At 39.7% G+C, this 72,089-nt stretch overlaps 1 protein-coding gene across 2 annotated transcripts; it reads right to left on the bottom strand.

Annotated features, from left to right (window-relative positions):
- Window positions 1–21,510: 21,510 nt before the first annotated feature.
- Window positions 21,511–55,008, bottom strand: onecut2 (one cut homeobox 2). Of its 2 annotated transcripts, XM_030434949.1 has the most exons (3): window positions 53,466–55,008; window positions 32,907–33,002; window positions 21,511–21,823 (listed from the first exon to the last, which is right to left on the bottom strand). In XM_030434949.1, exons 1-3 carry the CDS (start codon window positions 54,676–54,678, stop codon window positions 21,534–21,536), a joined length of 1,599 nt encoding a protein of 532 aa, XP_030290809.1. In that variant the 5' UTR covers window positions 54,679–55,008; the 3' UTR covers window positions 21,511–21,533. The 2 variants fall into 2 exon arrangements, with proteins under 2 accessions (XP_030290809.1, XP_030290810.1); XM_030434950.1 differs by lacking the exon at window positions 32,907–33,002.
- Window positions 55,009–72,089: the final 17,081 nt, after the last annotated feature.

The raw sequence follows: 72,089 nt of genomic DNA, 5'->3' as shown, positions 1-72,089 counted from the left end.
ATCTCTGGACTTAAATCTACGGGTGGGAGATGCATCCAACAACCACTGAGCCAGAGATGACACAGAATAAACACGTAAACCGTAGTGTTGTCATTCACAAACATCATATGCAAAAGACAACATGTTTTTGAGTCGGCAACCTGAGCAAAAGCTCTCATGTATGGTAGTAAACAATGTGTGGATAAAAACATGGGTGTATTAATAGAAAACGTTTGAGAACAGAACAAACTGAGTGGTGTCTGTTCTGTCATTTAGGTCACTGAAAGTACAACACAGTGAAAGTGATCCCTGAGTAAGACACCGGATCAAGTCTGCCCCGCTCCCTCTCATGTCCCGAAATCTAAAAGTAAGATGAAGCTAACAGTAATAGGCCATATTTTCCTTTCCAATCCGGTCCAACCCAAGCTCGTCAGGCATTCTGTTCAGAAGCCGGCCCAAGTCCAACATAGTATAAGTGAACTGAAGCACTGAGTTTGCATGACCGTGTCACACAGCTGATTATTTGCTTATCCGTGCAACTACTCAAACAGAACTGGACTCCATCCAGACAGCAAACCACTATTCTTATTCAATAAAAAAAATCTATTCGTTAACAGATCATAATAATACCATGTGAGACTTAGCACTATTATTTCATAAACTTCATGTGCTCTTCTTGAACATCTTGTTTATTTTGAGTGGATGTAGAGGAAACGGTGTCCTCTCGCTTCACACACTTCCTATATCCTGTCAGAATATGGCGAGCGTTTTTGAAACACTCAAATGAATTAAAATTTCAGTGACATCGTAGCTTGACAGACAGATAGAGCCCATAAAAAAACAAAAAAACAATGCTCCCATTACAGAATCATCTTACACTGTAAAACACCATTACACACCTATTAGATGATTCACTTCCCTGATAAATGAAGTGATGGTGTTTGGCAGTGGCTCTCAGTTTATGATGAAGCTACTTTATATTTTGCTGGTGATCTTAACGCTACTCTTTTTTTTTTTTTTTTTTTTTTTTAACACATTAAACATTGTCTTTGACTAGAAACCGAACATATATTTGAGAAACGGAGAAAAAACCTTGACAGCACTTCAGAGTTTTTGTGTAATACACAAACTCTACTCTGCCAGCCAGCATAATCAATCAAGAGCTGCATTTAATCATCAATCAAAGACCAGTTATGTCAGTGAAGGATGTTAAGATGTGAGTCCAAACGACGCTGGTCGACGTCTGCGGTTTGGAGTGAAGCAGCTCAGCGACTCTCTCAGCAGACAGATATTTATGTCCTCCTCCCGATAAACTGTAATCTCTTTCCCCTCAACTCTCCCCCATCTGTTTCTCTACTCTTCATATCTTTCTCCTTTTTTCTCTGTTCGTACCATCGTTTCCCCGCCCCGTCCTTTTACGTCTCCTCCTCCTCTTCCTCCTCCCTTGCATCCCTCTCCCCCCATCACCCTCCTCTCAATTTTCTCCCTCTTATCTCATCCAATCTTCCGTCTTCCCCCTTTGTCTTCAGCCCTTCTCCTCCTCTCTCTGCCCTCATCCCCATTTTCCCTCCTTTTTTCCAATCTTTCGCTCATCTTGCGGCTCCGTCCCCTCCCCTCCACTCCACACCTTCCCATTCATTCCTACCTCGTTCTCTCCCCCCCCTACCTCCATCTTTTTTTTTTTCTTTTTCCCAGCAGTCCCCTGCGGTGTTGCAATCACCTCTGCTGCTGTTGATTAAGCTGAGAGAGATTGGCTGTCCACGACCCAATAACCCCTGAGGGCGTTGGGCCAGGCGCCTCCTCCCCTCCTCCCCTCCTCCCCCCCCCCCCCCCCTCCTCCCCTCCTCTCCCCCCTCATCCACCCCCTGCATCTGAGCCAGCTACAATCTCTCCTTTTCATTTTATTTTTATTTTTTCCCCCCTCACCTTCTCTTTCCTCCTGTCTCCTTTCATCTCTTCCCTTTTCTTCTTCACCCCTGCCTCCTCTCCCACTGTTTTCAAACTTCTCTCCTCTTTTATCTCTCCTCTCTTCATATTCTTGGTTTTCTATCTTCTCCTACCTCTTCTCTTTTTAACTCCTCCCCCTCTCTCACCCCCCTCAGATCTCCTATCACCTCCTCTCTCACCAGGGGCACTTGTCTCCTCTTCCGCTCCATCCTTGGTTCCTCCCCTCCCTCGCCTCCTCCGACCTCACCTTGTCCGCTCCACCTCTTCTCTGCCCTGCCCTCTTCCCTTCATCTCTCCGTCCCTCTTATCTATCGCCTCTTTTCGCCTCCCACCTCTCCTCGTGTTCTGCTCTTGTCTCCTTTTTCTCCTTTCTGTACACTCTCCTCCCGTAACACACAGCTGTCACGTGGCAAATCGCCTTAAATCAAAGGTCCACCCACCGGCTCACACTAACCGTGAGGAGTCACACACTCACTGTCTCACTGTTTATGTTAAATGTCTTCTCATATCTGTTTAGGTGTTGTAAGATTTATTACAGCACGCAGTTTTACAGTTCCCGTAAAATTTCAGTAAAACTCTACATAATACATATTATTCAACGTATTTTAAAATGTTTTTTTTAACGTCACAACAGAAGCTATAATTACATGAATTGATTGTTGAGTATTTTATAGAATCATACAGGAACTGTTATGCAGCATTTGACCCTTTTTCGCTTTTTCACTTTTACACAGTAAACTAAAATGTAACTTGAACATTATGATGAATATATACAGGGGAACGCTGTGGTTTCACGGCCCTTAACTGTAAAATGATGTTGAATTCATGGAAACTTTTGCGGCGTGATCTTAAAGGTATAGTGTGTAATATATCAAGTATTTAGCGCCATCTAGCTGTGAGGTTCTACACTGCAACACTCCTTTGCTCACCCCTCCCGTTCTGAAGACGTTGGAGACGTTCCGGAAGCTACGGTGGCCCTGACGGACAAGAAACTCATTTTCAAAATATGGACTCTTTCCCAACAGCGTCAAGTATTTCTACTGATTCAAGTAATGAGGTAAAGATGTAGTGATTTATTAAGGCTGTAAATATATAAAACTCGCTGAGCTCCCTCTCAGTTCCACAGTCAAGCTAGCTCTGAGCGAAAACGCGTTTAGCCTTACTACGTAGTACCACGTAGTGCTTTGTGTCCCTCTCGGCAGTCCATAGTTTTTTTAAAACCGGAAAGACATGGCGGCCTCCATAGAGCTTGTCCGTGCTATGTATATTCAGATAGGTAATTCTTCGCTCAGGAGGATAAGTCAGATTGTTGGCAGAGGTAATTTTACACCAATGAGGACTTACTTATGAACGAAGACGTTGATTTGAGTTAATAAATTACTTAAATCGTTACACACTGTCCCTTTAAAGTCACAACAAACACATGCTGGAAATGTTTTGTGGTTGTTGGTTACATCACCTGACTGACATGCTGGGGTCACTTACGTTACGTGAATTTTGTCACTTATGAAACTTCCCTTACTGTAAGTTAGGAGAATGAATATAGTTTTTTTAAGTGTGAGCTTTTTCCTAAACATAACCAAGAGGGTTTTGTGCCCTAACCCAATCAGACCCAGACAACATTAACACCAGGCCAAAAGTCATAATATTTTATAATATGTGACCTGTTTGTCAGCGAGCTTTATTTTGAAAATCTTACCAGACTGTGCATTTGACATACTATTGAGAATCTGACGCCAGAAGGGTAGGGAGAGCGCCACAGTTTGAAGCTTAAGGCCACTGAGAAAGTTGCTGTATTTGACAGTTGGGAGTGAAAGCGTGTTAAACTTCACAGCAATTCATCATTGAGTTATGTATGTAATTGTCTATGCCTCTTGCTGCCTGATACGTGACCATTTTCTTTCTTTCCTACGGTGCTTGTTTCAGTATGTGTGTTTGTGAGGTAAAAACATCAGATTTCCACACAGCCAAAGAAATCAGAGTAAGTGTGCCTTCATCACAGTTCAGTCATGAAATCCTGCCGTGCGCTGTCTCTCCTGTCAGCCACACCGGCCATCACACAGGACGGCAGCAGAGGCACTTCTCTCCTCTCGCCTTGTTTCCTCCTCTGCCCCGGCTCCTCTTCTACAGGCCTTGCATCCTTTCCTTTCTCCTCGCCTTTCGTCCTCTCATCTGTTCTCTATTCCTCCTCGCCTTCTGTTTTCTCCCCCCTGCCCTGCGTTCTGACTCCCTCTGTCCGTCTTGCTCGCTCTATTCAACATCCAAACTGTTCACTTTAATTTTGAAATCTTTTCTTTTGACTCTGTTCTATGTGTTGGCCTGTCAGCACAGGGGGGGAGGGGCTGTTCAGGACGAAAGGTGTGTGTGTGTGTGTGTGTGTGTGTGTGTGTGTTTGTGTGTGTTGTGGTGACTGCAGGCTGCTAGTAATTGAAAAGCCTGAACGCCAGCGACTGCAACCCCTGTGACCTCCTATTGAGAGAACGACCATTGATTTCTACAGAGAGAGAGCGAGAGAGAGAGAGAGAGAGAGAGAGAGAGAGAGAGAGAGAGAGAGAGAGGGTGTGAGGACTAAGTGAAAGAGAAATCTAAAAAATGAATTTGGGAGAGCGGAGAGAAAAAGGAATGGAACCCAAAATGGGAGAAAGGAGAGAATTCAACGGAGGAGGAGAGAGGAAGGATGGAGACAAAGAGAGGAACGGAGGAGGGAGTCAAACAGAGAAGATGAGAGAAGTTATAAAGGAAAGTAGCAGGAGAGAAATGGGAGTAAGATGACAGAGGATGAGCGAGGAGGGAGAGAGAAGGATGAAAAAAATGAGCAGTAGAAAATTATTAAATGAAAGTTCGGGAGACGAAAGAGGATGCGAGGGAACGATAGAAGGAAGCGATGGGAGGAAAGCAGAGGGCAGGACAAAAAAAATGGAGGAAAACAGGAGGTTGGAGAGGAAAACTTTGAAGCCCTTGAAGAGCTGGGCGAAGGAGGAAACGGGTGAGGGGTGAAGCGGAGATGTGATATACAGTATAACTGAATATTGAACGCAAAGATGGCGTCCATTCAGTCCAATGAGAACTGCTCACCCAGCACAGGAGCGCCTTCCTGGCTACTGTGTGCCGCCCCTCCTAATATATATGCACTGGAGTTTCTCCCATCAGCCCCGCTGTGAGTTCCTGCTCAGCCAAGACTTTATGACGTCACAGATTTTTAAATGACTTTTTTTGTCTTGAGGAACGTTCTTAGATATCAAACTGAAAAATGGCAAAACAATTGATAATAGGTAGTCATAACTGAGCTTGTTTGCAGTTCAAGGTGTCCTGTCAACAAGTTTCACGGATAATGCTTTTTTCCCCCCACTGCAATACTGCATGTGGCCACCGGGTAAGATTGGAAGCAAGGCTAGCCGGCAAGCTAGTTTAATAAATTAAGACATCTGGGCGACTTCCCCGCCACGACTCACCCGCCATGAGAGTAGGCAAAGGGAGAGGCTCTTGAACATGTCGATGTGATATCCACGATTTCACCCGTTTAGCACTTTTCTCCTTATTTTTCACCTCCAGCTCTTCACCATGCCATTTGCAACTATTAACCAGACATTTTTTTGTAATTTGAAGCGGTAATATCAGTGAAGGGGTCAGTTATTTTGATTGTGTGTGTCTGAACTGTAGAAAGCTGACTGGTAATTTGCTATTCTTCCAGGAATTTGAAAAAAAAAAAAAAAAAATACAAATTTAAATGTTTTCATCTTGTGTCTTTCTTTTTATTAAGACAGTAGCAGCTGTCTACTGGGACACAGAGGCGTCAGATTGTGGTGTCCGTTTGAGACAAATAAGCATGCTGACTAAAATGCAAGAGGTCAGTTTGAGCGTGCTCGCCCTACTCATGAATGAGTTTGCCTTGTTGTGTCTGTGTAGAGCACATACTTTACAGATGTCATTTCCCCCCGGTTGCCACTGTGCCGGTGCACAGGACCCTTTTGTATGAATCTATTTGAACATAGTCGTGTTGAGTATAAAGCAGCTCTGTGCTTCCTTTTCAAAAGGGAATCAAATGAGTGTGATTTGTCGTCACCTGGTTCCCCCACACTGGGCCTCCGGGTGACTTGATGGACACAGCCAGCCTTTTCTTTTTTTTGTCCAAGGCTCAATTCACAGTGAATGGGTCTCGTGCTGCGTCTCCTGCGTTGGAGATGTGTGTTTGGTGCCTATTCAAGGATATTTAATATAAGGGCAAAACAACAGCTTCCAAGTTGAAGACTTAAAAAGGATACTCTTATCAGACGGTGTCAACAAAAACTGACCATTGAAAGCTTCTCAAAGACAGTCATTTCTGCGCGGCTGCTGCACTGGATTGGCTTGTTTATATCCCCGCAGGGTGTGTATGAGTGTAGTCATTTATGTTTACCACAGTAAACAGTTTTTTTTTTCCCCCTGCAGGCTGTTCTGTCACTGCAGACTTCCCCTGTGTTAATGAAGACCAACATTTTACAAACGTTTAAAGTGAGTCGCTCTTCCGTTTCCCACCCTTTGTCCTCCTTATCAGGCATCTGACCTGCAGGTAATAGAAAGACAATGTCAAAAGATTAACAGCTACAGAATGGACTGTTGTTTCCCTGGCAACGAAGAGAGGCAGAGGAGGATGGGACGGAGTGATTAAAAGGGGAGAAGAGGAGGCGGAGGAGGAGGAGGGGGAGGGGGAGTTTAAAGGGGTGAAGTGACGAGGTGGATTGATGAGAGGAGATGGGCGCTGGGATGATTACACAGAGAGGAAAAACAAGAGCAGAGAGAGAGAAGAGTGACACAGAGAGAAGAAAGGAGTGAAGGGACGAGAGATGTAGAAGGAGACAGAGACAGAGATTGGGTCATTAAAGACAGAGACAGAAAAAACAGATGGATCGAGGATGGAGTGGTTTAACGGAAGGGAGGGAAAATGAGCCGGGAAAAAAGAGAAATACTGAAATTAGAGAAACATTTTAAGAGAGAGCGGAGAATAACAAACACGATGCCCGCAGCGTTGATTGCGTTAACTTTGCAAGTGTTCAGCTGTTGTGTCGCTCCTCCCCCCTCAAAATGATCTTCATTTGCAGCTCATTTGTTTTCCCAGTCACACTGCGGTGTCAGATGTAATTGCTGGTGGATTGCGTTCACAGGGGACGACTGAGAACCTTCATCAACTCGCTGGCAGGCAATGAAAAATGAATCACAGCGTTTGCGAGACAGCGCAGGGTCATGAGGTTTGTGTACTGACTCCTGCAAGTGGTCAGGTGTGGGGAACATGAGCCCTGTGGTTCAGGTCAGGAGAAGATGGTGCTTCCCTTAAATATTACTGTAAGTGTATTATATATTAATATCATAAGTTGTATCTGAAGTTTATGTGGAATTGTTCTTATTAAACAAGACGACAATCCTTCACCTGAGATGCTGTCTCATCAAGCAGATATCGTATTGCAAGTTTGAATATTTTGTTCAAAAAACTAATTAAATATGTTGTCGGCGAACTTTTACCTGATATGTTCAGTATCAACATTTTTGCGTGGTCGAGGTGTCAGTATTAAAGATAAAAACAAGATGTAATGAAATAAATTATCATATGAACAAAATTGCCCCCAAAATATGTGAGTGATTCAACACACTTCAAAATACTGAGAAAATATGATTAAAACTTATTTTCATTTTCATTTTCATATTGACATAGTCCTGCATTTAGCATTTAAGTATAAGTATGTTGGTATCATGTATCAGCAAGTATCAAGTAATCATTCTGCAGAGAAATGGGAGTGCTGTTGTATCATGCAGTTTGTTTTAAAACAATGACTGCAACATTGCTTTCATGCTGTAGATTTATTAGCTTGATCTTATCCATTACTTTATATACTGTCACTGCTATTTTCATACAATCATCGTATATTTGTCGCATCGGTATCTTGTAAGAACCCTGTGTCATTGAATAGTCAACGTGTCATGCTGTCAGAAAAACAGCCTGTTTGCAGCGCTGTGAGTCTGTTTAAATCACTTCATATGAACCACACCGACATACACACAAGTCTGTGTGTATGTCGGTGTGGGGTCTTTGTCCCTCGATGCCGGACGCACATGGTGGATGGATGGATTCTTATTGTAAACATTTACTAGGTTTTACAAAACCTGCGCTTCTCTTGCTGGCTGCACTGCTGTTGGTAGAGTACAAGTTACAGGCGATATATCCATCAACAATGTGCTCAACTAAAGTACACTGTACTGTGAGAAAAAAAAATGACAAAAAGTGCAAGATGAGGGCCACGTCGGAGGTGGCTGAGTTACCAGGTGTACTGGGAAGCTGATCTTGGTGGCAAGCAGTTGTGGAATGTAATTAAATATATCTGCATCAGTGCTGTACCTAGAGTAAGTACAACATTGAGGTGCATTTTTTATTTTTATTTTAGTGTTGTCATTTTAGGTTATTTCATAGTTCTTTCTTTGCTACTTTTCAGATAGAAATATGACATAATAGTTTTCATTCGCAATTCAAATCCCCAAATATGAAATCCAATCATGTGCGCTTGTGATTGTGTTTCCCAAAGTGGGCTTTTTTTTTTTTTTTGAAGAGAAAAAATAACAGAAGGATAGGTTGTACATGGATAAGACCATTGTGATTTCTTTATTGTTTTTTTTTCTTCTTTTATACATAGAGTGGAACAACATTAATTCTTCAAATATCTCCTTCATGTTTGATCATCGTTTTATTCCACACCACAAATTTTCAGTCACTTCTCTTTTTCTGTTTCAACCGAATGTAAAAAATAAAAATACATCACTTGATTTTGATTACTGTATGACAGCCATGAAAGGAAATGATAGGGGGAAAAAAAATAAAAGAGAGAAAAGGGTCAGTAAACAGAAAGGAATGACATCTTGTTTTGGGTTTGATGAGGTTTTGGCAGCAGAGTGTGTTGTTCAAACTTGATGTTTAGGGAGAAAAATGCTTGAATACTTTCTCTGGTACGGTTTAGCTCAGGAGTCGCCTGCTGTGAGGCCTTAAGATGCCCACAGCAATGTAAAAGTGAACTGATTGTGATTCTGATTGTTCAAATACTGATGTTATGGATCTGCCTCTTTGACCCTCACAGTTATGGTTGCTGATGTCTGAATCAAAAACCAGTTTTGGTCGCTTGTAACTCTGTCTACATGGGATTTGTTTTGTAGGGAACCCCTGGGATTCTGAAAGATACCGATGATACTGTAGGTTAATATCTTTTGTGTACAGGTTAAAAAATATCCTCTGATGGGACTTGAGGTGTTTCTCAACTGAGCAACTTTGAAAGCATGTTAAGACATGATTATGATGCCATCACATAGATTTCATTTGCAGCCCTGTGGATCTGACTTACACTTGCAATTAGACATTAAGCTAAAATGTTATCAAATTAATAAGAGAGAGTCTTTAAATGAAGCATAAAAGAACTGTCCTCTAAGCAACTTTAGCATTACTCTTTGTGCTGAAATTCATGTCGAAGTCTAAACCAATTTCTGAATTTTCAAAATACATATTCCCAGCGAGGAAAAAAACAATACATTCAGATTTTTGAGAGAGATTTTTTGATGCTCTGAAGCGAATCGTTGATGGAAGACATGTAAGACTGGAAATGCTCTAAAACTTGGTGTCCCTTAAAGTTAACACTGCATGAACTTTAATACAAACACAAAACATCAATGAATTTATCATTTATGATATTCTTCCGTTTATGTTGCCAATAAAAAAAAATTATTTTTCGATTGGACGCTGAAGTAACTATTTTGTTCATTGCCCATTTGTTCTCTAGCTCTTGTTGCGTTGTTTGATTGCAGAGTACAACCACCAGTTCAGACTAATTCTACCTCTCCTCTCATTCACATAAGGGTTCCTTGCATTAAGAGTGGAGGGCTAAGTTTTAATTGTTGGTTTAAAATTGATTGGAAATATTTTTGCTAAACCACTACAAAACATCAGAGTTGTAAGCATGAATTTAAAAAAGGGAGAAAAATCTATTTGGGATTTTTAGGTTTGGGAGCTGGTATGTACAGGACTGAACATTGCTAAAGCTTGAACAGGTGTTGAGACAATTCTGAGGCCAAGGAGTGCCAGCAGTTGCCGTCCGTCATTGTGTAACAATCTTCTCCTTTCTCACTTTGAATTCTGCCAGAATCGTATGCACATCTCATGCAGAATGTATTTAACTGTTGCCGTCACAGAAATGGCTGGTGTCCAAATGACCTTACCAATTTACTCGTAAAACTATCAGTAGCTCAGTGAAAACCTAACAATCCTCTCTCAGTGTAGCTGCTGATGCTTCATCCTCTGAAACTGATCGAGATGAAAGCAAGTTCGCAAGTTTCATATCTGCGGGTCAGTGGTCTCACTAATGTGCGATGCAACACAACGTTCTGTCAGTGTTCCATACACTATCGGAAATGAGATGAGAGGATGATAAGCATAAGGTTAATGATAAGAATCACAATGCATTACACGGCTAGCTAATTGTAAATATACTCATGCATAAAAACTGGGCTATAGCACTGCAGTATGGATAATGTTACTGTGATGCTAGCATTATAACGCAGGAAAGCAGGAGTTGAAACTGATGCATAAAAAATAAACTGAAATGTGACAGGATTTGAAACAAAATGGATGGATCAAAGAAGCCGGCATTATTCTGGGCTGAAACAAGTAAATTCTGGCATCATTCTAACAATGTTCCCAATCCCAAAAATATCAACATGAGGGGACAGTGACCCCTATAAAACAACCAGAAAACTGAAAATCAGATCTTAAATTATACATCTCTCAATCCTCGGCAGATGGGACAGAGAGGAAACAGTAATACATCAACAAGAAAGAGAGCATAGAAGACAAGCATTTTTCATTTTTGGTTTTAGCGCACCTTTTCAACTATTACAAAAAAAAAAAAAAAATATCACAACGTAAAAATGTGTAAAGCTTTTTTTTTTTTTTTTTTCCCAACATTTGTTTCATTTTAAAGTTACAGTTACCAAAAAAAGGAAGAAGAGCAAGTGAATAATTTATGACATACGCTATTATAACATCATCCTAACACTAGTGTCTATGAGGTATATCTGCAACAGTTTGGTAAAGAGAGCACGGTCTGCGCACAACTCCCACAGGTTTGTCTCTGTGTTTTTTCCCCCAAAATTTAAAGCTTTGCAACCATTTGAAAGATTAAGAGAAGAAGGAGGACGATGAGAAGGAACGAGCTGTGTTTCCACCAAAGCTGGGTTTCTAAATGTATTTGCATTGTAAGTTTGACAGCATGGTATATGCTGATCCCAAAATAATCAATTGTTCAGGCAAGATCATGGACGATGTTAATGTTATTTTGTGATCACAAAGTCAACATTTCAAGCAAATTTGAAATCCTGAAACTATTTAATAATGACAGAGAGAAAACAAAGCTATTTGGACTTTTGGCCCTTGGCCTTCCATATATATGGAACGCCAACGTGTCAAAACTTTCTCGTTTTTTTCCACATTCAGTTTTATCTTGTATCTTTATCTTTGCCGCTCAAACCAGCTTGAAACAAACATACAATTATTTTTCACATTATCTCGAATTCCATTTCTTGTATTTCACACCTGTCAGCCAATGTAGCTGCAGCTTCATCGTCTCAGATCTGTGTATAATCACAAGTAAAATCAGATTTGACTTGGTTTGCCTTTGAACATCTTTGAGAAGATGAATGGATCTGAGCCACAAAAAGCTAAAAAAAAACAAAAAAAACAAGTGGAAGCCCAGCTCAGAAAAAGAGGGAAGAGAAGAGAATAAAAGAACAGGAAGCCTTTGGTATTCACTCTGGATTTCTTTGTGTTGATTGCATTGCAAAGTACCAGAGTTCAGAGAGGAAATCGGAGAGGTATTTATTTTTCACAGGAATAGAAAGTTTACAGCACAACAGAGAGGTCTAGACTTTGCTTTGGTTCAAGCAAGGCACTCATCCAAGTTTATCTCATACTTAACAACAAAAGCACTCTCTGTGACTTATTTTTTTGAGTGGCCCGGTTTGGGGAAAAAAGGGCAACAGTGGGAGTCTGAAAACTAGTCTAACCCTTGTAACCAGAACAAGCCATGGATCTATTTGACTTTCCTGGTCAATTTCTAAGCCAAATTCTTGTAAGAAGGGAAGCAAAATGGCACAGCTAGATGTATAGATTCCGGGTATCTAATCCTTCTTGCATGTTGCTTCATGTGCAGATCCTCCAAGTAAGTGTTATGACTCTTTAACTTTTGATACATGAAAAGATCAGTCACCATCCTTCAGTCTCCTGCATGATTTCAATGTGCTTTGCTCTTCCACATGGGCATATCTTAAGGTCCATGGAGTATATTATAATCACCTTGTATCTCAGGATTGTGTTTTTTGCCTTTTGGAGGCAGTCTAGGGCCCGCAAAATGGAACTAAGAGGGTTACCAACAGCTCAGATTGTACTGAGGGTTTTTGTTTTTACATTTTGAAGCGATCTCTCAACATCAACAACAAGCACTTTACCAGACTGAAATATATAAGAATTAAATGGGTCGCAAAGACATTTGTACAAACACTCAACCTCCCAGATGTATCACTGTAATAATTTGGTGACTCTGACTTTTAATGTAGCATCATTATCAGGTCAAACGTTCTATTTGTCCAATACTTGATGTGACACATCAGCAGGACTCTAAGGGCTTTAAAAGTGTTAAGCAATAATACTAGTGTATGTAGTATTTACTTGATGAAGTCGCTGACCTAGATCTTGATGAATTAATGAGATAACATACCAGTCACTCTAAGAACAAGGCTTAGTGTCTTGTTTCCAATTGAACACTAAGTGATGGGACATACCAGAAACTGCGTCCATAATTTTGGGCGAGGCACCATGGGGGCTAATGATAAGGTGGATAACCAAATCTCTGAAAACTGATGACATTCCCATCAGCATCAGCTGTACTGCAGCTGTCTGTAGTGCAAATTATCATGACTGACACTGATGTTAGCCTTAGCTGAAAGACCCTCATAGCAACAGGAGAACAGTTTCTGGTAGGACTCAATGATGTTAACTCATCCTCTTTCAATTAAGAGACTTTACAGACATTAGAAGGCCAACAAGACAGAAAAAGCTCAGCCTTGAGCTCAAAGGGTCAGTACAGTGTTGTGTCATTGCGGTTGCTACGCAGCACTAAGTTGGTGACAACCAGCCATCTAATTACTGTTAGAGAGATAGGGTAAAGAAGGAAAAAGGGCAGAGTCTTGTTGGAAATAAAAATAGCCAAGAGGAAACTTGCTGCTGATGAAGAAACAGGATGTGGGTGTCTGAGCAGAACACCAACAGATTCATCTTCTCACCCAAGACCTCCATCTTCAGAGGATGTTTGAAGGGTGTCAGGACCATGTAACTTCAACTACCACTGTGACTTCACTATTTTTTTAGCTTTTAGGTTTCAGTGCAAAACAGCAGTTTTGTTTGTTTTCATTTTTGCCTCATTTCTGCTTCAAACAAAGCACCTGAAAGATGGTAAAACTTCATCATAAACCCCCTCTCAAATGGCAGGATGGGGTGGTATGATCCTCAACGACACCTATGTGATCCTTAGTTAGCGACACTTGAGTGTCTTTAGTCTCCCAGAGTCTTTGGTCCTGCTTGTTTGTCATATTGCTTAATTTGAAATTAGAGTGTCCTTTTCTAGCACTATAACCCAGAAAAATGTAGAATTGTGTATTTCTGCTTGCGCCACTTCAACATCAAGCATACAACCCGACACCCGTGCTAAACCCGCCTATTTATGCTTCACACATATTATTTTTTGAGGAGAGGAGACAATGCAAGGCAAAAAGAGAGGGAGGGAAAAGACAGAGTGTGGATGGGAGAGAAATAGATAAGGGGTCAAAATGTGGCATCATTGAGAAGAGAGAGCACAAAAGCACGGAGCTGAGCGCAGACCATACTGAAGAGGACAAAAATCTTTGGTTTCTTTGGTTTCATCAACACGATTAAAAGGACAAATGGAAAGTCAGTGAGGTAGCCTCTCTGGTTCTCACTATTGAAATAGAAAGTTTTTTTTTTCTTTTTACATACACACAAAGTCAGTCTTGGAAGCAGCTAGCTTTAAGGGACTCCTCAGTTTTCCTTCCTAACGAGTGAAACAAGTCGGTGTGTTTGCATTCACGAATGCCAATAGTCTGGTTACAAATGGGATACACAGCAGGTGTTTTCCTGTCGAGGTGGTGTGTGTTGACATTATATCCTGTCAGCGTCAACCTGGATAAGATCTTATTCTGACACAGAGAATCGCTGAGAAAGTTGTAAATGAGCAGCCTTTACTGAACACAATGTGGTTCTTTATGTTGTTCGTCTGATGCTCGTCATTTGACAGAAAGTCGAAGAGATAAGAACAGTGATAATATTCGGTGATGATTAAAATGTCTTTGGCAGTTTGTTGGATTGTATGGAGCCACTAAGTGTGTACCAGAAACTCCGCTGCTGACTGCAGACAAACCTCAAACTCTGTATTTGCTTGAACCCTAATACCCTCATAAATGCAAAAAAATGCATCCAAACCCTGACACGCTTTGACAGTATTACCAGATTTCCCCTACTAAAAGGCAAATTTCTGTGGCAATAAAAAGGGGCGGGACTAACCTATTGTGTAAAGTGACTTAACATGTAATTTAATAACCGAAAGAGTGGATTTAGTAATAAGATATCGGAAAAGATTCTGCTGCATTCTGTAGCTATATATGATCACTTTTGTGAATGTTTAATTTAGTAATGAGACATGAACTAAACTGAACTAAAATCAGGTTGGTTCTCACAATACAGCAAGTAAAGTTTCTTTAAGAGTTGATGTGCAAGGTAATGCCAAATAACAAACTAGAAAATTCAAAATGGCACATCTGAACATGTATATATTGTTTTATAGTACCATTAAGTAAATGTACGAATAAGACCTTAACCAGGGTATGCGCTGCGTGGATGTAAACACACACAATTTATTGGCCTCTCAAGGATTCCAGTTATCTTTGGTGATGGTCAGTTTGTATCGGTGTGTGGCCCTTACTTCACCTGATCAAGTGTCACTAGAACATCAGTCTGAAATTCATTGCTTGTTCAACAATGGTCAGCAGGATGCAAACAAATTAAAAATTAAAGCAACCAATAAATTAGCCATAAAATCACAAGGAGGGAAAGAAAAACAGATGCAGTGCTCATCATTCGGTAGGCTATTATTTGTCATCAAGAGATTGTTTTCATACTCGAAAAAGAAAAATCAATACCAGGACTGAAAACTAGACTGGCTAAAGAGTGAGAGCAAGTGTTGACATTCAGAAGTACACAAGTCTACTCTGACATTCCTACACTGTTCTCATTAAGTCTACACATTCATAAAACAACATCTCATTTGCTTTTTAAAGTAAAGCTAACTAAGAATAAATTAACAGGCGTGGCATAAGCACTGCATCTTTGATGCAACTAACATTCTTAAATACTCATAAATATTCATCAAAAAGCAATTACATCTAATTAAATAACATTAAATTATTATTAAGTACAAAACTAGTGTGTTCTAAAACACCTCATAAATAAATACAGCATTGAACAGAAAGAAAAGGGAACATACAATGTAAACTTTGGCAAAGCTAATCATCATCAGGGGAAAAGGGTTCAGAGGGAGATTTGGCAACAAAATTTGTTCGCTTAAATTAATTCAGAATTAAAAAGAAAACATAAATTACATTAAATAAAAAAAAAAATCACATATTGCAAAACCTAGAAAGGAACACAGTAGTAGTAGTAGACACTTAAGTATTGGCAAATAATTTTTAAGTACTTAAAACAAACAAGCAATGAAAACCTCTTTGGGACAGTTTTTGGTTTCATACCCATTTCTTTTTGGTTTGGCAGGTTTAGCCTGTGTTACATCCAGACAGAACTGCAAGTGGGAATGGAAAATGGCCGCCACCCCCTGAGCCTTAAACCACGCCCCTCCGTTGGCCGCGGTTAGCAGGATTGGAAGGTCAGGTGGGTGGATGATTTCTTTGGACTAGAAGCTTTACATACAGAAAGAGAGAGAGAAAACTAAGGATAAAGCTATTTGACCGATATTTTAGCAGTTTCTCTCAGCGGGTGTAGGGTTTTTTGGTTTTGTTTCATTTATTGTTGTATATATGGAACAGTAGCATAGTTCCTCCCCCCTAAAGAACAAGCTAACGAAGGCTAACGTTAGCTATGGACAGTTACAAACGTCCGATCATCACTCGCTCTGTGAGGATCCTCCTCCAGCATGGCAAGGCAGGATATAACAAACTGTGACGTAATGATAGATATTGTCAAAAATGTGCCCTCCACTTTTCAAAACATTCCACCCAAGCCAGCAGTGTTTTGTTTTGTTAGCCAAAACTCAGCTTAGCACACTTTCGTTCCATGTCCTTTTATTTCTTGGTCTGGTATCTCGCACTTGGACAGCAAGAAAAGGGAGGAGGCCTGTTTTCTATTTGATGCATCCTTGTGAAACAGTGTGGGTTCAGCTGGTTTCTGCTAGATTTGGGTTGAATAGTAAAGACTCGGAGATGGCGAGTAAAACAACACTGTGACTCAATATAAATGAAAATTGGTCACGCTAACAAAGGATCTGTTTCGAGAATCTTAAACAGGTATGGAAAAAAGAAAAGGTGTCAGTGTGCTACTATTAGTACAGCAAAAAATCTTTGGTATGCACTGTACGTTTCACATAGCATTACATTGTCACTCTCTCCCCAGTAGAAAGTGTGCCGGACAACAGCGAGCTTAACGCGAAAAAGTGGCTTATTTGAATCCCCAGACTGGGTGGAGGCAAAACATGGAAGATGGAAGCATTTGAGTAACAGTCAACGAGTAGTTGATGTTTTTTCTTGATGGGAACACACCAAGCTGTTTCTGGCTCAAATGTGTTATTGGGCCTAATGTATGGATGTGAAAAAGGGTTAAAAAAAAAAAAAAAACAATACGTCACTTGAACTGTTGTCTGGCTGCTATCTACTGCTGGAGATTGTTGGAGGTAGACTTTGTCCTGTGGGGCAGGTGATGACTTGTGATGAGGGTAAAAAAACAGAAACGGCAACAGCAAAGCTATCTGAGAAACTTCAGATTTGTGGATTTGGTGGCCATGGTTAAGATTGTGTCCAAGAGGGATTTATTACTATGATGGCTGCATGCGTTAACACCATGCTGGAGGAATCACCAACATCCAAATAGTCTGCCAGATGTATAGGCTACATTTTAGCTTTGAAAGATACTGTACAGACCCATACGAGTGGCTGCTGTGGGGAAATCAGCAAAAGCAAAATACTGGCTACCCTGAAGGAAACTGTTATAGCATCCACTGTCATCTAGGTTAGGTCAACTTTGAAAAGGCTAATAGGACAAAAGAAAGGCGACTTACTTGGAAACTAAAGGACTAGCACGCTTGATTAGCCTACATGCTAACCCACAAAGTTTTTGCGTACAACAGATGTAATAGGGTAATAATTGGTAGAAAATATTAAAAACCCACAGCACACCACTCCAGCATGGATGGACATCATGCTGTAGGCGTGTACGCTGGTTAGCAAAAGTTGAGATTTTCCTTTTTCGGGGGGAGAAGAACTGCTACTGGAGTTTACGGTGAATCTTTGGTTTGTTAGCTGATGAGGTTTCTGTTGTTCTTTTAACCATTTTTTTACTTTGAAAAACTGCATAGGCACACGTTAAAGACACTCTTCAACCGTGAGAGACACATTAATGTTCTGCCTTTTTTGGAGGTTGGAGGGAAGAAAAATGGTCGACGGCGTCCTCCGTTGGTTCCTTCCCTCCTTCCTGTGTGGTTTAACCCTTTTCAGTCCCCAACTTGCTTTCCCTTAAAGACGGCCTGATGCAACATCAGGCAGAACAAAGCTACTTCTCCACTCCCATGATGTCATCCTTTCTTCTTTCCTCCCTCGTCGTCGTCATCTTCCAACATCGACATCATCGCCACCACTCTTTTTTTTGTAGTTTTTTTTTCTTTTTTGGTAATAATTCTCTTCCATCTTCAGTTAGTTTTTTCCGTTTGTTGGAACAGTTAGGTGCTGAAAAGGTTTTCTTTGGTTTCGATTTGTCAATAAATAGAAAAAGTCTCAAGTGTCCATTTTTATTTTAAATCGTTCTTAAAGCCTCTGGCTTGCCTCTAACCAGGCCGGTACTCAGCCTGGGGTTTCTATGGAGCAGGGGCTGCTGACTGACGCCTTTCCTTTGGTTTGGTTTCTTTTTTTGGTTTGATAGCTTGAGTGAGAGATGATTGATGAGGTGATTGCGGGTGGTAAAGGCTGTAAAAACAGAGGAGGAGGTGGTGGCGGTTCTTTGGGTGCATTAGTATTTACATAATGTTTAAAGGCTGTACAGTGGGACGGTATCAAACTGAAGTCAAGAAGTGTTGTTGGATTTGGTGGCGATGGATGCTTGGTGAAGTTGTTAGGACACAAAGCCAGCCAGAGAGACGTCTCTGTGTTTCAGTCCATCTGTTTGTCTACAGTCCTTTTAACCAAGCATCCAACTCCTATGCAAAGAAAAATTCTGAGTCTTAAAATAGAAAAATCCTTCTAAAGACAACTGTTGAGTGGTCCAATTACCTGTCTTCTTGTTTTCCAGCCCGCTGACCCTCTGGAAGAGACGGACCTGTCAGGCATCGTCTTTAGATTGTCCTCTTTAACTATTACAAAGGCCCTGATCCGCCTGGACAGTCCGTCCTCCGCGGGTTCAGACGGTTCACTGGTTCTGCTGTTGTGTTTGTTACTCAATTTGGTGAGAGTTTGCTGTTTGTTGTTTGTTTTTGTTTTTTTTGTGATGGCAGCTACAGGTTTCCAAAAAGCATTTTAGCTCTATGGCTGGAGTTACACCAAAAGGTTTCAAACAAGAACCTCTTTAACAATGATAACCCACACTGGCAATTTTTTTTTTAATTTGCACAAAATCTTGACTTGGACACTGGTGGGTTTTGTTTTGTTTTGGGTTTTGATCATAATAGCAAAACTAACTAGCCCTCATATAAAATTTAAACAAACTTCCTAAATGGCTGAACATTTGAAATTGAACTTCTGAAACTGACAATAATGCATACTCAACTACTCCCATCACTTGTCATGTCTCCAACAACACATAAGCCTGTGTAGATAGATTGTCCAAAAATTGTGCACCACTCTCCCATTTGTATGATTCATTGGACGGTGTCCCTCTTTATGATGGGGTGGAAGTGGTCATTTGGAACAGGTATGAACACTTTTGGCTTAAGATGTAGTTGGAGACAACTTATAGAAGGAGCCTGTAGCATCAAGGTACCCCTTTGTTTTGTGCTTTCTGTGCTCATTCCACAAAACCTTGGGCAGAAATGGCTCAAGAAACCAGTTTGTGTTTTGTGGCTTCTGCTGATTTATTGAAAGCTCTTGATTAAACATGGATTATAATAGCGAACAGCTTTTTTAGGCTTTGCAAGGTATTGTTGACTTTCTGTGGATGCTGTGGTTGGTCAGCGTCCAAACAAATTGTGTTCAAATGGAAACATGAACTTTCTCAGTGTTTCTTTAATCTTATATGATTTGTTTGTGTAAATCCTGGCGGAAGTTGACATAGTTTTTTCTCTGAGGAAGTCAAATCTACCTCGTTTTGGACCACGAAATTTGGCTCAAATCGTCAGAGCTCTTTTCATCAAACAACATTAGTCTTCAGCTGTGTTGAGAGAATCTTTGTTCTGCCTGAAAACAGATTGTTCTAATGCTAAGATGCTAGGTGGAAACCGCTGCCCTGATGGATGAGTTACCATAGTAACAGAAATGATGGGTGGGTGAAGCGAGGGTAAACTGGAGCTTAGCTTTGGTTAAACTGACAATGTTTTGGTCAGGGTGGGAATTCTGGGGAACGTTTGACAAATGACATTCTAAAGTTGTATGTGTGTGTGTGTGTGTGTGTTTGTGTTTGTGTGTGTGTGTGTGTGTGTGGGGTTGCTTGTCTGCAACAGAGTGTGTCTACATGTGTGTCTGCACATTTCTACATTACAGTGTGTAACGACAGACGCCGAATGGATTTCAGCCACTGTTTAGAAAAAATGGTATCCTGAGTTTTTCTAAGATGTGAAGACCACTCGGCTTGGCAGAGAGCCCCGGTTCTATTGCAAAGAAAATGTGCTTCAAGATTGTGCTCACATACATTGTGTATATCATATATAATAAACTAAAATGCTACTGAATGCTAAGTATACTGAGAAAGCTTGTAATTCTACATGTTGGCTCAAATGATGAGGAAAGCTGCATGTGCCTTGCTGAATGTTTGTGTATGTGTGTGTGTTTGTGCTTGCATATTCAGCTATCTCCTAAGATTCCTCACTGCCCTCTTTTAAGAGTCAAATGTATTACATGTTGCTCTTTCTTGGTAAAATTGAAGAGTTTTTGTCCAAAAAATAACGAGAAAGTTGATTAGGTTTTAGTCATTATTTAAGAAAATAATCCATCTACAACCTGGATCATATATTTTCCAAAAGTCAACAGCAGTAGGAGATTTCCTGGCCAACTCTTCAATTCTGATATTAATGCAAAACACAATTTGTTTTTTCTGAATTGTTTGTGAACCGGTGAACGGTTAAAATGGGAGACTGCACAGCCCATGGTAATACATCACTGAGCCATTTTCTTGAGCAAAACCCCCAACAGACTGATTTAGATGAGTCAACTGAATGTTTGCCGAAATAATCTCAATGTAAGGCCAACTGGCTTTTCCCAGGCACACTGAGCACACTTTGTCCAAGACAGTAGGTGGGCCTTATGCTTAAGATTATTTTCTAAAACTACTTTTTCCAAGGTCGAGGTTGAACATTAATACTCAATCAACAAATGTTTTTTTCACAGAGAACTGGGCCCTCATGCATCTTTGGTTTTTGTTAAAAAAATAGATTTCAGCTGCACAAACTGCCCTCCTTTTGTCAGCTATGAGCTTCCTAAAATTTGGCTGTGCAGTCTCCGGAACCCTACTTCAACTCTGTCCCAAACAGAGGCTCATGTCGTTTGAGATATTTGGACATTAGAGGGTCAAAATTTCCACTTCCACTTTTTTTCTATCCCATCCCAGAGCTTCTAGCACATTCTGCAGTCATAAAGCTTTCATTGGTTTCTTGTTTTGTTGGTTTGTTCCTAGCTTATATTGCATAATAGAAAACATACATTGTCTTCTAGTCTTTGGTATTTGGGCTAGTGTGTCAGCTTACTGTCCTACAGGAGACATCAGCAGTGAAAGTGTATAATTCAGGAGTTTTTTTTCTTTTTCCCCAGTGAGGTCTTTAAGTTTTGTAGTTTACCCTCCAGCTTTTTTATGGATTTATGATGGATTTGCAAAAAGGCGGTTAGGCTACAAACAAGTCGTCGCAGTGAGCAGCCCCTCTCTCAGTTTGTCACCCTTGACAAAAGCAAAACAGACAAACAAACAAACAAAAAAGAAATGTAAAAAGTTTGGTTTTCCTCCTCGCTTCGACCGGACGGAACCGCGACCCACGCCCCCAACCCCTCCATCCCTCCCCGCGCCTCGACCACCCCGCCCCACCCCTCCCTGTCGCTTCCCTCCTCGCTATCTATCATCACGCTTTGGTACAAGTGCTGGACGCCGAAGATTGGCCGCCGGGGCTGGCTCCGTCGTCTGTCCATTTGTCCAGGCTCCGGCGGCGGGCGTTCATGAAGAAGTTGCTGACGGTGGTGAGTTCGAGGCCCAGCTGCTGAGAGATGGTGAGCTGCATCTCCTTGGACGGTCGCTTGTTCTCCTTGAAGATGGCTAGCAGGGTGCGACGCTGCAGGTCAGTGAAGACCAGCCGCGACTTCTTTGGCGTGCTGTTGCGGTCCTTCGCCGTGTCCTGCTCCTTCCGTTTGCACGCTGCGAGGAGGCAGGGGAGAAGGGGAAGGGGAAGGGGGGGGGGGGGGGGGGGACGAGACAATGAGAGTGGGAAGCATAGGGGAGGAGGTGGGGTGAGGGGAAGACAGGGAGAAAATAAAAGTGTTAGCATTGTTTGTTCTGTTTGAACAGCAGTTCAATATTGGAGGAGGATTTGAAAGCATGTTTTAAATGAAAGACAAACAGAAGATCTTGTTGACAGAAGTTCATGTTCCTGCGTACATCTGATCTCTGTTTACCTGCTGTCTGTCTGTCTGTCTGTCTGTCTGTCTTCACCTGCGGCATCCAAAACTTTACTAATACAGTTCAGGCATTTCACTTATAAGGACACAACTGAATTACATGAGAGGTAAAATGCAAATTACAACATGCAGTGTGAGGTTTGATGATGAGCTTTTAGTAATTTGTCATGCTTTCACCGCTAACCTGTTTAGGTCATTTCTCCCAAACACTGAACAACCAGAGACATGCCTGACATCGTGGATCTTAGTCGACTTTCAAGCACACTTTGGTGCACTGTGTTTGTGGCGTCAGAAGAAAAGCGGACGAACCACAGGCTGTTGTGATAGGAGATATGTGATCTTAGCATGAATTCAAAAGGATCAACTCCTTGTAACCATCAACAGCCCAATAAAGGCAAACTAAAATCTCTCTTTAAAGAGTTAAACAGAGGTGTGTTGTGTACATTTACTCTCTCCCCTCTGCCTCTGCTTCGTCCTCATTTCTTCTGGCTTGTCACTAACTTCAGATGCGTCATGTCCTGTTGCTGGCTCCACTCATACTTCTCCTAATTTTTTTAACTCGTTCATTTCTCACTGACCTCTTTGTCATGCGGAGAGGAGAGATGAACTCTGAGGTGTGAGGTTCAGTCAGTAAAGCGCAGCGCGGCTTGCTGTCAGTCAGCAGAATTAGATTTTTCCTCCTCGTCTTCCTTGTATGATGTCTATCTGCTACCAATAACACCTGTATCCAGCCTCTAATCACAGAAAATCCCTTTGAGTTTAATAACATCTAAAATGTCTGCTTGGCAGCGCGTCACACCTCTTTCTCGCTCTCTCTCTCTGTATCTCTCTCAGTATATTACACTTTCATGATGAATTTTGATATACTGCTGGTGCCTTTCTTTTGATCATAAACTTGAAGGAAAACATACTGAATGCAACAACAATAGTAATAGAGTGTCTTCTAATGTGCTATCATTTGTATCTCAGTCAGTGGGTGAGGAGGAGGAGGAGGAGGAGGAGGAGGAGGAGGAGGAGGTCTGGGTGCGTTTCATTTGATTACCTCTGTGAATTAAGTATGCATGAGTCTGAGCCCGGCTGATCAGTACGAATCAGGTTAAGGACTCGATTCAGTCACAAAACTATTATGTAAGGGGAAACTATCCTCGCTGTAAACACACACGCACACACACACACTCACACACACACACCAACATCCCTCCCCCAGTCTCCTCTGGGCTCCTGTCACAGTGTTTAATGGAATAAACAGCTTTGTGTTTCTCTGCTGCTCTTTGTCTTTGTCTCGTGATAGATGGTTAAGTAGCCTTAGGGTCTTCCTGATAAACAAACATATGAGGTTCACGCTGAGTGTGACATTCAAACCACATATTCCATGTTTTCAAAGGCCTATCCTGATTTATCGTCTGGAAACATTTCACATGACTTGTGCATCGTTCTAGACACACCGACTACATATTCAGCCTGATGTATTTGCTATCTCTAGAAGGCTCTGGATCGCAGACTCTGGTCTTCACAGCAGCTTTTTTGAACCTGATGAATTTGTAAAGATGAAAGATTTGACAATAACACTGTGTGATGAATATGATGGGTGAAGAGGTCTGAGGTACTTTAAAGTCAACATGACTTTTATTCTGAAAACAATTTTCATACATACTACACACACGACCTGCTTTGAAAATGTCACCTTTTTTTTTTAAGCTGGCTAGATGAAATGACTCAAACACAAATGTCCCTGGTGTTCATTATAGAGAATGGGTTTATAATAATATTAATGATCCACGCCATCAGGAGGCAAAATGTTTGTAGCTGTAATGTAGTCTGCCGCTGACAGGTGGCACTATTGATCTCTGAATATGAAGAACACTGAACCAGGAAAAATATAGTCAATGTGTGTGTGTTTGTGTGCGTGTGTGTGTATGCGCACTGGATGTAAAAGTGCTTTTCAATCTGTTGTTACTATTTATACAGATAGTGTCACAAACAGATAATTGGGACATGTCATGTAGTCGATAGAAGCTCATCAGCATGAGACCCAAAACTGTCCCAGTTTTCTGTGTTTGTTCAGTCTGAACCACAAACGATCTTGGACATTGGACCTCACTATTTATTGGACAATCTTTGTGATGAAACGTCTGACTGTGGGCTGAAGTCTGTTTGTATCAAGCTGAATTGTTAATAACAGCTTTTTCCTTCTGAGCGACCTTACAGATGTTCTGTCAACCTCTTTTTCCCCTCAGACGCCCAGATATTTCCTCTTTAACGTATGTTACAGAACATTATTCAAACAGGGAGGCACATAGCAACAAAGTGCTATTTTCACCTCTGCTGCTAAATCTCAGTGGCCATTGGCTATCGTCTGGCCTCTGGGGGAAACAGCCACTCTTCTGGTGTAACCAACAGAAATCCAGATAACAGATAGTCGCGCCAATAGTTATTTTTCTGCACGTCTGACATTGTTTACACTCCGCTTAGCAAATTTAGAATGTCAGAATGTATTTGGGAGACACCTAAACAAAACTGTAGAATTGCTGTTCATGCTGATTTATACATATGTTTTATTTATTCATATTATTTAAATGGCCAAATCCCTGCACACTGGTATATAACAATTTTACGTGTAGCTATGTTCTGCTATGACTTAATTCAGACATGACTGCTTCTTATTTTATCATTTAAAATGCACATGCAGAAGAATAGAATGACAAGACTTAAGTTAGGACTAATTTAATTTTGTCAACATGATTGATGATTTGCATGGATGAAGATGTAATGTATAGGGAGGCAGCACTGGTCTGGGTGTACGAGGCTTTTGTTTTGCATTGCAAATGGGGCAGAAAAAAATATATGCCGATCTGAAAATGAATGAAAATATCTCTTATCTTAATATCTCTCTAATTCAAATGTTTCAAATAAGTCGACCAGTAAATAATGAAACAATGAGCGCTGTTTCAAATGTACACCATTCCCACTCGGCCTCTCCTGTTTTCTGCTTACTGTAGCTCGATGAAAAGCAGCTCAGCAGCAGTTCACCCCAGACAAAAAAAAAAAAGTGCAGACATCTACGTGTAAAAAAAAAAAAGGAGCAATCAAAATCACCCACCCACACACACAAGGCGCAGTCTGCCGTCAATGGAGAAAACAGCACGCCCGAGTGATTCAATCAGGCTTTTTTTCCTCTGGCCGAGGTTACAGTGAGGATGAAATACGCAATTATATTATTCAAAAGGGGTTTACCGGTTTGAGGAGGGGGTGAAAGCGGGGAGGGGGAGGGATGGCTTTTCTTTAAAGGTAAGGGGTGGAATCAATGAGATCAATAAAGCAGGGTGCCTCTGTCTTTCATCAGCTCTCTCGGTCTCTCCCACAGACATCAATGTGGTGCTAAATGCGTCTCTAACTGCAAACGAGATCAGCAGAAAAATTTGGAGAATCACTCGTCTCGTCTTTCTATTGTTTCCTCCCCGTCAGGCTGCTCTGTCGCAGAGTGCCGTCCTCATCGAAGACGTTTGGAACCATGATCACATGATTATTCTCCCCAAAGCACATCATATTTATATCTTCATCTGTACGACCACTATTGAAATTCTCAAATAAGCATCGTCAGCACAATATTTATCATGATTTTAGTCATCGCTGTTGTCACATAATAATTATCTTAATAAGGACTGGATATCAGGTGACAGCTGCTAGCTTGTTTAGGTATAAATCATCTTCACTACAGTGATTCACATTGGAACGTTCATCTTTTAACTTTTAACACGGTAACATTTTAGCTCATGTGCTTATTTGACTTCTGTGAGCAAGTGGAGAAGATCAGTGTCAATCTCATGCCTGTGTATTGTGTTTGTAGCTTAGAGAATGCGGTTAGCCTAGCTTAGCATAACTACTGAGGAGGAAAACAGTTAGCCTGGTTCTTCCCAAAATCCAAACATTTGCCAACCGACATCGCTAAAGCTCACCGCTTAACACATTCTAAGTTGTTTGAGTTGTTTAAGCTGTTCACAGGCGTAAATGTGAAAACAACAATATGAGGTTTATGACAGATTTCTGTGCAGTTTTTCTTGGCGAAAGAACAGCTGGCCCTAGTAATGTGCACAGCTGCCTGAAGTCTAGCTGCCACATTTGATACCATCATGCCTGTACAGAGAAAGAAGACCAAACCTGTGCACACTGATTGGATATGATAACCTGTGCTGTAGCCAGAGATGCTGCACAGAAGTGCTGGGAAGAAGGAGCACACTTTTCTTTATGAAGAAAAAAAAAAAACCCTCCATCGTGAGCATTAGATGTGTATAAAGGTACTTGCCCCCCCGCTTCCAGGCTCAATGCTAAGCTAGACCAACCAAGTCCTGATTCCAGTGTATGTGCTTAAGACACAAGCTTTACACTGATATCATTTTTTCTCATCTCAGTTGCAGACAGGAAATTAGCTTAGTTCTCACATGTCACATGTCGAGCTATTCCTTGAAGATCTTCACCAGCAACATTTTCTTCGCGCTCCTAATCCCAATCTATTGTAAGCAAAGCCACCAGCGTTTTCATTCTCATCACAATCATTGTCATTGACTTCAAAATCCTCCTCGTCACATCACAGAAAACCTCTCTGCTGTTAAACTCACTCTCATCCACATCATAATCGTCTTTATCGTTCTAACACCGAAGGCAGTCACTCTCATCACAGTCATCACCCTCATTAACCACCGACAGATTCCTCATCAATAATGTTGTGTACATCAGTAATTTTCTCATCGTCGCTGTCGTTGTCATCACTGTAACTGTGCTAATTGCGTTCATGACATTATACATTCATAATCATAATCATCGATCTGTAATAATGTTCACCACTGCTTCACTGTCAGCCCAGGCCCAGTTGCTAGAATGTAATTTGGGCATTTCTGCAAACCACGGATATTATACTTGTCATACATAACAGATTGACATTTCTTCATAACATGTCATATCACATTCACACATGAGCTGATTTTCAAGTCAGGAGGTGGAGGCGATGGCAGTAACATCATAGAGACTGCTGCCAAGCCAGAGACCACGCTTTGAGACAGTGTTTCAACATCTGTAAGCCTGAAACCACTGGATGTTCTTAACAAGATGTCTGGAACGTTTCCAGCCACGTTTGTTGTGACAGAACTGGATATCGTGAGACAAAACACGATCTGTCTAACTCTAACTAAGTGGCTGTTGTGCCTAAACCTAACAAGGCCTCATCCATTGTCACAACATGAAACCGAACCTAATGAAATGTAAAGTTGCAACATATCCTCAGTTTGCAGATATGTACTGTACATTGTCAGCATTAATACAACATTTATTCTGGCTGTCATCAACAAAACCACCACCATTAATATGAGAACATTAAATCAGTAAGGTTTTTTTTTTTTTTACCAAACTGATTTTGTTTATTCAGTTCAGCTTGAAGATTTGATGTAATAGATTTGTTCTGTCACATACTGAACACTTGTGATTACATTACAACTGTTGACCTGAACTTTACTTAAAATGTCCTGAGATTTGTGTGTTTACACCTCGCAAGCATTCACATTGCGAGAAAACTCAAGATGGCTGGAAAATAACAGTCTGATCTTAAACTCCTCTCTGTTATGATTACAAAAGTAAGACTTAAGCTTGCCATACAAGAACAATGCCAACTGTTCCACATGGATTGGGGTTATGGTCAAGCTAGACATTAAAGTCAGCCAGACATGGTTTTCATCCAACTGATGTAGTTTATGTTGATGCTAGCACAACATGTATAGTGAAAATATCCCCGAATTACAACTTTACAACAAGTTGATGTAAACAGTATTAATAAGCCTGAAATTACTTCCCACATGACAGCGAAGCAGCATTTGGCCATTACGAATGAAACAGTTCATAGGTCTGGAACCAGGATAAATCAGTGATGAAAGTATCTTTTTTAGTCAGACACAGGAACAAAACAAATCCGTTCACATCTGTCGCTAAACACAAGACTTACATTTTAAAAACACAATCAGCTGGTAACACCGACGGCTGGCCAAGAGGTCAAGTCTTCCAATATGGCAGCTGAGAGGCATTATTTCACCTTAAAGCCTCTTCTCTATTTACTTGAATGGGTTTGAGTCAAGTGCTGAGCCTCAAGAGCTGGTACCACTCACAGCAAACACATCAATGTATTATACAGAGGTTTTAAGACTCAAGGGCTGCTAAACATCAATAGAAACATCAAGGTGATGTTTTATTGAAGCACCCATTGCAAGTGAATACAGAGAAACAGAGAGAACAAACAGAGCAGAGAGGTTTGGAGGAGGGAAAGAAATGGAGATGAGTGGATGGATAGCAGAGGAGAAAGGGGAAAACAGAATTAGGAAGGGTGATAAGGACAATGGAGATAAGAAATAAGTTTGGTATAAAGGAAAATGATAAAGACTGATGAGATATGGAGGAAGACAAATGAGGTTGATGTTGAGAGAAAGAGAAGGAAGGAAACAAGAGGAGAAATGACAATATGCTGGGATGAGGGAAAGACAGCAGAAAGAGAATGATAATGCTCTTTCAATAACAACTCAGTTTAATGTTTTCCTTAGCAAAAGATTAATGAAAATAATTAGTTTGGTTAGTTGCATCAACCCAGAATTAGCTGCCAACTAATTCTCTGTCAATCGACTGATCAGTGAAATCACAACTTGTTTAAGCGCTAGTTGTAATAAATACTTAATTTGTAGATAGTTCATGGTGATCAACCACTCCTTAGACATACAGTAATAGACGTTTAATGTGGGATCCCTCAGAGAGCAATCTAAGGCCCCGATTCTTTTCAGCTTGGGGCATTCGATTATTGTAAAACACATTTATGTATTTATATCAGATGATACTCAACCGTACATCTCTTCAAAGAGGTCCAGTTGACATCTTTCGATGAATTCACTCATTCATTTGTGATATTAAGCTATGGATTAAAGGAATTCTAACAGCTAAATCAAGATACATTTGAGTCAAAATAATTTTGGAGTGGCTATGACAAAGCCACCATTCACACTATTTTAAGATTTTGAAGCTGTTATTTTAAGGTAAAAAAAGTTTCATAATGTCCCTTTAAGCAGAGATGCCAAAACTTTTTCATGTGCAGGGCCAACAGTGATACTTAACAGTCGCCACAGGCCAAAAGGCAAACACCTATTGTGCTGTACTGAATGGTATTAAAAAAAAAAAGGTACTGGGACCCCAAGTTGATTGACTTCCTGCACAAATTGTCCCTTTACCTGCCAAGCTGCCATTATGGAAACGAATGGGATTCTACATATACAAACATAATTTCAACCTAAAGAAAATAAATAAAACCACTTAAACATAATATTTTTAAATATTATTTTTTGTTTTTTTCTGCTAGCAACCTCTGGAGGGACAAATTGAACCTTATAGCGAGCCAACTGTGGTCTGCAGGCCTCGCTTTGGGTGGCACTGACATAAGGCATTTTATGGGGTGTAATAAAGAAATAAAGTTTATTAAAAGTGCAAGTTAAAAGAGAGAAAGTGAGTGAGCCAGCAAGCTTTGGTTTCATTTTACAGACAGGGAGTGAGAGAGAGAGAAAGAGAGAGAGAGAGAGGAGAAAGACGAGCTCAACAGAGTCATTAGAGACTGTTTTCATCCTCACCACAAAGATAGATCACAGCCTGGAAGCTTTACCATGAGCGCCTCAGTCTCCACAGTTGCTGATGGACACAAAACAAAAATTCCAGCAAAAATGGAGGGACCACTCACAAAATTGTTGAAAAAAAAAAAGAAAAGATGTACAATGTTGGTCTGACTACAGACAGACAATTTGATACATGAAGTTCCAGTGAGAAGGGGTAGCTAGTAGAAATGATAGCGCCAAGCCAGACTATTATCCAAGGTAGTGAGAAATGAACTGTGAGCGTCCTATACATTCAACAAGCAGCACTGGTTAAAAGCACAACAGCTTCCCTAACATATGAAACATTAGCTTAAAAGCTGAATGAATTAACGTCATGCGTGCAAATGTTTATGATTAAATGTATGAGAATCAAAGCACACCAGACGCTCAATTTTTTTAAGGCATAGCACAAAAAACTCAGATCGGATCATATCACTAAAAGCTAATTGCTAATTATGCATTCTGCGCTGGCGGAATGGGATATTGAATATTTTCCTCTTTTAGCATTTTCAAAGGCACGCACCTCTGTCTAGGTCTGTGATGGCCAGACACAGACAGTAGGAAAAGAGAGAGGCTGAGATGAAGAGCTGGAGACTGAGAGATGAAGAGACGACAGAGAGCAGAGAGTTTGGGGATCAATAAGGCTGAATGTAAGGACTCTACAGACTCAGACGGACAGGCTTCATTTTGGAAGAGAGAAAAAAAAAAATGTATAGCACAAAGAGCGGTCATCAGCTCGAGAGCCCTCTCTTTATCTGCCGTCTCTTGTGTTTCTCTCCGGGTCTCAGACTCTCTTTGTGCCTAATTTAGTATTTTACTGCCGATTTGCTTTTTCTTTTGTCTGTTCCCTTCATCACTCCCTTCCCCTCTTCTTCTTCCATTTTTCTTTTGCTTCTCGTCTTTTGTCCCCCTTGATCTCTCCTGTCATCCGTCTTTTTGCGTCGTACTCATTTTCGCTTTCATCCCCTCTTTTGTCTCCATTGTCTCTTTTACCCTCTTCTCCGCCGTCTTCCTTTTTCTCTCTTTCTTCTCCCGCTTCGCTTTTCTTCCTTCCTGTCTCCTTGCCTCTGTCTCCTTCCTCTCCTTCATCTTCCTACCCCTCCTACCTTTCTGTCTCTCTCTTCCCTCCCTTTTTCTCCTCTCCCCATGTTTCTCCTCTTGCTTCTTTCGCTGTATCTTTTTTTATTGCACCATTACCACTTAAGCCCTGGTATCCATTACACAGAGGGCATATAAGTGCAGGGTAAGTACTAAAGTCGCCCTTCAACATACACTTCACTACTTGTGTGTGGCGCCACATTTGGATGCTTCGACACTCCGTCATGAGCCGGCAGGGCTGAGCGATGTTTTGATGAAATCATTAATTAGATGTGCATCGTTACATTGTTTCACGTGTGTGATGTTGTCGCAATGCTGCAGGTGAATTTCCCCCCAACAGATAATCAGAACTGTTAGCTGTCCTTTGAATGTGACCACTGCTCCAGGCTTTAAACACTGCTGCGGTCTACAGGTGTTGAGAAGTAGTCACAAGGTTTTCAGGGCGTGATCGGTCAGCTAGTCGGCTAGTGTACACTAAACTGAACTGAAAAATACACCAAACACCTTACATTAATGCAGTGTGTAATTTGATGAATTTGAGTCAGTAATTTGAAAAGGTGAAAACCAATCCTGAAAATCCCCAAATCAACAAATTAAGTAGAATTTAAACTGACAACTTTTTTGCTTTAACTTATTATTACGAGGTAAATGACAGATTGTGGTGGCTGTTGCGCAATTAAAACAATGTTTTATTTTGTGTTATTTATTTTTCCCAGGTCACTATCCCCAGGTAACAACGTGAATAACTGTGGAACATCTACACTGCAAAAGAAAAAGAACCCCGCTGATGGAGGAGGCAAAGAAGGCAAAGCAAGATAGAAAGCGAGGTAGAACAAGACTGAACGGACGTGCTCAATGCAGAGCGCTCCAGTGTTGTGTCAAAGTCTGTTCCCCTGGTTGATATGTATTTCCTTTGCTCATTCGGACATGAGAGGTTCAATCCGAGCATTCTTTCTTTTCTACTTCATCAGTAAGTTACAAAATGTGCTTACTTATCAACATAAGCTAAGTGTTTCACTCTGCCTTTCTCATATCACTGAGATTGGGGTCTCCAGGTCAAATTTAGGTTCTTACAGTTGTTTTTTTCTTCGTACAGTAGCCAGAATGCTAGTGGTAGCCATCAAACCAAAGCTATCTTTACAACAGCGTCAGTATAACATTAACACCAGACGGAAACACTGGGGGGGGGGAGATTGAAAAGTTTCCTAGTTCTACCTTTCAAGGCAGATGATGTGAATACATGATCTCACAAATCCATCTTGCCAGACTTAAAGCTCTGTGCTTGTTGCTCTGACCACACTGCTGGAACACTCAGCCTCCTAAGGGAACTACTTTTAAAGCTTTTAAAAAAGTTTTTCAGCAGTAAGAGGCAACTTGAGGCCCTTTCTGGTATAGATTTGGGGATTTTCATGTTATTCAGGCAGCTTTACATATTTTTCCATATTGCACATTTACATGAACATTGCACAGTTATATGCACACAGATCTATCTAGAGTATATAGAATTTCTATTCTGTTGTATTTTGTCTATATTTTTTATTTTATTCAAATGTTTTCTCTTCGTCGACTCCGACCTTTTGCAGGTATTTTTTGTATTGTTTGCAGACTGATTATTTCCCATTTGCTGCTGTTCCAAATTGAATTTTTTTCTCCAGGGATCAATAAAGGTACATATTATCTCATATTATATTATCTTATATCATCATGTATGGTTTATAACATTCATAATATGTGTATAAATGGAGTTCCACAATAACAAAAAAAAAAGGATCAATGTAGTAAATGATGCTATGGAGTATGATGGTGAAATGCAGTTGATGCATTCTATAAGAAATGATATTGTTACTTTCTCAACGTGATGCCTTTCTTTTGAAACAGGATGATCAAGCAGTGGAGTATCAGTCTCGACAGATGACAATGGTTGGGGTGACATCACTCTCATTACATATCTATTTTCAGAATGACATTATCTTTTCAGCCATTTTTTTTAAACATTTTGTGCAGGAAAAATTATGTTGTCATGAGAATGGGGACCAAAAGGACCATGAAAAGACCAACCCATGTTGTAGCACGATAATTCACTCTGGAGAAGACTTCCATGTTCCAGAGATGCCACAACTGTCAAGTCAGCAGCTCTTTGTTTGCTTTCTTGGCCTGTTTGGAGAAATAAGCGTATCAGTATGTCAAAAAGCCACACGATGCCACAACATAAATAAAAACTATGAATGAAAACTTGATTTCACCTTGACTTAAGGTCTGGTATGAGTAGTTTTTAACATCCCATTTTCATTTTAATGACACGTTCATTGATCCTGATTGCTTGACGATGGTGAGAGATTGACTGATGATTCTAAGCTTTACATTCAGCATTTTTCTAAACATATGGTCAGAGGACAACTGACCATATAATATTACCACCTTATCGCCACATACAGTATGAACAAGTAATTAAGCTGCAACTAAGCAACATACACATGGAAAAAAAGATATTTAGCAACAATTTAAGTCAAAATGAATCAACGTGTTTCAGCAAACATATAATGGCCCACCACACTGACACACTTTGTATCACCAGATTAAACTGGGTTGGACTGGGTTAAGCTCCTGTTACAATGGGTGATGTGTGTGAGTCATAAGTTATCATAATGGAGGAAAAATGGCAAAAACATAGTTGTAAAATCTTCACATTCTCTCTAGTAGTTTGTATAGTGCAGTATGTTACAGTCTGCAGACTTCATGCGATGCCAAAGGTCAGCATGGCAGCTGGGCAAACACATTTGATGCATCATATCTCAGCACTTAAACTCACACACAGAGATATATAGAGTCAAGCAGCATTGTAGCAAATCAGCACTGCACTATGAGCTTGTGTGTGTGTGTGTGTGTGTGTGTGTGTGTGTGGTTGTGCTTAATGCACATCAATGCTCTCCTCCTTCCGTTCTGAGAAGATAACCGGAAATGGAACAACAGATTAAAGACTCTGTTTCTCTCTCTAACACACACACACACACACACACACACACACACACTCACACACACACACACACACACACAAACACACACAGAAGAATCTCACAGTGAAGATATTTATTCTTTGAAAATAACAGAGCTCCACTGTACACCTGTCAGATGAGCAATAAGGCAGCACTAATGAATATCTTTGTATTGATTCCTTGTTTCTGCCCCAACAATTAATTCTTTAGTCTCCAAAAGGTAAAAAAAATAGTCTAAAATTCCTGACATCTCCATTTCCAGAGCCAAAAGTTATATCTTTAGTTTACCCATGTTTTCCAAATCTTTTATGTTTTTTCTCAAAAACAGAACTTTTGGCAGTCTAAAATGCTGTACAGGCATTCGTTGGCCCCAGAGGAGGAATTCTACTGACTATCCTTTGACCTCTGCTGCCTGAAGGTGACAGTTTTGGTTTTTAGTGTTGACCAACTCTTGGATGGACTGCAGTGAAATCTATCCATGTTCATCCTTCATTTTTCATGCAGCGCCACCATGAGGTCAAAATTCAGTTTTTTTTCCAATGCTTGAAACCAACACATGCACATACCAAAATGACTGAATAAGTCGATTGCCAGTGACTAACGTGAATGTTCCAACGTAACAGTGACAGGTGTGACTGACCGTTGTCATACGATCGCACTTTGGTTAGGGTTTGGGCAAGAAAATTACTTGGTTGTATTGGGGAAAACATTGTGGTTTGAGTTAAAATGATTCTGGTAGTTATGTAGCTTTAGTCATGAATGTGCCTAGATCAGGTACACAACTTCAGTTGTGTTATGAATGTGATGTAATATAACTACTTTAGTAAATTGAAATAACCCACCACTGACTTTTGCTTTTACACTGGACATGTACAGCTGTCTCCTGAGTGAAGGCCCTAAGTTTGTTTGACCCAACCACCTGTCTCCTCCCTCTGCATACTTGTCACTCTTTACGCCACTTCACTCGACCTCTTGCTTTGCATTACTACTGCCACCAGAGGTTGGCACGTTTGGAAGTTAGCATTTATCCTAAAGGCACTATAAGTACAGTCTCATAGAGCTGCTTCAATTCATGAACAATAGTCTTCCTGAAGTCACTTCAATGATTAACTGAATTATCATTGAGAGTGACTGTAATGACTGCACATCTAAAGTAAGTGTCTGTACATTCACTCAAACATATTCAAATACCTTAATCATCTCAGTGTGTGCACAACAAACTCCTGACTCATGAACCGCTGATTCGTGTAGAGCATGGACCCCTTGTATATACTTTAATTGATACGGCTTCTCAAATCACTTTTTGGCTTCATAAACCAACAATGAATTACTCCTACAAACAAATAATGTCCAAAGCCTGATAAATCTTCTCCCTCTGTACCATAGAGCTCCAACACTGCCCCAAAACATAATAGTGTCATACTGTTGCACCGGGTGACATGATCCATCATTACCATGAACACACACACACACTGTTGTTTATACTTCCTCAATCCCACATGCACTGTCCTGCTGCCACAAACACTCGCTATTATTGTGCAAAATGAGTATTAATCCAACGCTGAAACTAGTCCCCTAAAAAAGCACAATTCCTTCCTGTTTGAGGAAGTTTTAGGGAATGATTGTTTTTTTTTTTTTTTTTTTTTTATGAAATGAAAGGTTTTCCCATTGTATTCCCTTTTGTACACCCTGCACCACATCACGTATACAGACACACGGACAGATCTGTTTCTATGACTGACCGCATGAGGAACAAAGAGGGAGAGAGAAAGTGAGTGCTCAGTGTGTACCCACTGACTCAGTGTGTGTGTGTCTGTGTATGTGTGTGTGTGTGTGTGTGTGTGTGTGTGTGTGTGTGCGCGCGCGCGCACAGAGAGATGGTTTATCAGTGTATTATCTGTATGTCCACACAGTCTGTGGTGACATCACCGGACAAAGGTCTCACTGCCCACTTACACACACACACACACACACACACACACACACGCACGCACGCACACCCACCCACCCACCGACCCACACACACACACACACACACACTGTAATGTATCTTCGGTTGTTTACCAGGAGAAAGGGGCTGACCAATCACAGCTCCTTGCGACTTAGTGATGTCATTGAGCTGATGAGGAAATGGCCTCAGAGGAATTTGATGTCATCTACCTCTTTCCCTCCCTCGCTCTCTTTCTCCCATTTTTCCTTTCTCTCTCTTCTTCTCCCATTTTCCAGTCCATCTCATCAGCTCTGTTTCTTTTCAGTTAAAGCAGTCATAGTCAGGTTTCAGTTGTCAAGTTCTTGCTCTTATTTGTGTTGATGATAAATACAAATGTCATCAGACCCCGTCTGTTTGACTCATTCTTTGATCGGTCACTCTGATTTATAGATGTTGAATTAATGTAGGAAATGGACTGAGAGAACGTATGAAGCAGTGGTGTCTGACCTCTCTGGCTTGTGACCTCTAAAATTCAATTTAGTTTCGTGAGCAGTCCAACCATACGAGGGATTTCTTTTCATGTTAAGGGTTTTTCGAGGCCTGAAGAGATAAAGGTATCAGAAACTCCAAAAGGAAACAGCCCCCCAAAAATGGAGGATTCATTTCATTTAACAGATATTTTCTTTTCCTTTTATCCTCAAATCTATCCCCGTACCATAAAAATGAACTCCACATAAGCAACGATTAGACGCATTGCCCTATTGCATTGTGAGACTTTAGGCAACAAGTAGTGTACAAGCCACTGTGTGAATATTTGTGGGCACTAAATAGTGCCAACCAGCCACCATTAGGCCAACAACAGGCGATTGTTTGAGCAGCAGGTTCACCATGTTCCAGCTTTTAGTCTAATAAATCAACAAATTAGATCACAAACTGTTAAGAAAGACAATATTACTATTGTTCATTCAAGTCCTTCTCTTTCACCAAACTAGAGGTAACTTAATTACCCTGCTAACTCAATGTAAAACAAAAAATCAATCAACAAAAAATAAAACCCAGACAAAACTGTCTGGCCTCTTACTTCTAAGCTAGCTCCCTGGACGACAGTCATGACAGCTGCAGCTATCACTCATTTTTACACAACAGGCCATTACATGACCTGAATAAACTGAAAAAGAAAATAACAGTAGTTGACCAAGCCAATCAACAATTGCTGATACATTTATCCAATCGCTTGACTCTACTTTACACCTAGAATTAACACTTAAAGCTTCTATAATCAAAACTTACTGACCATGGATCACATGACTGTGGAAGGTGGTCTCTTATTGTTACAGACCTACAGATATGTTATCACTGTGCAGTCCCCCTCAGCTCTTATCATCACAGCAGACAGCTGTTCTCAGCAAACAACCTCTAAGAAAACACTGCAAACTACCTGCTGATAGGCACAGTTAGCAAGTAGCTAATATAGCAGAGCATTTATCAGCATAACAGCCACATATTTCCCCCTTGAGTTGGTTGAGACCAAAAGCAGAGCCAAGTGAGAGTGAATGTTGGACTTTCATCAGGTGAACACCAACAACTTATTTAGATTATAAAGCACGTACACAGAATATCACCTGTGGTGGTATGTCAGTGTCCTACTCACAGCTTGTCTCCACTACCCTCAAGTTAAAGGTATAATACAATGTAACAAACAACGGGTCGTCTCGGAACCAGCCACTGACTCCATGCCGACATTATACTTCCTATTTACATCACTCAAAGCATTATGGGGAACAATAATGCCAAAACTCCAACATGTTTATCCTAAACAGAGATGAGTATGTGTTTCAGACTTTCTGTAGGCTCATGTTACTATTCCCCATGATGACTCATAACTGAGTGGAATATTGTCCATTGTTCTTACATCCCTGGAACACTGGTGTGCCCCTCTTTTGATCCATATACATATATATATATATTTAAATATACATTTTGCCTGCGTGTTGAAAACCTGTGCGCACAGAAAAAAGAGTTGCTTTGACTAAGAATTTCCTTGAACCTGTGGAGCACGTGGTATCTCTCTTTAACCTCACTTACTTTGAAAATAACAATTTTAGAGCCAAGAATCTTTTGAGGAGTGAGCGAGCAACCGACAACTTAATCTAGTTTCCTGTATGATATTCCCGGGTGTTACAAACGCCATTAAGACAGGTAGCGACTGCGCCGTGAGCTTGTCAAAAGTGACAGAAGGGTTAAACGTCTGTGGGGATAAAGTTGAAAAAACTCCAGAGAAAACATTTACTAACCTTTAACCTGCTAAATGTTGACTGTGGGGATAAGTCAGAATGAAGCTCTGTTTGGACATCACACACACATGCATGCACACTGACAGACTAATGGATGATGAGTTAACCGGCCTCTCAGTACCTTTTCTTATCAGTTCTGTTTTTTGGCAGCCCGAAGCCGTCAGCGCTCAGTCTCACCGCACACAGCTCCAGCGGAGAACAAACAGAGGCAGAAAGATTATCTACTCTGATCAATAGATTGTATTGTTATCGGGGATTGATCAAAAGGGGGTTGGGCCGCTATAAACGGACATCCTGGCAAACCGCTCACCGCTGTGTTTGTCTCCAAACGATCAGCGGCAAGCGATACGACTTGATCAGGTTTCCTACTCTGAGAGATGAAAAGCGGCGAGAGGAGACGCACACACAAAGTAAATTGTTGGCGTCTTTCATGATTTTTGCCACTTAGTGTGTTTTTCGTTTCCTTACCCCTTTCCTACAAGGTTTTGTGGTTTAGCTTCTTCCTTGTCGCCAATATATACCTTATAGTAGTATATATTTTGGTTTTTTTTACTTCATTATTTCAAATTTCATTTTTGCTGTATTACTATCGTATTTTCTGTCTTTATCTTCCAATGTGATTCTGCCTGCTCTGCCCTGCTGAACCTGTCCACATTAAAGGCCGTAATATCTACAATTGGATCCCATCCATCCAATATGAAACATAATCCAATAACAAACAGATTCAGCTTAATGAATCCAGTTATGTGGCACAATCAAATAGAGGAGGATTTCCTTCAAATCTATCCGTCTGATACACATCAAACTGGCTGCTTTTAATGCTTTTACCACCAAATCTGCAGGAGGGGAGCAAGAGAGGAAAATTAAGGACGGTTTGACTGTGAAAATATACCGTGTTTTCTTGGTTATTTTTTGGTTTGGTTTGGACTTAATCAGCCCTAACAGGACACATGATAAGACAAAAGAAAATGTGTAGGTCGATAAAAAAAATAAAATAAAAACTAAAAACGCTGCAAATAAACAAGTAGCTGTAGGACACCAGGTTGGCAAAGAAGACTAGCACACTTTTATAATCTCAACCAGGTGTATAACTTCACTAATGTGGCAACAAATACGCAGCATTCAGAAGGAAACAATAAATAAAAAGCCGGCAAAATGAGAGGCATGCTCTATTCAACAACACAGGCACAGCATAATGAAACAGAGACACCACAGAAAAGTACAGATGACACAAACAAATAGTACTATCCTCTGGAATTATGTTTTACTTTGGACAATTACACCTCATCAGGTAAATCCAGTGCCACTGCAGGAAGCAGTGTCTCATTCATGTAGTGACACAAAAAGTAGTGGTGTGGAGGCGAATGTGTGTGTAGCACGTCTGACTTTCATCAGCCTCCTCATGCACAGTGTCCGCTACGGTGGACGGGTATTTGGAAGCCATTTTTAACCATTTAAACAATGCCTTGTCCACGAAAAAAAAAAAAGTAATTACAAGATATGGGATCAGAAATTCAAAATTTGCTGAGGGAAGACAGCATGTACGTAGAACCTCTGGAAAAACTGTTAAATCCTCTTATTCTCCAAAAAAACGGTACAAACAATTCTTTCAACTAAATAAGGTGTTTGAAATATTCTATCATAACATGTGTCCATTCCAGTGGACTCAATGCAACAAACGGTATTGCCTGCCTAATTTAAATTACGCCTTAATTTGTACGTTTTATTCATAATTATGATGAATACTGAGTGTTGAAAAGGTTTTTTTTTTTTTTTACCTAAAATGATTTATCAGTCATTCTCACTTTTTAATGCTGTACATCTACGTAACTCATCAAAATAACTTTTCAAATGTTGAAAAGAAGAAGTTGTTGACATGATCTCTCACCTCTTCAAGAGTACAAACCGACTGATATGTTTTGTGGGTTATTTTTATGTTTTCTTATAAAAAAAATTAAATTTGTGATTTAATAATTCATACATGAAAGGAATCCAGATGTTTGTCAAGAAAACTGCAGTTAATGTTTGACTATTTAAAAAGCCTGTAATCACTCTCTGACCGTAGTTGTCATGTGCGCAAATTGTAGAGAGATCGCATTCTCATGATGGAAATACTTTGCATTCTTTACAGACTAAACTATTACTTTTCAATTACAGCGCGATTAATTTGCATACAGTATTGCACATTAAAGTGTTCATGTTGTTATTATTACAATCGTGAGCCATTCAGATGAAGCTCCTCTCTCTGTGTTGTATAATGTCAGCTCTCTCTCCCCCCTCTCTCTGTCTCCCCTCCCTCCCCCCCCCATCTCTTCCAGGAACTGGTCTGGATCAGGTTCCTGCAGATCAATGGAGATCTGGGTCCGCACCGTTTACGTTATCGTTGCCAGTATTAATGCTCTTTTAATCTGCTCGGGATTACAGCCATCGATCCACATCATCCATCTGCACGCACTGCAGAGCCCGAAACTGCTGCTTCACACATGCACACACATTTGAGAAAAAAATACACACGGACTCGCAGACAGGGAGAGAAACCAGAATACGAGGAAAAAAACAACGTGAGCAGAGACAGGAGCAGGAAGGACAACAAACAGAATGTGTGTCCACTTCCTTGTTTGTGTTCGGTCTCGGTATCTGACCATCAGAGTATTGATTGGTTATAGATACACATCAGCACATTTACATACAAAGAACTGTCAGCTAGAGCAGCAGCGGAGAAATCACAGACTGGATAAAAATGAGACAAATTCAAATGGTCTTTTGTATGCAATTTGCAAAAAAACCCATAATAATAATAATTGAAAGACTTGGTTTATTTACTTATTAATCAATTTATTTTCATCTTTTATATTACTGTAAATTATTCAAATTACAGGATTTACATGTCAGTACAAACTGCCAACGTGATAATACAAATAATAATTGTTAAAAATAAAAGCATTTCACCTGTATGTGTGTGTGGTCTTGAGTTGTGTGTGTGAATGGGTTTGGTTTTGTGTGTATGTGAGAGGTAATTCTGAATAATGCCCCTAACGGCTCCTCATACACATGTCAATAGAATCAATTGTATATACTGTATGTATTAGTTTGTCATCCTCAGAGGTGAATACAGGATTTTCAGTTTCCGTTCAGACACAAGGTCAAACCAGACCTTGTGTTTATTTCCTTTGTGTTTTTTTTTTTTTTTTAATACTGTTTGTCTTACGCCGTAAACCCTGCCTGCTGCCTGACAGGTCTGTCCCCCCTGTCGTCGTTCATTACGCCTCCGGACAGAGTTATTTCAGCAGCGCTGCGACACCAATACTAATGAACCTGAGTCAGGAGGGAACAACAACAGAGCATAGATAGAAAGAGCAAAAGAAAGACAATTCAAAAGGAAATAGATTTTTTTTTTTTTTTTAAACTTAACAAATGAACAGCGACAGAGAAGGATTAATGGAATTGGGGAGTGGTGTTCCGTCAGCTCAGTCTGTTTAAATACGTTACATGCGCCTCACATAAACATGAATTGATCAATCCCGCGTGATATTTGAGTCACTGCTTACAAATGATCAGCCTCTGTACCACACGTCCCCTTTAAACCCAGAACGACCCAAACAAGGCATCAGAACCGGACTGTCTTGTTCACCTCCGTTCTAGGTCAGCGCTGACCTAAATTGTTACCAGTCTCTCTCCACTATTGATTGAACCTGAGACTCTGACACTGTGGGCAAATACTTACTGGATCGCTGAGCAAGTCTGAACACACCGGTTTGTTTTATTGTTTACAGGATAAGCCCGCTGTTGTGCATCATCATTATAAACTAAGAAAAATTTACATTTCACAAAATCCTACAAATGGGCAATTTCATAAATCCACATGTGCCTCTGTGTGAATTCATGATTGAAACAATTTGGTTTCAGATATTGAAAGGGGCTTCCTTTCAATCAACCAAAAGCGACCATTATTCTGCCAATCAACATGCAGTTAACTGATGACAAGTTTTCAAGAAACTGAAACAAGTCCAGTTGCCTCCAATACAGCACTTAGAATGACCCTGACCTGGATGACTGAGAACCTTCATCAACATGACTGATTATAATGTGTCTTACTTCTGTGATTCATTCTTGTTTTTTGTACAGCCAGCCATGTTAGCTCCTGGGTTAGCACCTCCGGTCAGTTTACAGCTGGCCTTTTTTCCCGACAGATTCAACCTGTCCTCATCAGAAAAGAGACCAATTCAGTCAACTGTGAAAGCAGATTATTATGACCTGTATTAACGTTTCTTGTTAGGCAGCAACCTCTGGTGACTGTTGTAATTTTAATGCCAGCAAAGGTGAAAGTAAGTTAAAGTAGCAAGAAAGCCCACATGGAGAGGGGGTTAGGGTTAGATCCAGGACTTTCATCCAGTAGACTGCAGTGTTGTCAAGTACAATGGTGCGTTTTTTTATATTTTATTCACTAACATATTAAGTGATGTCGCGTACATAATGTAACTGAAGTTATTTTAGGTATGTTCGTAACTAAAATTACGTACATAATCTAGTTATTCTAATCCACACCACAACGTTTTCCTTAACCTAATCACCAACAAGGGTACAGTAAAGGTCTGTAAAGGTCCAGTATGCCTGTTGCTGGAATGCTGCATCTGTCATGTTGTTATGTGAATGGCGATATACAGTATTCAAACTAGACCCTCAGACCAGTACGCAAACTTTCTGTTACAAAGTCACCAAGCGCAAAGTTTGTTAGATCTAATTACATCACTTTGATATCTCCCAGGTTACTTCATGTAATTGGACTATAGCTCCTTCAGGGCACAGAAAACATTGCTTAACTGTTACTAACAGCCTACTAACCATGACAAATAAACTCAAGTGGATGTGTAAAATCAGGACTTTCTTCTCAGGTGGATTGCTACAAAATTCCACCATGATCTTTACTCTCCACATTACAAAACAGCAGCCTGAGCATTTGGGTGTTGATGACTGGGGGGGCGGAGGGAGAGAGACTGATGGAGAAAAATTACTTCTGGCATGTTTATTCTCTTCAAGGACTGGGCAGGCACACGAAACAACAGGACTGATGGGAAATTCAGTCCTTAATTTGAGAAAGATGAGGCTTTTTAACAATATCACTGTACTGAGATAATATCACTAATGCACTGCTTTCAAAATGCATTTGGCAAATTGTGTGGAAAAACTGATTTGGTCTTTTAAGACGATTCAGAGTTGCGTTCCTCTCGTCCCTGCTGCTTTGCACCTGTGTGTGTGTGTGTGTGTGTCGCGTTGTGTAGCTCTGACTGATTGTGCCGTGTGTATTCTCTGAGCGCTCCGCCTCGATGAGCTCAGAGTCCTTGTGTCACGTTTGATTTGACCACCGTAATAAAGCGGCGACAGGACCATTTTCTCCTCTGAACCCCAACCGCTCAGCTGGCCCCAGCAACACCTCTACCGCTCCAACACCGCCAGGGTGCCGTAATTGGTGTAGACAGTCTTAACAAAAAATCACTACGCTATTCCTCTGATTTTCTTATTGGGCGCTACAGTGAAGGTTGTAGATAGTCTGAACACACAGGGCTGGTGTTTGGAGTTTACGGATTTGATAAAGAGCTTGGTGCTTTGCTGAATGAATATGACGCAGTCAGAGTCTATACATGGACGACAAAAACATGCAGATGTGGAACTCTGATGTTTCCCCTTGAGCCACTAAAGGCATTATGCAACTTTTGTTTTACATTTCCTGTAATGCAAAAACACTTTGTCATGTCTCAATTTCCAGCCTCCAAAACTGCTATTGACAGGACAGGTCAGAGGTAGATTGATAGACAGTTTATATCAAATCTTCTCACACTGACCCACAAACAAACATCAAAAGTCTCCTCTCAGCAGCCTGAAATCCATTATTACGGATCAATAGCGGCCTGTGAATATGCAGGAGGTCAGAACAGAAACCCTGAAAACGGACACAAACTGTATTCCCACAGTCTGGAACTGTAAGAGGAAACACACACACACACAAACACACACACACACACACACACACACACACACACCCCAGAGTAACTGCTGGTAATCTGTGTCATAAAGCAGGGTCCGGCTCATAAATAATGCACTGCTCGCGGGAGGATGCGTAAAATGGAAAATATTTAGGCTCAGTCATTCAGATTTTCAGCACATTGCGACTCAAGGTGGACTCCTCTCATTCTATATCATTAAAAGTGTATAATAGGTAGGTTATTCCAACTAAATGATCCAGCAACACTCCTAAACACATGAACGTGCACTGCCAGACTACTGACTGCTCTGTAGCTTTGCTGGCCAGCAGGGAGATATGTTAGCGGCTAGTTTGGTTCATTCATCAAGCTCTCTGAGCTTTTTAGTCTAATAAATACATGAACAAACAACTCTGTTCCAATCATATAAACATGAGCAAAATAGCCTCAGGAACTCCAAAAAGGCTGCCTGGTGCTTCAGTTAGCAGTAGTAGTACTAGTGTGCTTTGTGTTAAATAGGTTAGCTTGGCTCAGGGGCTGTGTGCTCTGCGCTAACATTAGCCACTCAGTTTGAAGTGTGTTGCTACCATAGCGCTTCCTTTATTGGGTTGAGTGATTTGTGGCGCTCAATTTGCAACTGATTTGTCATTCTGTCACTGTCACTGCTGCTCACTGGTTCTTTGGCCCGCCGGCTGTGTGCTTTGTGCTACTGAGTTAGCTAGCAGGGTTCTAATAGGCTCGTCTGCTGTATACTGTGAACGCGACACATCTTTGTCATCGCTAAACGTTTTCCAATTTTCTCATGTCTCACTCACATGTAAGAAAACAACCAACATTATCATGTGAACTTAAACAAGAACATTTAGGTCTATTGTTGGTACTCACTGCTGTCAAGCTAGCATGTTAGTACTGGAAAAATGGCTGCACTCTCTCTGTCATTCTTATGACACCAGCTTGCTAATAGCTTTGGCAGTACATCCGCCTAGTTTTGTGGAAGACTCCAGTCATGCACAGTGAACACATGGGTAGGCAGGTATGTAGGCAGACAGACAGGTAGCCTGTCTAATGTTTTCATGGTCCAACTGAGTGGACTGGAGGGGCTTATTAGACGCCTGCAACAGTCACAGTTATTGAATTTGTTTTTCTTTTGTAAGAGCGTTTGACTTATTATTTACTGAACATCTGGAGGAAGTGCTGATTTCATTGGTAAATTTCACAGTGTCCAAAAAATGGCAAGGTAAAAAGCTATTTGAATGAACGTGTCAGTGAGTAGCGGTGTGGTGACTGTGATATGACTCGGTTCACTGATTGAATTAGTGCTGTGGAAATGTTCCTTACACTGACTTAATCATGTAAACCATTACAGTACAGGTTAATTCACCTCCGCCCTTCCACTATGTGTTTTACCCAGCGTTTACTTTGTTTGTGCTGACGGAGGCTGCTATCTGTACTCCGCCTTTTATACGAGCTATTCAATTCTAACACTGATTTTAGCATCGTTGTCTTTTCATCCATAATTCACTTGGAGTCAAAAGCAGGCAGCATCCTCCGACAGAACAATGGACTCCTCCTCCTCCTCCTCCTTTCTCTCTCTCTCTCTCTCTCTCTCTCTCTCTCGCTCTCTCACTCCCTCCATTTTGCCTGGTTAACCTGGCTGCGAGGTGAAGAAGAAGTGAAGTGAGCAGACCGAGGCGGGTCACGCCGAGATTCCCATCAATAATTCATCAGGCCGCTGCTGCCTCTGCTCCTGTGTTCAATTCCCCCGACGATCACATAATACCTCCCCCCAAAAGAGACGGGCAGCTCCAAGGGAGGAGGGAGATGGCGAGAGAAAGGAAAAAGATTAAAAATGAGGTAGAGGAAGAGGAGAGGGGAAAAAAAGCTCCAGAGAGACATTCAGAGATAGAGAGATTTCCAAGCATTTGTTTTGCTTTCAATACGCTGTGTCACACCAATTGTAGTCTTTTTCTTAAAAAAAATCGGAATTTTGACACTATAAACCCTGTAAAAACCCTTTTATAGTGATACTCTGCTAAGACTACAGGGCTAAAAGTATGTGGACAACAAGTCAGGTCTCTCTGTACCTGCGAAAGAGCCAATTTGGGCTCAAAATGTTGTTTGTTCTGCCTTTATTACAAAAGGGAGCTTTTCACGCTGCTGCTGTTAGTCCTTGGCAGACAGAAATCCCTCACACATTAAACCCATATGTGATACTTGGACGTGCCATTCTGAAACCATGAACATTTATCTGCAGCTATAACAGCCTCCACTCCACTGTTAAGACTTCCCTTAAGAGTTTGGTGTTGGCTGCAGGGGTTGTTTTGTTTTGACCAAACCAATCATAGTGACCGATGAATTTGCCCCGTCATCGACGTTGTAAGTCGACACAGAAGCTGTGATGGCGGTTTCTAGGAGTTCTTTACTTTACCATGTAAAAGATGCTGACAGACCGATAGATGTTGATGGTAGGAAGTTGACAGCCTGATTCTTAATCATGGCTAAACAACTGATTGGTTCATTGTTTCTCCAACTGAATGTGAAAAGCACATCTTGAATCATCATCAAGCACTTCATGAATCACCGAAAAAATTGGAAATGCAGACGATGATTGAGAGCTCTGGAACCAGGGTTAAAGTGGCCTAACCCAAACCATGAAACATCAAAAATACAAAGACAGGTGTGTCCACTCATATTTAGCCATGTAGTGTATTTATGGTCGTGTCAATAAAGACATTTTCAGTCCTGAATTGGAAGGGGAAAATAAATATTTAAAAGATCCCTTTGTGTAACTACGGGTTTCAAAAGATACAGCAATTCAGCACGCATACACCCAAACAAAACAAAGAGGAAGAAACTATGTGACGATCAGATGTGTATACCAGATGGAACATGGAGGACAGATCCACCAGTCCTGGGAAAAACATTGCTTTCTCCCCTCAATATATCACTGCAAACACAGCTACTGTGCATAAGTTCAATAATAACTGGAAAAGCATCTTTAAAGCAACATTATGCAACTATTTTACTTTAAAATAACAGCATCACATCACCCCATAGATTCTATAAAATTAAATAACTGTGAGTTTATCAGGTGAACACGGTCTCTATTTTCTCTATAATTAGGACCAAGTTGCATTTTTCTTTCCAGGAATCTTGAAAATAATCTGAAATAATTTGGATTTATTACGCACAAGAGCATTATGGAAATAATCTTAAAATGAAGCATTGTATAATCTTCATGGATAGATTACTGTATTTGTACCTGTCTTAATACTTTCCAGCAATCCAGCTCCTCTGGCATTTTGTGCAAAAGGCCTTTATTATGACGCACCCAAGCGTAATTTTTGTTTTTGAAAAGTGTTAGAAATATAAATAAATCTTTACCATTCACTAACCCTGACCAAGAACACTGCAAAAATAAATGAGAGAGTGAGGCAAAGGGGGAAGGAGTAGCCCTGCTACTACTGATTATTTTGGGTTTTTTTCAAATGCCCAGCTCAGTGTGACACCTTCAAATTTATTTAGTAAATATTCAGTTTAATAATAAATAATACAAAGACACACTGCACATTCTTTAGATTAAAAGGCAGGAGCTAGGTCATCTCTGCTTTACAAATGCCTTTAACAAGTGTCGCTTTTCTAAAAGGAACCAACCAGAAGTGGTTGCTCTTTCATGTCTTTGCTTCTGCTGCACGCTGCTCCTCTCGGCTCCTCTCAGGGTCAGAGGGATATTTGCTCCATCTATTGTCTCAGTGTTGCAGCGCTGACCTTTGACCCCAGCTCTATTGGCTGCTTGTTCTGTTGTTGATCTAGGAATTGAAGCTATCTCTGTCCCCACAGTCATTTTAAAGTCACAGTGGAGAGAAGAGAAAGCAATCGAATGAGCATGTGTATCCATGTTTCCTCGTTAACCCGGTCTTTGTGAAACCACAGGACGCCAAAACTGGAAGGACGAAAACCATTCATATGCTGGATCTGTTATTGCGTAAAAGTATCTTAAAAAGTGGAAGCATAATGACTCTGACAAAAAAAAAAAAAAACTGTGGGATCTACATGATTCAGAGACAGGTCGAGTACATGTTTGGTCTATATTAGCCCAAAGACAGGAAGCAGGGAGCTGTGTTGAGCAAGTTACTTTCAAAATGCAATATATTTAAAGTAATATATTTCACATTCCAATATTACTGTCCGTGTCGAGTAATCTATTACTTGTCACACTATCTTTGAGTTAATTTCAACAGAATGACCAATTAACCTATGTAGAACAATTAGATAGCCTAGATGTTTTTAAATAAAGGGAAGGCCTTGGACACAGGGGGGAGCAGGCAGACAAAGGATCAATGTCTGATGTAGATAGGAATAAATATTTTTAACTGTGGCCTATAATGACGTGACAAGACAAACATCTCTTTTTTTATGGCTTCTTATTTTAGTCCACAGAACAAGGAATGCATGGACGCGTGATTCAGGAATGTAAATTGAAGCGTGCACAGAGGATCAGGCTTCATCACCAACGAACTACAGCCCAGTTCAGTCACACAGAGACTGAACAAAGAATTTATTGGCTCAATCATATCAAACACACACAGTCTATATCAATATGGCCACGTTGGTGTGGATGGATTCTTAAAAGGACAACAAAGCGCTTCATCTCAGTCGGTAACGCGGACTGTAACACATTACATGACCTTACTGTATTAATATATTATTAGGAACACATTAAATGTCTCTGTTACCGCTACAAGACATATATTACAGTAATGTATTTCGTAGGCCCCGCCCCTCACACCGGCAGGGAGGACAGTAACGGCTCGCTCCAAGCTTCATCAAGAGAGCAAAAACAAACCGTCAGAGAACTTCAGAACTGCGTAATTTACACAGGCCTGTCACCACAACCACGTTTTTAGACGAAATATAGCCCCAGAAATAATTGCAATGAATGAAACTATTATTCCAAGACCATTTTATGTCACTGATAAAATGATAAAGTCATGACATAATAATGCCAAGGTTTCATTTGTAAACGTTGGACATTATCACATATACAGCAGTCAGTAAGGGTCTTTCTTCACTATTAGGGGGAAAGCAGATGAGTGCAGCTCCGTCAGACAGCAGTGTAAATATGAGGCTGTGTCCAGTGTGTCTGCACACAAACGTTTTACAACACACACAGACGCACAAATCACACAAATGCTGCCTTGCTCTCCTGCAGCTCCACGCTCCATCAATAGTCACTCGTTTTCAAATTAACCTATATTATCAAGCACAGACAGTGATAACCTCATCCATGTTAGAACGTGCACACATTTTAAATAGGAGGAGTCTGAACTGGATTAAAACCTAGTGACCAAATATGCAGGAGGCTGAATAAGTAGGCTATACAAATAAGAAACAACACACCCAACTCACGAATATATGGGTTAAGATAATATCAAATAATAACATTTTCCGAGAATCATCCGTGCTGAAAAACTACATCGCCCTTTTGCAGTGATCATTCTTTGACAGTTTATTCTGCAAAGACTGCTCAGCCAAACCACGTTATGTTCACGGCGTGAGTAATACCTATTCTGCCCTAAAACACCACAAACACATTGAGATAATTAAGGTATAATGTAAGTGTACAGAGACTGGAAATAAACAACAACTGTTTAAATATAGAAATATTATATAGTGCAGAAAAAAATTATACAAAAACACGTGCAATAAGTGTGTAATTTTAGAATATTTACTTATTTGGGTGACATTTGAAATGCTCCATAAAGATATTATAGGATATATATTTTGTATTCAATGCTCAGTGGAAAAGCATTGAGCATTGAATACAAAATATGCATGCTTAGTGTATGCATGTAATTGTCCCGTCTCTGTCTAATCTCTGGTCAGTTTCTGGTGCTATTGTACAGCTGAATCTCCCTCTTGGGAGCCAGAAAAACAATTTTTTAACTCGTTACAGCAAAACTTAATAACTCTCCATTTAGGAACATTTTAAGCTGAGTCCTATAAATAAACAGTACCGTTTTTGTCATGTTTTTAAATCAATTATAGTTCTTGTTTCTTTATGTTGTAATTTTATGTTGTGAGCTTTATTAAATATGGAACACAAGTGTGTTTTATCCCAAAGAAGACACACAGATTAAATAAAAGCAAAACATTGAAAGAACATCATGTGAACCGATGTTAAATTTCTTTTCAGATGACTTGATTCCACCAGGATAATTAACCACAGTGCTTTTGAAAGATCTCCTTGAAATATATCAATAACAACTGCTGAAGACAAAATGTTAATGCTGAAGGTTTACTGTTGGATGTATTATAGTGACACCAGTAGAAATATAAACACACGTCAATCACTCTAAGTTGGCCTTAGCGAAAGTGTTGAATTAAAGAAACACTTTTTTATTTTTTTCAAAGTGGAATAATTCTAATAACAATAATATTCAACTTCAAGTAAAGGTCTTTTAATGTAACATAAGGTTGAGCTTCACAACACATCTATATATTCAATAAACACTGTGCAATAAAAACCATGCATGTCTAAAATGCTAACTCTTCATAAAGTTAGAAAAACGGCCTTGTTTTAAATGTCATGACTATGGATTTTTTTCACAGCCTGATAATTAGTTTGTTTAGCTGAAAACTTTGATATAACCGAAAAATATGGATCTTCTTTTCTTTTGTGTTTTTTTGCTGTAAAGAAAGAAATATATTATAAGTTCTACTTTCAAAAATGTGTTCATGACATAACCCCTGTACACTTTGTAACTGACTAATCATCCTACAGTTCGACAGCATCATGTGATCATTTAAACACATAACAATATTTTAATGCCTCACACTGCCACACACTCTCTCATCAATAAGTGAATCTGCATAACCTTTTTCATGTATATGACACATGTATCATATATCCATTCAAACCTGTTTTTCTCTACATAACAGTCACATGTCTGAGTGCTTATCTTTATTTAGCATTGTGGACCATTTGTTATATCTACATCTATCTTGAGAGCAGCTGAAAATTCATTCACAGTCTTGTGTTGATGCATGATACATATAAACAGATTTCTTCATTTTGTTTGCCATGTGTGATTTTGAGTGTTTGAGTGTTAAATACTGGAATAAGTCTTTTTTTTTACAGCGCTTGAGTGAATGAGAGAAAAGTAGTGAAGCGAAGTGAAAATATCAATACTGAAGCAAGCGCTAACTGCTTTAAAAGACACCCGAGGAGATATCCCAACACACATCTCCTCAGCGTATTTCCTTGAGGACTAAAGTCTATTTGTTACAAAATGTACTACTGGCTATTGTGCGCTGCAGTCTGGTGTTTGGAACCTGAGCCTGTACAATGGTAGGATCTGAAGTTTGGGGACTTTATGAGATCGAACAAATAACATTCAGTGCTGTCCAGTCAACTCATTTTTTTAAAGGAAGGTGTGTTCCTCTGTACGTTAAAAAACCTTTAAATAAATAAACAAATAATACTGAAAACTGTTCTTCTTGGCTCCCCAAAACTTTGGGAGATACTTGATTTTTACAGGAAACAGACTGTATCCACTTGTGCTCCAAAAGCTGGAATTTATAAACGAGTGCTTTGCAAAAATCAACAGGCCATGATTCCCTCTCTTTTCATCTTCTCCTTTTTTAGTTTGGTTAGGCTTTTATGTGATATTTTTTAACTGATTATATATGATTTATATTACTATATTTCAATGTATTTAGGTAAAATGTTAGATGAAGGCATAATTAGAGTGACATAACTGACAGGTTTAAGCGTGAAACTGAAGCCAGCTCATGTTATTTTCCTACTGCACAGACAGACAGACAGTAAAAAAAAAATAATACAGTAAAACTTTAGAATAACCGTCATTAATTGTTGTATATTCATAATGAATCAAACTTAAGCCAATAATGATTGTTAGCAAACAATAAATGTTTTTTAAAACTTTATTAAAATACAGTTTATTGTAAGTTGTAAACGGTTAATATATACTGTTTAGTTCATCTATAAACATCATTTGGAGGGTTTTGTGTTTTATAAAGAATGTCATTGTTAACAGAGAAAAACTATTTGGAAAAGTTTTGTTTCAATAACTATAAATGCACCATTTATTATTGATGATTATTAGAAAGGGTTACTACAAACACCTCTCACACAGAAATGTGTTTAAACTGTGACAGTTTTTATTGGGAAAGTAAACGCACTTATTTTCACTCCAGTGTGAATTTTCCAAAAGCTCAAGTTCTTGAAGAAGCTTATTGGATTTTTTTTTTTTTTTTTTTTTTTTTAATGCCATAAAAACACCTCTGTTACATACATGAAATGTGATCAAGCCTTACTGTGAACTCACCACAGACAAACTAAAAGCCCAGCAGCAGCATTAAACTCTGTTTCTGCGCTGCAACACTCCCTCCACTCCTGATCCCTGCTCGCCGTGCCGGGTCCCTGCTGCCCCCACCCCCCCCCTGCAGACAATAGAGGCTCGGGTGTCGGGACAGACACCGGGTCCCTCACTAGAGGGGGCCCCAGACCCGCTGATGCTGCAGACCTTCATGTTTGTGTCACAACCGTCTGATCACCTCAAGCTCCCCCACAACCGAACACAAATCCTCTCCCGACGCTCCCTGTCTGCTCTGAGCGTTTCTCACACCTCTGTCCCGGAATATCATCCCTAATCCCTAATACCAGAAAACATGCAATAATCCTTTAACGGGCTAATGACAGAAACCACGCCATCCGAATGATATAATCCCTGCGATTAATACACAAAGCATGAGGATGGTGAAGGATTAATATTTCACCCCCTGCTGAATTAATGAAGCCTGAACAAATTTAGTGATGATGAATTATAGGCGACGCATTTTGTGCAACAATCGCAAAATGTAAAGAATTCTGCACTTTTCGCTTTGTTGCCTGACATTTTCTCAATGTGCCATTTATTTTAAGCCTTACTTTCCAGCCTTAGATATAATACGTAAATTTAGAGCCGAATAATAACGTAAACGAACAGGAAAAATACAATCTGGGTTTGCTGCACTGTCACACAGAGAGAGAGAGGGAGAGAGGGGACTGTTGGAGGGAAATCCCGTGACCTTGTCATTTCGTATCGATCCCGTTTTGTTATTGATCAATAATGGTAATCATAACACCAGCGATTCTTAATAAATTCCGCGCATCTACATCGCGGCGCCGTGCTGGAGAGGAGACACGAGGAGACACCAAAACAAAGCCAGGAAAAGATTTTTTATTTTTTATTTTTTTTTAAGTCACATCAGCAGGAGCGACAGCAGGGGGGTCATTTTGGATTTGTGTTTTTTGGGGGGAAGATTTAAATTCCTCTTCTTGTTCTGACGCACACAAACAAACGAACAAAGTAACCACAGCAGCAGCGTGGCACCGCACTTTGTCTTTCTGCTCTTACCTGCCAGTCTGAGGGCCGACATCCTCTGGAACTCGGGCTCCTGCAGCCACTTCCACATCCTCCTGAAGGTCTCCCGGCCTGACTTTAGTTTACTCCAGGGTTTGGGGTTCCTCAGGAGGTCCGACAGGGTCCCCTGGGAGCGGCACAGCACCCTCTGGGCGAAGATGGCCTGGGGGATGCTGTACCTCTTCAGCTCCGCCGTGATCCTCTGCGCAACCTCCTTGGTGTTGATTTCCTCCAGCTGCCCCGAGCTGTTCACCCCCTGCGTCCCCGAGGAGGAGGGCGGTCTTTCCCTGGTGGAAGCCAACACGGGCCCGTGGGATGGAGACTGGAGGTGGGGGTTGGAGTGGGGGTGGTGGCCCGCCGAGGACGCGTGGTGGTGCATCCCGTTCAGGTGTGGCATCATCCCGGCCGCCGGGCCACCGAGGCCTCGGTGCTGGTGGTGGTCTCCTCTGGCCAGCATAGAGGCGGTGTGGTGTGCGTCGAAGTTCAGCATCTTGTCGTGGCCTCCGTGCGTCGTGGTGCCGTAATTGTGGAGACCCTGCTGGGTGTTGTGTATGGAGCCCAGGCCGTTGCCCAGCACCGGGGACAGGCTCTGACCCATCCCGGACATGTGGTCCTTGTGATAGGGGCTGTACAGGTTGTTCATGCCCGGCAGCCCCCGGTCGTCCCGCATCAGGGTGAAGCTCCCGCTCACGTTCCCGGAGAGCCGCTGGTGGTGGTGGTGATGGTGATGATGGTGAAACTTGTCCGACACGGTGGAGATGGGGGGCAGCGGCTGCAGCGGGGTTAAGGTGGTGTAGGTCCCGCTCATCCCCATCCCGGGAGAGGACGTGTCGCAGGGCACGCTCATGGCGTGGTGCAGCGGCAGGGACAGCTCCGGTCGGTACTCCCCGCTGCCGTCCAGTATCGTGGCCATGCCGGTTACCATGGCCGAGCGGGATGAAGCGGCGGCGGCGGCCAGGTCCTGGTGTATCCGCAGGGTGGACGCCGCCGCCGCCGCCGCTGCCGCCGCCGCCCCGTGTCCCGATGAGCTCCCGCGGCCGTGGTGCGGGCTGTGGCCGCTCATCAGCTCCGCATCAGGGACCATGGAGCTCACCGCCACCCCGCCATGCAGGCTGCCAATGCCATCCATTGTCATGTCCGTGTTCATGGCGTAAGCGTCCAGGTCCTTGGCCAGGCATCGATAGGCGTTAGTGTAGGCAGTCTTCATTCATCTGTCCTCTCAGTCCATCAGGTCGCAGAATTATCTCTCCCTATCCTCCTTTCTCTCGCTGCTTCACCCCTGATGCGCCGGGATGGGTCAGTAGCCGTATTCCCCCTTTTCCTTCACTTCCTCGGTTGTTTCCCCGTCCTCCGTAGGCCTCTCCAGCTCCGTGTCTTTGTGTATTTTCCCCGGTGTGTGCACATTAAAAAAAAAAGTGTTTTTATCTCGATCGTACGGGCCTGTGCGGTGGCTCCCCCATATCCAGCCCTCTCCTCCTCCTGCGTTACTCTGCTCCTCAGACGGGAGCTGTCCACGGTCCCCTAGCCGACCTCTCAACCCAACCTGCTGCGGGAGGAGGAGGGGGAGAAGCGGGCTCGGACGGAGGGGCGTCACCCGCTTGACTGACGCTGCAGCGGACTAATCGGAGCGGTCGTGGTGGATCTGGAAGGCGCGGCGCACTGATATGCTGACCAATCTGTGTCTTTGATTATGAGTTGCGGTTTGGATGCTCTGAGTAGGATTGGAGCGAAAAATCATTATTGTGTAGTATTCCTGTGAAGTGATGCCACCTTCACTAGAGTGACTTAGTGGTCTGTAGAATAGAAATGTGAGGGCAAGGTGTCACATTGTGCTCTGTTCTGGAAAAAGAAAGTGTTTTTTCCTAATTTAATATTCTGACAGAATTAGAATTGCAAACTAAATGGCTTACACTGTGCCAGTGGAACCAAATATTAAGTTCAGTCTGCCGTTGTTCTATTACTTGACTTGTTCAGCCTCATGTTTGTATAATAGTAACCTTTCATGATTTATACCACAAGGTCCATGGATGTTCAGAAAGTGTTCAGAACAGCCCTCATTGAATCGTTAATATCTACATCAACAACACAAACTTTATCATCTGATGAAGACTATGTGCTGTGACTAAATCAACTCTGTGGTGAGTTTGAGCTTTCTTCATCCGAAGAACTTAAAGTCGTACTACTGCATCTCTAATTTCCTTTGTATATATATCTATATCTATCTATCTATCTATCTATCTATCTATCTATATAGATAGATAGATAGATAGATAGATAGATAGATAGATAGATAGATAGATAGATATGAACCAGTAAGTAAATGAAAGACTATCAATAAATTAAAGGAAATAATAATTATATTGATACTGAACTATTCTCAGAATTTTACTGTAAAATTACAATAGTGATTGTTCTGTGCACTATGCATTACCACTAAATCTGGGGGTCCATGAAAACTCACACTTGCCAAAAGAACAGTAAATGTATTTTCTGTCCAGTTTCAGATTTGACTTCTTCTTGCTACTCTGCCTGGAAGGCCAGTATCCTGCAGTCACCTCTTCACCGTTAACATTGAGACTGGTGTTTGCAGGTACCATTTAACGAAGCTACCAGTTCAGGACCTGTGAAGAATATGTGTCTCAAACTGGAGACTCTTATGTACTTGTCCTCTTGCTCAGTTGTGTTTTCTGGTTAGAGTTTCAGAAGAAAAATATTTAATTTCTGTTCATTTTGAGACTAAAATTAAACCCACAAATGCTGATGCTACAGATACTCCTGTATCGGAAAGTCATTTTAAGCACTTGTTTAATCAGTTGTACTAACATGAGGGTTTTTCGATGATCAATTAGCCTTTGAACACAGCTAACTGTGATAAGCTAACACAAAGTGCCATTGGACCACAGGAGTGATGGTTATGGAAAATGGTCCTCTGTACCCCTGCCTAGATATTCCATCAAAATAATTACACATTAAAAATGTTGTAGTGTTATTTTAATTGACAATGTGCTTTTATTTAAAAGAAGGAATTTAAATTGACCCCCAACTTTTTGAGTGGTAGTATATGTTATGGTCAGGCTGAGCAAAAAGGTCTGATGAAAAATTTCGGTCCGCTTATAGTGTCATAGGAAGTCTTTATACAGAAAGAGCGGATGGCTTAAAGCAGCAGTGACTGTTTGGAGAGTCGATGATGTTCCTTATATCCTGCAGATAATCACATTCACTATACTGTGAAACAGTAAAAAGAAAAAAAGAAAAAGCAATTCACTCACAAGGATCATTCAAATTTGATCTCATCTCAACTCTCATCTTATCACCTGCTGCCTCTGATTGTTGAGATAAAGTAAGGTGACAGGAAATAAGACATGATAAAAACATGATTAAGCCAGAACTGACTTGATAGACAACATAACCTCCCCAACAATGAGAAAATGTTTATTTTCCTTTTCCTTACAGAGCAGCCACTTCCACAAAGGTTTGTTTTTTGTTGTTTTTGTTGTTTTTTTGCTTTGATTTTTCAAAGTGAGCAGAACTTAAACTTTTTAAAATTATCTTGAATGTCATGAAAAGCCCCTCCCCCCAGCAAAACTCATCATGACACAATGTGAAGGCCACATAAACATGTATAACATATTGTAATTTATCAAAAGATACCATATTGCTTAAAATGTAGTGATTACATTGAGTGATTTATAGAATTTATCCCCATTTCACAGAGAATATATTGATGAGGTCAGAGGTGAACAAGGGGTTGAGAAGAGTACATAAATCTGATGTGATATGACAAGGTCGCAGTGTGACTATGACATGACGACACAACAGGATGTTAAATGACAAGAAACAGCAGCAACACATGAGATGAAACGGTCCAATAAGGAGATTTGACATTAGGTGAAACAACATCTCATACTGCTATGTATCTCTGCATTATACTGTACATACTGTGCCTCTAACATGACATTATATGATGTGACATGATATGACACAACACATCTGATAATTTAGCATGATATCTTATGACATGAGATAACGCAACCTCTCATCATGATTAATGGTAAGTGTCATGACATAACTTGACAGGACATCCTATGATGTCCTGGCATGACATGCCATGACACGGCAGCTTGATGTTTTCTGACATGAAACAACTTGTGACACTACATAAATAACAAGACCTGAAATAAAATGACATTGCCCTGATATGATTATCGGTGACGCAAAATCACATAATGTGATGTGACTTGATATGGTACAACATAAAACGGTACGATGTGAAACATGACACGACATTTTGTGAGATATATCACAACTTGAATAATTCTGTTTGCCATGAAATGAAAAGTAAAATAACATAGTCTGAACATGCCGTAGCATAATATGACATAACATAACACACTATGTCATAACACAACACAGCAACTTAAGATGGTATGAAACAACATGACATTACAGAACATGAAATATCACACGACATGACATATCAGATGAAATTACAAAACATTACATGACATAACATAATGAGATGTGACATATCATAACACAACATGATATGACATTACATGGTATGAAATGATATATGGCATAAAATAACATGACAAAATATAACGTCTCATGATGGTATAACACATGACATGGCATTAAATGATACAACATGACACAACATGATATGATCTGACATGACAGAACATTTACGCAGCACAAACCATGAGGACATGACATGATGTAGCATAATGTGAGATGAGCAACAATACAATAAGGGAGAACAGTTTGGTGTGCTGTGTGGTGTTGGACAGATGTTTGCAGCTGTGTGGCTCACAGTGTTGAGTGCAGACTGCTGCAGTGTAAATGATGTGTTGGTGTGTGTTGGGACATTATCGACAGTCTCTGGGTGGAGTGATGAGTGTGGGAGCTGCACTGAAAGAGCATTATGGCCTGTAGCCCGTTCACTTTACAATTCATTACACTTCCAAGGACAAATGACTGCTAAATAACTCTGTCTGCCTCTCTCCCATCTCTCTCTCTCTCTCTCTCTTACTCTCATCCATTGTAATAACATAAAAAAAGTAAAGACAGAAACAAAAACTACCAGACACTTATTTTGTATTTAATTTCTAATAATTCTACAGTGAAAGACCATCTTTTTCTTCCACATGACAATACAGCTAGATGCTGTTCAGCTATTATTCAATCAATAACAAAAAATTTTCTAATAAGCAGAATTTCCGTCCATTTCGTATTTTGATTTGGTAATTTTCTGGTCGCCTTTCTTTGTGGCTGGTGCCTATTTTTTCTAGTCTGAAAATCAGACATAGCCGCAAATTTGTTTCATTAAGTCGGACATTGTGTTCATGTTGGCTGATTTCTAATTGGGAGCGGGGATTATTTTGTATTGATCTGCCCCAGCCAATCAGAAGCAAGGGAAGTATCTGTCCTGCTAAGTTGAAAGAGAAAACGTGTGGTAGAGTTTGTTAGTCAAGGTTAGTTTAACAATGTTCAAGACAATTGAAAAAAAAAGTTGTTTAAAGTTATTTCTCTGAGTTTGCTTACAACGACCTGTACAGCGGCATAAATCTCACTCACATCTGTCCACGTTTCTGTTGCAGTCTTTGTTGGATATAGCTAGGTGGCCACCAAGCCAAGTAGGTAGATGATCCCGCCTACAAGTGTCTAACTGGTTGATTGTTTTACCAACTGAGGAAGCAGTCATCAATAAGCAAATCACTGGAACTACCCGAATCCCTAAAACATAACATTACATAATATGACGTAAAATAAAATAACATGACATAATATTACATGCCAAGGTTTGACTTTGAATCTAAAACAGAAACTAGAGAGGCTAAAAAGTTTATTCTGTCAGAATAAAATGATAGGACCTACATTTTGAAGAAAAGAAGGTGTGTCTGTATTTGTCATCAGTGACATACATCAAAAATATTCCCAGAATGCTCCAGTCACAATACTCAGTACTCAGTCTCAGTTTAGTGACTCTGTAAAAGAAAATCCTTTTTTTCAAAGCATCCTCAACATGTTTCACTGCTAACATGTAACATTACTGGATATAAAAGAAAAGAGGAAATCAGTTATCTTCTCCGGAATTTGTGAGAACTATTGTAAGATACCTCTTCCATATATAGCAATAAAAAAAACAAAAAACAATTTAAAACCCTTCACAGTCATGCTTTATTTTACCAGTCCAAATACATTTCTAATAAGTTACCAGAAAATAACTATGTAGAGGCACTAATTCAATTAAGAAAAAGCTTAATTCAGACCCAAGTTAATATTCATTAAGTTGTATAATTCTCCCTGAAAACCTTATTCTTCCTGTATATTAAATTGTCGGTTATGCCTACAACACCATTAGTACCATATTTTATAGTCCTTTCAAGGAAATGTCCAAGTTTACTGAGCTGAGGTGAGGAGAAGGAGGATGAGGGGTTGTAAAAAGAAGAAAAGAAGGTGGAGGAGATGAAAAAGGAAGAGAAGAGGAGGAGGAGCATGATGGGTAGTTGGGCAGATGTTGCTTTGTTTAAAGACTGTTGTGTAATTAAGGACAGAAGAACAGAAGCCTGACCCATTTTCTTCTTTTGATCAGCTGTCAGAGAGACTGGCAGGGGGTCTGCTGAGGGGTCGACCTGTCTTTCTGTATGTCTATCAGTCAGCCTGACTGTCTGTCTGACTGTCTGTCTGACTGTCTGTCTGTTTATTTTTTCTCAAAACTTTTGGCCATCTTCAGGATGGAGGAGGCGGCTGGTATGCTTTTATGCAGCACCTCCATAATACAGAGAGAGGAGATAGGAGGTAAGAAAGCAACAGCACTAAATAGAAGCACTACTAAAAAAGAAAAGAGATAGAGAAGCGGAATTGGAGAGTGAGGAAGAGGAGATGAAGAAGCACGAGGAAGCCAGGGAGGACATAGAGAACAGAGGTGAGACAGGGATGAGGAAAGGAAGGAGGGGAATCGAAGCAATAAAGAAAGATGAGGAGCAGGAGGGGAAGGAGCAGATGAAAAAAAGAGTTGGGAGTTGGAGGAGATGCTGAGAAAAGGAAGAGGTGGAGGTGGAGGTAGAGGAAAGGAAGGATGAAGTAATGATCTACGTGGGGAGGGTGGAGGGAGAGATTCATGGGGCGGAGGAGGGAGACTGTAAAGGAGCAGCTGCAGGGGGCGGAGGAGGAAGTAAAGTTTGAAGTCAACATGGCGGTGTGGTTAAGACACTGGCATGGCTGCGAGGCAAAAGCCCTTCCCCCCATGACAAAATTTGACATTTTGTCATTTCAGCTAGGATAAAACCAAGTTAATTTTCCTTAGCTTCCAATAACTGCAGCTCCCATGAGTCTTAGCCACAAGGCTCGCTATCAAGCTCTCAGAGTTTGCCAACATTTTTCACCATAAAGTCACAGGCTGACTGTAGAACGGCTGCAAATACTGAGAGCCCGAGGGACTGACAGCATCTAAACAGGTCAACACACACACACACACACACACACACACACACACACACACACACACAATTGCTCGTTATGAGTTATTGTTTTTAATGCTTCATCATCAAATCTGAATATATTACAAAAACACAGATAGATGACACAGCTAGTTATAAGTGGATGGTTGCAGCTAGGATTAGAGTTAAGGTTTTCTTAATGTCAACAATTCCCATGAGAAGCCCAAAGCCAACAGTGTGTTAGATTGTCTCTGAGGCTCTCTGTGGCTTATTGACTGTCTATTGAGATAATCATCGGCCTGTTTATCTGTGTACAGACATGAGACAAAAATGGTAAGAAATGTACACTTTTCTTTTGCATTTCTTGGGCTATATTGACTGTAATTCTGCTTGCTTGTATTTGAATTGCATGTTTTAGATACATTTGGAATCTGCATTATAATACAGCTGTCAGGAACACTATATATTTCTTACATGTATTAACTGCATTTATTTTAAGATGCACTATTTTTATATATGGCATTATTTTCATGCATTATACATTTTTTACTTTTTAGATCCATTTTTGAACAAGTAAAAAAAAGGATTTTAATGTTTCTAAAGTATCTAGCTATTTAAGGATCAGAAAAATAAGAAGACAGTTTTCAATAGTTAAGTTCATGAATTTATTTAATATCATGTGAAATAAAACGGCCTCAATAACCGTCACTGTGTTAGAAAAAAAAACAGATTTGACATAATTTCTAATAATTTGCATAAACATTCAAAATCAGCTGGTTCGAAATGTCACAATTTTTAAAAACCCTTTTTATTTTCCATCAACCATTTACAGTGATATTATCATAAGGGCTTCATGTTATGTTCAGTCACTGTCTTTTCCAATTCAGCAGATACATTATAAATAAATTGATAATTATCAATGTTTATCGTTGCTCCAACTTGTAAAACAGTTTTTTAAGGGAAAGAAATTTAAAGCAAAGAGAAGCAGAAAAAAGATACACGACTTGGTGACAGAGAGCAGCTTCCTCTGCTGTGTTTCCTGGAGCCTGAAAGTGAGTGGCAGGTTGTTAAATGTGAATAAAGCTGCAGGTTGATCAGGACGTTTCCTCCTCCTGCTTCCTCCTCTCAGTGCTGTCCTCTCCCTCTCCCTCTGTCTCTGTCCCTCTCTCTCTCTCTCTCTCTCTCTCTTGCTCTGTCCTGGGCCATCTGCTGTGTACAGAGCAGCAGTATTGATCTGCAGCTTTGTGCTGGAGACCACATGCTAATCTATAGCGTTAGTGACAAACACTGCTCCGCTTTGCCTCGCATCTGTCCCACTGACTCTCTCTCTCTCTCTCTCTCTCTCTCTCTCTCAATATGACCAGTGTCATCCTCCCTCCCTCTCCCTCTCTCTTTAAATGACCCAGCAGTTTTTGGACGAGGGTCCATCTGTCCGGCTGTAAACTCTTCCTCCTCCTCCTGCAGTGGTTGGTTGATGGTGAGTCCTGTTCACTGTGTTTCATGTTTCATCGCAGCTATGTTCTGTGTTAAATATAAATGACATGTTGATGAGCTGAGAGGAAGGAAGAAACACAAATAGAGAGCATAAAGACATGTCTAAGTGTCCATGTAAATAATTTTATAGAGCTATATGCTACACAATACACACAATTATAGATATAGATTTACATAAAAATGTAAATATATATATAGAGAGATTGCAGAGTTTGACGGAGATACATAAAGATAATATGACAAGTTATGAAGAGATATTGAGATTTATGGCAAGCTATCTGTAGTAATGTAGATTAGTAACAATGACAAACTATTTATTGAGAGATTATATACAGATTTATAGATATAATTGACAGATCATATATATCAATAATAACATATTTTGAAATAATGCAGAGATACATAGCAGACTAAGAAAAAAATATTTATATTGAGAAAAAGAGATTCTGGAGTTTATACATAGAGTTATGAATCGACATATTGAGATAACCTATAAAGTTAAATACAAATATTTATTGACAATTAATGAAATATGCAACATTAATTAAATATATGGAAATAAAATGTAATACAAATTCCTAGAAAATAAAGCTATTGAGAGATGCCTACAAAGACCGAGGAAGGCATGTAGATATTTTAAAGACAGACATAAAAAAACAAGTTACAGATTTGTTGAGATTTAGATATTGAAACAAATATAATAAATAAAGATAGCGCAAAGATTTTCGTCATGAAAACATGAGGAGGTATGAGGTATTTACAAAAGATATAAAAGATACATACATACATACATACATGTAAATGTATAGACATGCATGTATATATGGATGCATGGAAAAAAAATATATACGTTACTACTTTTAAATTAAAAAAAGTTACTGCATTTAAACATATCAAAATTAGGTAAGGCTTTATATTGACAAATTTATACAGATAATATGTAGTCAGAAAAGATGTAGAGACAACTTGAATTGTAATTTAATATATAGGGATAACACAGTCATTTATAAGTATTACATCTTCATGTTCAAAGTTCAAGGTAATTGATTTGCCATTATTGTATAGGTATTCTTCATTATTGTCATATTGTCTTTGTCTATAATATACATATGATAATACTGTATAAATAATACACCACCTCATAAGTCATTTCGGTCCATTCACAATTTGTCATTGTAGACATCTTAACACTCTCCACCTCTCTACAATCACATTTTGGGTGTAACTGATTTTCCAAAAAAGAGACAGAGAACACAAAAGTTTGACATGAATTTCACTATCAACAATATTTTTGGCCACACTTTCTATAGTTACCACAATAAAGTTGTTACTGTGAATTATTCCCAGAATTAGCCCCAGTAGTGATAAAGATATAAATTAATATATTGGGGTGACACAAAGTTTCATGAAGAGATATAGATAAAGTATGAGAGATTACTGTACATAGATAGAGTTCATATAGAGATTGTATGTATACAGAAAGAGATTAAATATGGGGAGACAATATGTAATGATGATAAATAATGATAATTTAAATAATATGGAAATGCATCATGATAACATTTGTTTGCAGGTTATTCTGGGTTTGACTTTGTAAATCTGGAACACACACACACACACACACACACAAAATGTAAATCTAGTAATATAATAACACCCTAGCATCTTACAGTCCATTAATTTGGTAGAAGCCTGAGAAAAGTGAGGCACACTTCCTTCATCTTTCTTCTTTTTTTAGTCTTCCATCTTCTCCCCCTTCTCTTCGTATTATTCCCTCCTCCTCCTCCTCCTCCACCTCCTCTCTCTCTTCCTTCTTTATTTTGTTCAAGTCTTTTCAAACTTTTCGGACCTGCTGCCTCTTTTGTTGCGGTTCTGTTGGCCGTGAAATCGGCTTTTAATGGGAACACAATGGCCGCGTGCGGAGCCGACCCGCTGTATTCAAATGTGACCACACGCCATTATCCCTGTGTTTCCAACTCTAAATAAACACTCGTTTAACAGCCTTTCATCTCACACCTTTATGAATATGAATATTATTCCCTGTACATTCTTGAGCTGCTGTTTACCAACTGCAACAAATTATTGAATGCGATTCAAATGGTTTAATCCCTTATATTACAACCAAAATACATCACAATTTGATAGTTAAATTAGGATGTATGACATTTTAAGGGATTCACTGTCACCTTCAGCTATTTCAACAACAATACATATAATAAAAAGAGAATATAAGAAAAAAGAGAGTAATCGAACTGTTAAACAAATGCTGACATGCTTTTAAAATTGCAGGATGTGAAATGCATGAACTTCATGATTTTTTTCTTTCATCAAATTGTTCATTTACAAGGACAATGCACATTAATCAACATTTCTGTAAATGTGCCTTTGTTAGCAGCCACTTAATATTTATCAGTTGTCCATTGGCAAGTAACAAGTCAAAAAATAGAACATTAGAAAGAAAACAGCAAAAACAGCAAAAAATGACAAAATCAAGATACACATTGCACAATCATGCTGAGTGACAGAAAGAAGTAAAAGATTGATTCAATATTACGATGACCACAACCACTGCTCAATACAAGCAGTCCTGCAAAGCAGTGTGAAGCAACTGAGCACAAATGAGCAACCCTATTAATAACCACATTATGCACAAATGAGCCAAGCAGAGCAGTAAATAGTAAACACTTTATATTACCCTCATTAACAAATGGTAAATTGATAGTAAATTAGACTTTAGTTCATAGCTTTTTCACTGTTAACAAAATCTTCTAAACCATGTATTAAGCAAATGTAAATGGTAAAAAAAAAAAAACATTGTTAAAGGGAAAACATTATTTGCTGAATTCATTTTAATTCATAAAGTCAGCTGTTGATTTATTTTTTCTGTTAATTCAACACAAAGAATAAATTCCTGGCAATACATTTTGCTGGGTTTAGAATAGTCAAAATTAAGTGTATTGAGAATAAAAACACTGGAATCAAACTTTAAAATACCGACCATTTGTGAGTTATCATTGTAGAATATAAAATTACACAGGACTGAAGCTTAATGTAGGGCATTCAAAATAATGAATTTGTTTTGGAGTAAAATACATTTATATGAACGTTAAAATAAACAGGGTTTAAATTCATCAATGTTAAAAGAAAATTGATAAATAAATGAATCCATCCAGATGAACAGCTTTTATTTTTGTTGTGTCCAATGAAAATGGAAATCATGGAGATCAGAAGGCAAGAAAATACAGTATATAGAGAAATAATGTTTTTAATCATGATTTTTCTTATTTTTATAATTCACATCATTAACAAACTCCATAACCTTCCCTCATTAAACGCACTTCAGTCACACAGCTGCTGATAGTTTGAGTGCACACACACTCTATCTCGAACAATCACACACACACACACACACACACGTATATTTTTTTTTTAGCAAACATCAGAGAACATGGCCACAGGCAGAGGCAGCTCATGCTAATTCAGATCAATATTAGTGATGAATTTCCATGTGAGCTCAGTTTCCTCTCAGAGAAGCAGCTCAGTGATCTGAGGGCAGCTTTACTTCTCGTCTGTGCATATTAGTCAACACTACTGAACAGTGTGTGTGTGTGTGTGCGCGTGTGTGTGCAGTATATACAGTGTAATACAGTATACGCATACATATGTACATACACATGGATAGACGGACAGCAGCTGAAACTGAACAATTTACCATTTGGTAAATGCTGCTGCTGAGGACACGGAGGTCATGTCCTACATGTTTGTCTGTATATTTGGAGACACATTACACCATTTAAAGATCATATTTTTGGTTTTGTTACAAAGTTACAAACAATTAAACAAACACATGGGAAAAAGTACAACTGTTCGCAGGTATAGGTATACTGTATAAATGTGTATATATCACATAGATATAATACTATGTGTTTATTTGTACATTTCGATATGGTTTGTTCTTCTGTACCAGGTTGTAAAGCTGACAATGCACTGTCTGGGCAGCTAGAAAAAAAAGCTTTGAATGTACTGTAATGCTTTGTGCTTACAAATTATAGATTACACTTAACAATTATCATCCTTACTAAATCGTTAATTTATAGTTACATAAACTTTGGTTAATGGTCGTGTCACTCTTAGTATTCATTAAAATGCTGTATGAACCATTTATTAAGCAACTGTTCATTGAAAGTTGCAACTTTGTAATCTGGTTAATAAATACTGTGTAGTTTCTTTATAAACATTATCTGGAGAGGCAAAAGTGGCAACATTTATAAACCTTTACTATAAATTATTTATGAAACATGTCATTGTTAACTGAGAAATAAATATGAACTAAAGTTTAAATAACTCTAAATTTAGCATTGATTAATGATGGTTGTCATAAAATGTTGCTAAATTATACAAAAACATCTATTAAACTGTTACTCTGAACATTGCTGACATTTAGAAATCTGTGAATGTCACTTTTTTCCCCCCAGTGATCCACAACACATAATTTACATTATAAGAAGCTTTTTCTTTTGATTGGGGATGTAGATACAGCTGAACTTGTTTAAAACTCACAGACTGTGACATTTTTAAAATGCTACATTTTGGATGTTTTAAAGGCTGACAAAAAGACATCTGTCTTACTGTGAAATATGGCCTTTGCTCTTTACCCTCTGTGTGTGTTCCTGTGTCACTGTGGTTTGATAGTTTGATCAGGAACCCAACACATTTTGACTTCTAAGGAACAATCATAGTTGAATGAAGACCTGAACTAAACTCAGAGCTTTATGCTCTGCCATGGTGATAAGTTACATAAAACACAACACTCAATCCAAAGCTATAGTCATTTATTGTTTACTCTATGTGTCTGTTCAACAAGATCACTCCGACAATACGTCTAGAAACATTAACGTCACCCTGGACAAGGTTTGAGATATTAAGAATGTATTTTTATAGCTACAATAATATTTTTAATCATTTAAAAAAGACATAGCAGTGAATTTGCAAGTGAATAGAACATTTGCCCTTGAAAGATACAAAAGAAAGGGAACTGAACTGCAACTAAACTGAACTGACATAAGTAAACTGACCTCATTAAATGACAAACAGGGGTAAGTAAACAAAGAACAATGATTATCAACTCCTTGTTGACCGAGTAATTACCCAAATCACAACGCAGAGTCATAATTTATTAACTACAGGACTAAAGCAGCCAGCCCCCCATGATTATTTAATGTTCTCTGGCATGTTGCTCTTTTAATCATAACTTTTGATTTATTGATTTGTTCTCCTCCGAAGACAGCAGCTACAATCGGGGCGACGGTTGCAGACCGAGGGTTTCTGAGTTTTCACACTCCTGATTAAAGACAAGAAGGCGAGCCGCATTAATATTTCACATATCCGCACAGTTGAATCGGAGATGATAGCAGATTAGGAGAGCTGTTTTATGTGTCAGACCAGATTCACAGACTAGTTAGAGAGTTAGACATGTTGATCATTTTCCAGTATGCAATAAGAGTGATATTTTTAATTTCATTTGATTTTCAAATCACCTCAGACCAGTTAATCTGATTTTGTGGGCTCATTCTGTGTATCTAGTCAAAGGACAATTGTAGCTGAGATTTTTGACTTCTAATTTAGTTGGTTTTGAATGTATCTCCTCATCTCCTGAATGTGATACTGACCAGCATGCATTCTTATTTCTTTTTTTTTTTTTTAGACATTTCTTCCAACCTTTTCACATTTTTTCTTGTCCTTTGTGATACTGAAATTAACACACACTGTTTTGTTTTTTCTGATGAATTGTGTAACTTGTCACTTGACCTTAAATACTGAATCGATAAATATAACATTTTCTCCATGCAATACAAACCCAAATTTACATATATAAAATAAATATATGATTAAAAAAGAGTAAAGCAATAAATTAAAGCCCATACCAAATAAGTTAAGATCAAATAAAAAAATACATTTGGATGTAATGCATTTTTTTTTTTACTCTGTTTCTGTAGTTTGTTGTTGTATTTATTATGCAGAAAAATATTTTTATCATGTCATTTTTTATAATGTTGATTTGCCCACTCCCTAATTTCAGATAGGTAAATACCCATTTGCTCATTATTATATATTTTTTATATCTTATTTGATCATTGAATGTTTAGATTTTCCCTGTCTGCTCTCTGCGCTATTCAAACCTCATTACTCCTGCAGCTTTTTCTACTTACCTTCTTACTAAAAAAATCAGAACAATGTGATGCTGAAAATTTTCAATGAACATGCCATTTGTTTATTTTTATATTTGTTTTCAGCATTTTTTTCAGTCAAGCTCGTTGTAATTCTAATTGACATTATCTCTTTAAATTCTCATATTTCAGCAGTGACATTATGTCTCACACAGATCATTGAAGTTTTATCTTTCCAACATGTCTTGGCTGATGGATCTTAATACAATGAATTTCACATTATAAATTAGAGGTTTGTAATCAAGATTATAAATTGGATTGCAAATTAGTAATTTTACAATGAGAAAAACAAAACAGTTTTTCCTTTAAGCATCACCTAATTATTTTTCCTGCTAAAGAAATCTTCAAACATCAGAAAGTAAAATTTTTGTTTTCAATTCAAATGCAAATTCAAATTAATCCTAATATTTGAGATTACCAAAGCCTGGTTAAAATCCAGCTGTTGACTCCTGCAGGTTTTCCTTTGTTACCAGATGCTGACATGAAGCGGTGGGGCTAAAAGGGTCAGAGGTCACAGGTCAGCCACCCCCGGCGCACGCCATCTGACCTCTCTCATTTACATACACGCTGACCTATATTCCTGTGACAGTTCTTTCTGTTTCCTGACCCTGTCCCGCCTAACAAAAAGAGGAAGAATATATATTTACATATACATATTTCCTGCTATTTAACATAAAAAAATAAGATTCAAGTATAATGGAAGTATTTCTGCGCACACTTAATTTATTTTGCATTATATTAATTTAACCATTGCTTACCTTATATATTGAACCTTATTTTGGTTTATTTACGGTTGATTATTTATTATAGGGGCTATTTAAGTGATGCCGGACCTGGGTAACAAATTTCGTTCCATCATGTCTTCAGCATGTTGAATGACACTGAACTGAATTTGAATATATGTTACATTATTATCGTCATTATTATTATTATTGTTATTGTTGATACATTCAAATCTAGTGGTTAGGAAATAATGACATCATTCATCAGTAGGAGACAGTAGTATGCCACTAGGGACAAGACAAACAAACACACACACACACACACACACACACAAACACATTTTATTAACAGAAAATAATATATTTATTCAGTTTCAATTTGAAACGTGGTACTTGGATATAATTTAAATACATTTTTGTAGTGCTATATCACTGATTTGAGATATTTTTCTTTTCGACTGCATCACCTTTAGTATTAATTAATTAATGCACTATATGTGTTCATTTTGTGAAACAGCAAAGAATAGGAAATCTGCACATGTAAAAATAAAAGAAAAAACATGTTATACTGCAAAGGATTTTTTTTGTTGAATGTGCGTTGCTGCAGCTGCACGTTTGTTGCTGATGTGTTGACAACTTTTGAAGACAACAGTCAAAACTGTCCTTCACATTCACAGTAAAACATTCAATTACTATAAACAATTCTAATAAAATCCACAGTGTTTTCATCACTTCTGGTCAAATCCCCTTTGTCTCATCTTCCTCTCAGTATCCTCCCATGGTCCAAGGAGGTTCTCTGACATCTGACCTCTGAGGTTGGTCAGTTCAACAGTCCCTAAAAACCAGCATCGACCAGCAGGCTGCCAATGACTGACATCATCTCTGTTTGCATTTCAGAAAATGTGTTTATGTGTGTGTTTGTGAGACAGACTGTGTGTGTGTGTGTGTGTGTGTGAGAGAGAGAGAGAGCGAGTGCATGCGCATGCTCTTGTTCTCTATCTTTGTGGGGACTTAGACCAGAAGTAAAGTAAGGACATTTTGCAAAGTGAGGACATTTTAATAAATCGAGAACATTTTGGCAAAATATCAACATTTTCGTAAAGTAAAGACATTCTGCAAAGTATAGATATTTTAGTTAAGTGAGGACAGGTTTTTTTTTTCCCTGATGACAATGTCTACCACTGATAATTGTATCTGTAACATTTATGAAGAAAAAAAAGACAGCGAGCTGTCTCTCCACACACAAACACGCACGCTCGCACGCACGCACACACACACACACACACACACACACAGGGTCCTCCATTAGCTGAATTGGCTCCTCAACAGACAAACACTCCATGGTATGTATACTCCAGTGTACTTTGGATGTCATTTTTGAAGTCTCTCCTTTGGTCAAGGACATTGTTTGGCTGTATGGTTTTGTTACACAACACAACATTTCAATAAACAATAACATATTTATTGATCAATTTAAAATAATGGAAAATAAGGATTTTTTTTTTTTAGAAGATTAATATAGAACAGATTAGACAAAGATTGTTGACATGAAATGTCCTTGTGCAATGTTGACAGATCCTTGTTTACTGTTGATAATATAAACACACACACACACACACACACACACACGTGCACACACTCATTTTCTAATATAGGTTATCATGACCACCCCTGGTGGTTAGCTTTAGGCACCTTAAAGAGATAGTTCGTGTTTTTTGAAGTGGGGTCATATAAAGTACATATCTACAGTCGATTAATCGGCGATCAGCGCAGCCTCAGTTTGGAGAAGTAGAGAGCCGCTGCAGCCCAGACGCTCAGCTTTGTATGCAAAATGTGTAGGGATACAGAGGTTCTACAGTCTGTTAAGTTTCGTTTTTATCGAAAGTAAACCTCTCGTCCAGCAACTGCGCCGCTCGCAAATCACCTGTTGTCCAGTTGCTATATCAGTTCAAGTGTATGTTATATTGAGAAAATTCACACCGCTTTACATTGCTGTCAGACCAGCCTTTCTTTTGGCACTACATTTTCTCAACCGTGGAACCTCCGTATCCCTACCGCTCAAACTCTGACCCAAACAGGTGATCTGCGAGGCCCAGTTGCGCTAATGCGTAGGGATACGGAGGTTCTACAGTTGAGAAAATGTAGTGCCAAAAGAAAGGGCGGTCTGACGGCGATGTAAAGCGGTTTGAATTTTCTCTATATAACGTACACTTGAACTGTTATAGATTTTTTTAGGTGGGCCTTGTTTTAGGTGCTTAAAATTCGCTTTGCATCTGGCCTCCATTCACTGCAGTACAAAGCTGAGCGTCTGGGCTGGAGCGACTCTCTGCTTCTCCAAACTGAGGCTGTATTGATCGGCAATTACGGTAAGGAACAGATCGACTATAGATATGTACTTTATATGACCCCACTTCAAAAAACCCGAACTATCGCTTTAACTTGGATACATTTTGTCCAGACCAGGGGAATAATGTGTTCACCTTTTAGGTCTGATCTAGTTCCTGTTCAAACTGAGTTATTACAAGACAACCAAGGGAAATGAACAAGAAGTCAAATTATTATAAAAAAAATTATAATAAAGAAATAAATTATTAGTTTATTGATGTACCCTGTGTTACTGGACATACTTCAACAACTTTATCAAAAGTGATATTGTGTTGAAAGGACAGACAATTCTTTTGGGCAGCACACATTGGTGGTGTATGACATGCATTAAAACATCTGCACACATTT

Source organism: Sparus aurata, chromosome 12 (assembly GCF_900880675.1).
Source record: "Sparus aurata chromosome 12, fSpaAur1.1, whole genome shotgun sequence".
NCBI classification, from domain to species: Eukaryota; Metazoa; Chordata; class Actinopteri; order Spariformes; family Sparidae; genus Sparus; species Sparus aurata.
The sequence above is the reverse complement of the archived record's forward strand: the minus strand, read 5'-3'. Positions and strand labels throughout refer to the sequence as shown.

Coding starts and splice junctions, on each gene's coding strand:
- onecut2 (XM_030434949.1), bottom strand. CDS start 54,678: ATGAAGACTGCCTACACTAACGCCTATCGATGCCTGGCCAAGGACCTG. Junction 33,003..53,465: donor GTCGGCCCTCAGACTGGCAG/GTAAGAGCAGAA, acceptor TTCTCCAAACAG/GCCAAGAAAGCAAACAAAGA. Junction 21,824..32,906: donor ATTATCGTGCTACAACATGG/GTTGGTCTTTTC, acceptor GCCTCCTCGCAG/CGTGCAAACGGAAGGAGCAG.